Source organism: Argiope bruennichi, chromosome 2, assembly GCF_947563725.1.
Source record: "Argiope bruennichi chromosome 2, qqArgBrue1.1, whole genome shotgun sequence".
Lineage (NCBI taxonomy): Eukaryota > Metazoa > Arthropoda > Arachnida > Araneae > Araneidae > Argiope > Argiope bruennichi.
The window spans coordinates 19,757,859-19,829,129 of record NC_079152.1 but is presented as its reverse complement, the minus strand read 5'-3'; the positions used below and the strand labels follow the sequence as shown (position 1 = coordinate 19,829,129).

At 30.6% G+C, this 71,271-nt stretch overlaps 1 protein-coding gene across 1 annotated transcript; it reads right to left on the bottom strand.

Moving 5' to 3' along the window:
- Positions 1–35,318: 35,318 nt before the first annotated feature.
- On the bottom strand, positions 35,319–35,843 carry LOC129959102 (alpha-crystallin A chain-like). Its single transcript, XM_056071919.1, has one exon. It carries the CDS (start codon positions 35,841–35,843, stop codon positions 35,319–35,321), a length of 525 nt encoding a protein of 174 aa, XP_055927894.1.
- Between the last annotated feature and the right edge of the window lie 35,428 nt (positions 35,844–71,271).

Genomic DNA, 71,271 nt, shown 5'->3' with positions numbered 1-71,271 from the left:
CTAAGCATTTGAATGACTCAGAAATTCTGCCCCTAGGGAAATAATAGAATTTCCTCTAAATATTTCCCGATTCTAACATAAATTATTTTTGTTTCTAACATTCGTTCCAGTTACCAGAGATTCACTTATATTATTTTAAACTGATTTTTTTTTCATTCCTCTACTCTAAATTGAAATTCAAAGTTCTGTCCGATAACATTCTTTCAGGTTTCTGTTGAAAATATTTTTCATAAGATTTTTTTCTATTTAATCTGTTAATTAAACTTTTTTGTGAATGTTTTAGCAATTAAAAGTAATTTGAAAAATCATTAAATATCTTTGATCGTCAGATTCCATTTTCATCTAAATATTTTTATATGCAAAATAATTCAATAAACTGCAAAAACAAGTGAATGAAATTAAGTTTATATGTTTCATAATTTAATATTTGCCTCTAAATTTAAGCATTTTCTTTATTTATTTTGAGAAAATACATCACAACAGAAAAAAAATCTGCTATTTGATGCACAGATATGACCATTGGTCAGTTAAATGCACGATAAAGCATTTAAAGTGGTGAGGTAATACTTTTCTAAAAACAGTTAGCTCAGCAATAAATTAATTTATTAGTCTCTATAGAAATGTTTATTATTTGCGAAGTGTCATGTTAAGCAACGTAGATCATATTGAGATTGTGGTATTCGATTTGTATTCTTCTTATAATTATGATGTTTACTGATAGTTATAACTTTAATGCTAACTATAAGGAATATTTTTGAAGGAAATATGCAATGATTAACGTATAAGAAATTTTTCGCTTTTTAAAGAGATATTTTTTTAGTGACTAGGTTTTAACAAACTTTTATAGTATACACATGTACTTTTTCAAATTGTATAAATGCTATGTTTCATTTTCTGTTCTATTGTTCATTTTCTGATACTATTGGAGTTAGTTATTTTTTGAAAAGAAAGCTGTGCGCAGGAAAGTTCTAGTAATATTTGATTATGCTGCTTCCGCATTGACGATTTGATATTAATCAAAATCTCTTTAGAAAGAAGGAATATTTTAAAAATATACATTAAAGAAATCTGAATAGTTTAGTTAAATTTTACAAGGTTTGGAAAATTCAATATTTTCAATCTTACTTGTATGCACGATGAACAATGGAAACGGCTTCTAATAAAAGCTACTTCACCAAAATCTGACCCAAAGCTGTGCTTGTATGTATAAATATATGCGAAAATACTGTCAGGAGTTGTCAAACTGCCTGTGTTCGGACGCGATCCAAATCTGTGCAACGTACTGTATATTTTTGAAAAAATGCCTGGACATGAGAAAAATGGGGTAATGAGGGATGCAGCACCTCTCGAAAGAAGTATTAAAATTGTTTTCCGAAAGCTGAAATGGCCCATCGTCGCATTCCCTGACAAATCATTGCGTTGATCCTTCAAGCATAAGCCACTTCCTCTATATCAAGAAGGTCTCGAAAAGTGGCACGGATTTTATCAAACAGCCAGCAATAAGCGTTTCAATTGAGAATTGGTATTTTTTTGAATGTAAATATATATCTATCCTCCCTCCAATTAAACTTCCAATCCTCGTATACTTGCAATCATAAGTAAAGTTTTGGCATCAATTATATCTCAATATATTTAATAAATCTCGTCAAATAATTAACGTTTTATAAAACAAAAATTTGAAAAATTGAAAGATCCATGCATTGGGTTTCACAGTAAAAACTAAATAGTGTAGCAACCACAAAAATAATTAGTAATACTGCTGCCTCTTATCTTTAAACGTTATTTCAAGGAATAGCTTTTCTAATGCAAATATTTTGGAATTCTCATGAAATTGTTAGAGCAGGCATCACTGAAAAGCAGGGAAAAGGCCTGATGGAATTTATCTCTTTCCATTTATGAGAGTTAGTTTCTGGACCAAATGGTTTGAGACAAAGTGAAAGAATATATTTTTATAAAGACTGCGATATGTTTATCACTTTTCAGCTTAAATGCTAATAAGGTATTCAATCTTTTTCTGAAATTTCCAATATTCCGAGACACACAGCAAAAGATATATATAAGATTTCACATAAATTGTTGAACCAATTGAAAAGCAGAAGAGACAAAATTTAAATTTCCGTCAAAGATATAAAATATTCGCTCATCATCTCTACTACTAGAACTGAAAATGAGAGGAGACAATTTTCACTCAAAACTGCACCTAAATTTGTGGGAGAAATTTTCAAAAGTGCTGAGAAGCACTCGAATTCTTTATTGGATTTTCTTGTCTAAAGTTTTATGTCTCAGAATGGTAAAAACCAGTTCAACATAGGTGTTTTAAATAGTTTCATTCGAACAGAGAAATAAAAGGAATGCTATATTTTCAAGCGTCAACTGGACATCTTGGCATGATTTGGCGGCGAAATTCAAAGAAATTTCAGGATTCAAAACATTATTTTTAATCACGATTTCAGATTCATCAGAAATAAAACTACAACTCTTGGAAACAAGCTTTAATATTTTCTTTCACTCTGGATGACAAACAAATTTATTGCAAAAAGTTCATGGAAATAAAATATTTATTCATCATAAATCAAAAATTCATCCAAATAAAGCATCAGCATTTTTAAAGAGAATGAATTATCTGCAATTTTAACAATCAAAAAGATACTAAATCTGCTTGAAAAAGAAATTAAAGTTTTAATTTAAAGAACGGTTCGATGTAAAAACAGAAAAAGAATTCAAGCTATTAAGTATTTGGTCCTTTCTCTGCATATCAGTAATCGCCAAATTATTTGCAAATGTGCCAAATAGATTATTAATAATCCAAGATGCTGGCATAATCGCAATTTTATAATTTGTCATTTACTTTACAATTACACTTTTTTCAATTTAATCTATATCTTGTGCAAGCATTTATGTTTATCCACGATAGCTACTTGATAGGTTTAAAAGGATTTGATAAAATTGCTTCCAAAAATTATTTTTTCTCGCGAAAGAAAAAAAAAATATGCGTCGGAGACCAAATTGATTATATGAGAATGCAGCTCTCTTTTCACAATGGACTGACGAAAGAGGCCTTTGCTTAGCAATAAGAGAAAAATTATCATATCGCATGCGCGTTTAATAAGCGTAAAGAAAAACAATTGTAAGCTGGGAAAATTGACAATTACTCGCGCAGAAAACGATATTTCAGTATTTTTCTCAACGAGAAATTCAGTACGCTTTCCTTGTTTCAACTCTATTACAAAGCTTGCCAATAAGTCAGCCAGAGCCGAAAATCAAGCAGCTTGTAAATGCGTTTAAAGCCTCATTTTCCTGAGTTTTATAAAAGAGATTTCATTTTCGCGACTCTCTAACTGGAAACAAAAATCTGTCATTAGAAACTAACCTTTTTGCTTGGCGATAATAGCTGATTAGCTAAATGAGAATGACTGAAAATATGGAATTTCACATCATTTGACTCATAATTTCTTTCCATTTTTATTTAATTATTAAATTTTATGCTTTCTTTATATGTAATATTTCAGAATATTCTGCGATAATAGAGATGACAAACAAGAAAATAATGTAAAGAAATGAAGCTATTTAAAATTCTTGATCTTTTGAAATTCAAGTGTATCCTCAAAAATGTCTCATTCAAAACTATGTTTAATATAATTCTGACAAATTACAGAATAAAAACTTCAAAAATAATATAAATACTTTAATTTATATTCCCTTAATATCCAAAATTCCGATCATTTAAAGTACTAAAATATTTCAAGCTACCTTTTCGCCAAAACAAAACAGATGCTATTGTAATGGACGCCGTTGAGTGATATGGCACAACTTTCACTAACTTTTAAAATATACACTTTATTTTCACATACATTGTTCCCATGTCATACCCACATATGAAATAATTGCAGATATAAATAAATTATATTTTTAACGTTTCGGATGAAAAATACAATATCTAAGCATTTTTAAATATATCGTTTTAGCAATACAAAACTGCTTTTATTTTGAAGCTCTGAAAATATACTTCTAAAGTTAAAATAGCATAAGATTGTAGATCCAGGTATATTTCGGTTCCAATGTACTGTATTGTAATTCAATTTCAACCTGTTTTGAGATGAAACACAATTGATTTCATACTCTCAAATAATCAGTATTATTCCTTTAATTATTCAATGCAATCTACCATCTGCAAATTTGCTAAATAATGAAAACGGTTTTATTTATAGTTTCAATATTCATTTATGAATCATTGGCCATTATTATTTAAACTACGTTTCGCACTAACATCAGTGTTTGGTGAGTATCGTTATTCCGGGCAATTTATCAAGAAACATGAACGTATCCAGCGAAACGAATGTTTTTCGCTAAATCCATGCAATAAGATTACAGTGCTTGGAACATTTCAATGGAACATTCAAGTTATTTCTCGCCAATTTTTAAACTTGAGACATTCTGTTGGCGATCTAACGGAAATGTAAGAAAAACATTTTTAGAAGTTAATGAGTATCCAGACGTATGAAAATATCAACAAAAACTTTTAACTCTGAATATTAGCAAGAATTGATAATATTAGTAGAAATATTTATTGTTTTTTATAAACAATTTTAAAATGCATTGAACGTTAAGAGTAAGCAGAAATGATTTCGATAAATAGTGATAATAAATTTGAGTAAAGCACGGCATAGCTTAACCATATTGTTAAAAAGCATGCAAAGCAGGTTTGTTTTTACATTTTGTAATCGCCAAATGTTATACAAAGTTTCTAGATTCAAATAATATAAAATATTGAAAACATTAGATGTATTAAAACTTTTTGCAAATAGTTAAATTTGATGTTTTTCGAAACGGTTGTCTATTCGAGCGACAATTAATACACATAATTCTGTCATACATGGATCTTTTGGTCTTACGCTCTGCGCTTAGGTCTCCTAGCAAAAGTTGGTCTAGGAGATGCCTCAGGGTTAGCTACTAGAGGTGTAGAAAAGGACGTACCTGGAAAACTTACCTGAGGAGGAAGAGGAACTTCCTCCCATTCCATAGGCTCCTGGCAATCCACGGACTCCCAGTCCATCGGCTCCTCCGTGCAGGCAGCCTCCCAGTCCATCGGCTCGAAACCTGCAACGAAATCTGAAGAAGACACACAAAAATCCATAGTTTATTTGTATATGAGTAAATAAGTAAAGAAATAAAATGAAATATTTTTATTCAAAAAAAAGTAATGTCACTCGAAAATAATATCCGCTGCTTTTTCGCAACTCGAACTTTCAGAAACTTGACTCAAAATGGCGTCTCTAATTGTAAAATCTGCTGTTCCATGAATTTCAACCAATCAGATTGAGAGTTTGGAAAGTTGAAGTTAAAGTTAATGAAACTAGAGGTATTATCAATGCCAAAAAAATATTATTTATATTTTTAATTTTCTTTATGGATTTATAGGACGAAATATATTTAATTATTTCTTGCCTGCATTTGTACCGATCAGGGAATTTTCTTTACTGTCTTTATCTTCATCTAAGACAATCTATATTTCAAGTATTTTTTTTCTGTAATATGCCCAAATTTTCAACTCTGAATGATTCATTATCTTTTCTTACGCCCTTCGATTTAATTAATGATTCGATTAATTATTATATTTTGATTTAATTATTCGATTTAATTATTATATTTTGAAAATTTAAAATTTTCAAGTTTTTTATGAAAGGACAATAAATTGGGGCTGCATACAATTCGATAAAGGAAAACTCTGTGTAATTGCATACAGTATATATCTATGCAATAAAAAACATAACTTGTAAAAAAACCAAATCTCGCAACTCAGTTCTTCTATCATAAAAAGTTGTGAGATCCATGTAACACCAAGTCGGTCAATTTATTCAGTCCCTACTTAAGGGTCCTTCTGTCTTAAGGTATTACGTAATTAGCTAACCTAACAACATCTTATAGTGACCATATTAGCAATATTAAAAATCTTCTATGGTTTAAATAAATAGATTGACTTGGCCATCGCATGAAAACACGATGTATCTTTACATTAAATTAGATTACATTAACATATTATATTAAATTAGATTGTTTAGTGTGATTGCCAAGTCAGTCTAATTAAACCATAGAAGATTTTTAATATTGATATGGTCACTAAAGGAATTGTTAGGTTAGTTAATTACGTAATAACTTAAGACAGAAGGACCCTTAAGTAGGGACTGAATAAATTGACTGACTTGGTATTACATGGATCTCACAACTTTTTATGATAGAACTGAGTTGCGAGACTTGGTTTTTTTTTTACAAGTTATGTTTTTGATGGCATCTCCTTTCTTTTTGTAGGTAATCCTTTTCTTATTTTTGTATGTAATCTTCCTCTTTTTCTTTTCCGGTACTATTTCTTGAGCTTGAGCTACAGTTTTTCTCAAAGCCCACTCCCTCCTTTATATGTCCGAATATAGTCAATAGCATAACTCGGTTCCGAATTTATATGGTATTTATAAATTTTTTATGGTATTATTAAATTTATTTGGAATGGTATTGCAAGTGCAATTATATGTCAAAGTTTTGTTTTAATCGATTGAGAAGAAACGCGTCGAAAGCAGAAATTCGATTTTTGGATACCTACTGTTAATGCGTGTCTGAGACTAATCGCCAAATAACTCGCCAAGGATGACACGATAGATTCAGTATAGAAGTTATTTATGCAGTTGGTGCATCTAGAAAACTAGATCGAAATTGCAAAATATTTTAGTTTTTCCTTGATTTATACACTAAACACTAATTGTATTCTAAATTTGAAGCTTCTAAGTCTGCTAGAAGTGCCTAAGAGTTTTGATGATCGGTCAGACAGCCAGTCAATCAGTCAGTGACAAAATTCACAAACTTTGGCTAATTATAATTCTTAAACTACTGGTTCAAATTTAAAGAAATTTGGAATATACTGTGTTTATATAATTCCTGCTTGGTTACTGAAAATTCAGGCTTCTAGTTTTATTCACAACGAAGTTATAGGAGGTCGAAAATGGCCTGAACTGCTTCGAGAAAAGGATGGTACGGTCGTGCCGCTTGTTTTTGCTCGATTTGGCGGGGACACTGCCGTGCCCCCGGATACAAATTTCAGGTTTCTAGTGCATCAAGTTTTGCGTGAAAACAGACCAATTCTCTCTTTACAAAATTGAAACAATTTGACTTAATCAAACGCATGTAAAACAACACATGTTCCGAAAATCGGTACAATACATAACCGTATCTAATGAACTCGAATTTGTATAAAAACTTCGGAACTCACTGTTATTTTCGCGAAATTTCTTTTTGTAAAACATGAGCAAACATGAATATACTTTGATCAGTAGATGAATAAAAACAAAGTGTTTTGTAGGGCATCATGATCCTGCTGTTCATTATTTATTTTGTCATTAATTTTTAAAAATCAAATGCAAATAATCAATAATATTTTAAATCAAAAATGAGTATTTCGTTTTTAAAGATATGTTAATAGGGAAGTATGCACTTTCTGACGTCAGACAACTTCCGAGATATATGTGAAAGAGAATCATCGGGCATTGTGTCGAAACTGTAACTTTTGGTAGATTTCCTTATTCTGTTTGTAAGCATAAAAGTATCATTTGAAACTTGAAATGTCTACTTATGATTGTTGGAGATGACATATAAAAGATATTGTCTAGAGAAAATACCATTGATCAATGTGGTGTATTGTGAAGAATATAAAATGATTGTCCTACAGACGATGTATTTTGTAGCAAGAATTAAAACTGGAGAATTATTTGTCTGAAAAATGGATGCCCTTGAAGCGAATTGATATTTTTGAAGAGAAAATTTATCTTTTTTTTATTATTATTGATGGAAATTCGGTTTATCCACCAAAATGACCAAATCACTTGCACGTATAAAAATTATTACAAATGTCCTTAAAGAATAAACCTACCGACTACTTTATTCATGATATATCTGCTGACTGATATTGAAAATACCGATTTGATATTTAATTAATTTTTATTATTATTGATGATGCAAATAAATGAGTGGCTGATTTTCTGTTAAACTTTCTTTTCTTATTACATTATGCGTATTATATTGATCATTTTTCTTAATGTATATTCTTCTTTTTGTATAGTTATTTGAGATACAATTCGGTTTTAACGGCTACCAAAAAGCGCGAAGGAAAAATTTCGCCTAATTATAAAAATATATTCAAGTGCATTATTATTTATTATGAAAAATTTTGAGCGTGGGAATCATATGTTATATATTCTAACAATAGCAATGGCAAAATTGGCGAAATTTTTTCTTGGCGTTTTTTCGTTCCGTTACAACCAACAAATACCTTATTTCGCTATGAAGACAATTTTAGCGAAATTTTGAGAAAAATAGTTTCACTTCAATATTTCATCTTTTGGAGATTTGTTGTTAGATCAAAAGTTTTGCTGCTTTAGGCAAACTTATTTTCTTTCCTTCTTTATCCACCATTTCTTCAATAAGAATGTACTTTAACATTCTTAGAGTAGGAACAGCTTTGATATACAGTCATTTTCGCCAAAAAAATTATTTATCGCCAAATTTTAGAGAAATGGCAGAATGTGGCAGGAACAGCAGCAATAGCGTAACGGTAGCAACAGCGCCACTGAAAAGTTCCCAACGTCGCAAGGCGTCAAATGAATGTATATAAAGCTTAGCTGGAGTGTTTATTTAATTTTTTATATTTATAGAGATTTGATGTCAGATCAAAATGTTTGCATAGTTAGTCAAACTATTTTTATTTCCTTCTTTCGTCCCATTTCTTCAATAGAAATTATACTTTAATATTCGGAGCGTTTACATGATATTTTAATAAAAATGAAATAAACCTTTGATGAATGACATTTCTGCATGACTTTTCCTTTTGCAAAAAATGTTACGTACAGAAAGATAAATATATATAAAATCCGCACGAGAAAATGTTTTCTAAATTAAATATAAATCAAATCAAAGTACGTAAAGTTCTTTTATTAATCAATTATTAACTATCATTTTAATGCAATGAAGATTTGAAATAAAACTATGGTATTGTTATTATCTCCAAGATCACGAAAGTTTCGTCAACAGTGAAAATTCTAAATAAAATATCGCCAATCTGAATAGCAACAGAAAACATAGTTATCAAAAATTCCAGTTTTCGTTTTGTAAGTCTGTAAATGAAATTTTATGCGTTGACATAATTTGAGTACTATCCTTTGCAAAAAGTCCTACTGTCATAAATCGTGTGTCTATTACATATCTTTACAAATGAAAGTTTAAATTAATGAAGATTTGTTTAAAAAGACATATATGACATCAAAGAGAAATCTGAATGATTGATTACTGCTCTTCGTAGACTAAAAGAGATTTTGCTGTTTCTACTGGTCATTCTTAGAATTTGAGAGTAGTTCTGGAGGATCTATTTTTGTAAAGGTACGAAATAGATATTTTTATTAATTGCAATTTCTTGCATTTCATGGGGTCAATTTGGATGCAAGAATTTCTCACCTTCTGACCAGTTCAAACTTGAACTGACATTCCACTTCAACTTTTTCAAACTCTTCAACTCTTCAAAATGTGACAAGCATTCAAGCATTGGTCTAAATTTAAGAGATAAGTTCTGAATACCGTTACGTAGTCTCTAAACAAAGTAAATAATTTAAATAATTATCAGTGTTTTGAGGAACGATGATAATGATGAAACAAATGAAGTAAATGATCTAATAATGGTAAATAATATTTGAACGCATGGAAAGCAACCGTAAAAGCTTCTCACGAAAGAATAAAAGGAAGTCTTAGAATTCTGTTCTAAACCGATATCATAGAACTCCCCCTACCTCTATACCCCAGTATTGCTTTTTAAATGTTCAATAAGGGCATGAAAATAATGGAATACCAAAAAATACTTTCCAGCAATATTTATCGCATTCCAGGAACATGTCAAATTTTTAGTTACCTATATTTACCGAAGAGACCCTACTATCATCTCTTTCCTTAACTTCCAAAATCAAACTAATTTTATCGATTTTAATTTCATTTGTATATTTAAAGTTCTGAAGCAAAAAATATTATGAAAAACGGAGGAGACAAAATAGTTAATACCGTGTTTTCTTCTCTGGAAATTTGTATTAGTATTTGGCTATTGAAACCTGCGGAAGCGTATTCTCGAAACTTCCTGACATACTTTGCAGTCAAGTGCAGCCCTTCCCTTCCTTTACTTCATAAAACTTTGGATTCTCTATAAAATTTTGTATGCTACGCGTGCTAAGATTTTAAGTTTTATAGTGCCGTACATATGCATTCTTTGATTCGAAATATAATGAAAACGAGAATATCATACTAATCTACTCATGGGACACGAATTTGGATACACCCATACCAAAATACTACACGGGACTGCAATTTCATTAGCAAGAATATGTAACACGTTTCGTATATCTAACTCACTGCAGTCTTGAGTTATAGCATTTACATGCATGAGACTGTACACGCCGCCATTTCTCAGATTGCATTTAAAATTTTAAAAGAATCCACACATTAGCTTCAGTGACTGTATACCAAATTGTAGCAATCATAAAAGCTGCATTTTTCAGTTATAGTGCTCTCATGTATGCGGAAATACAGAGCGGCGGACAGCAGTTGCAATATTAAACTCATCATTTAGTATGAGTGTACGATTTCTATGGTAACATTCTAAACCTTGTTTCACTCATTTGAGTCCAAGTGTGTTTGAGTTACTGAGTTTACATGCATACCGACAGACAGAAGATAATTTCTTTGTCGGATTCCGTTCAAAATTGATACTATTTGGGAATTTAGATTCTAAATCTGTGAACACAATTTTATAAATCCATTTCTTTATGTTACTGTATTTATCTTGTTCAGCTGTTCTCAATCAGCCAGACATAGATTTCTCGTAAAAGGATTTCGTAAAATGTTTGATAGAAATCTATAAATTTGTTATAAAATCTATAAAGCAAATTTCATTCTTCTTTAATGAGCATTTTTAAATTATCACGTTTGCATAAAAACTAAAAAATGCCTTTTTTCGGATTCAGAGACATTTGAAATATAGAAATTCGGCAATTTTCGAATTTGGATATTTTAAGAATTACTATACTTTATATTTTCATATTTCGTGTACGACGTAATAAGCATTATATAAAGGTAATTATGAGCAGTTATAATCAGAATGTTGTATATAAAACAAGACATTTTACGACGATTTAAATATTCTAATTCAAAACTTCCAAGAAATTGACTACGCTGGGGAGCATATTTTTTACGTGTGACGGCCTTCATGACCTCCAGGTACCTTATTGATTAGGTCTACGCTCCAGATTCTCCTCCTCTCAGTCTGCTAATTCATGCTGTCGTTCTTTCTTCCCTCGATGGCGCTTGGGAGCTCTCCATGAGAAGTTGTCGCCGCTCTATTTGCTTCCTGCTTCTCATAGACAGCCAGAATCCCCACGTTTTGGCCGTGCGTTGCGACCCATTAGACGGGCGGCGCACTGTAATCCCCGGTGTATTAGTCTGCCGGTACCTAACCACCTGCGTAGTTTGTCTGCTAGGGATCAACCGAAGAAGTTTCTCCTTGGGCTTGGCGTTAAGGATGGTCACTGTCCCCGGGAGTAACTTCCAACTTATAGGTACCGATTATCACTAATGTAAGCGCCAAGGTTGGAAATGTCCAGAGCCGGTGACTGCCTTCCCCTGTTGAGCTCCGTGGTATGCGGTGGCTTCGGGCCCGAAGGGTCCCTTCAGTGGGCAACATATTCCTCAAACTTTCAATATTGATAATCATTTTGATCGGTTTTATATTACGAAACGCATTTCTGATAAAGACGAGACATTTCAAATAGTATCTTCAAATTCTATTTGCAAGATGTGTTGTGGCGACTTGCTGATAGAGATCGACTGCCGTAAGCAAGCACACAAAATAAAAGTTCTGACAACTATATTGGTTCGTGTTACACCTCACCTGTCATTAAACACTTCAAAAGATGTCATAACTTATGGTGAGATATTAAATCATACAATAGATTTAATTACTAAGGAGTTAAAATCCAAAGGTGTTACGAATTACTATTGGGCGAGACAGGCAAACAATCGAATCTAAGCTTCACATTCTCACGTTTATGTCACCTGAATTATCCGACCACATATATTCAGGGTACATTAAGCTCCCAGTCAAAATTTATATACTAAACCCCTTGAGATGCTTTAAGTGTCAACGCGTTGGTCACTCGAAAGCAAGTTGCCATCGCGTAGAACAAAAGAATTTGCATTTTCCACCCGAAGATCCTTTCCCTACAATTCCGAGTTCAGCATGCATGAACTGCTATCGGCCTTTTCTAAACTGCATGATACCAGTCCCGGACCAGATGAAATCATGTATAATAGGCTTCGCCATTTATCTACACCCTCTCTCTCTAATCTGTTGCATTTATTCAACAGTATATGGATTGAACAGATGTTCACTTCACAATGGCAAGAAGTGATTGAGATTCCAATCCTCAAACAAGGGATTCCCCTTATCCTCTGCATTATAGACCTATTGCGCTCACAAGTTGTCTATGCAAGACGCTTGTGCGCATGGTTAATGCCCATCTTGTTTTTGAACTAGAGAGGAAAGAATGCATTCCACAGTTGCAGAGTGTTTTCTAAAAGGACGTTCAACATATGATAATATCGTCCTATTTGAAACCCAAATACGCAATGCATTTGTTCTCCGAAATCATTTTGTCTCCATTTTCTTTGATGTTGATAAGGCCTACGACCTCACATATTGCTTTGATATACTTAAAACCCTTTCAAATTATGGTTTTCAAGGAAATTTACCTATTTTCTTAAAACATATTTATCTTAAGAACATTCGAATTGGCAATTCTTATTCAGATCCTTTTATTCAAGCTGAGGAGATTCCATAAGGAAGCGTTCTTAATGTAACTCTTTTTATTATTCATTTTAGTCGAATTCTTAATATTTTTCCACCTCTGTCGAGGGCACCCTGTATTCGGATGATCTTCAGATCTCCTGTCAAGGATGCAATATGCATCTAATCGAACGCCAGCTGCAAGTTGCAGTTAATAATATAGTAGATTAGCGTGAGAAAAAAGGCCTACGATTAACCCCGAAAAAATGTCGATGCGTTCACTTTGGCCGGAAGCGAAGAATTTATTAGGAATAATTTATATTAGGAATACCTCAATTCCTGTAGATGAAGAAATAATGTTATAGGGAGTAGCGTTTGATAGTAAGCTCACTTTGTTTCCTCATATTTTATATCTGTGGAAGAAGTGTAACAAGTCAATGAACATTCTAAATGTACTTTCTTCTTTCTGGGAGTAACTCCCAGCATATAGGTACCGATTAGCACTGAGGTAAGCGCAGAGGTTGGAAATGTCCTGAGCCTAATGTTGGAGTATCTAAGTGCCTTCCCCTGTTGAGCTCCGTGTTTTGCGGTTGCTTCGGGTCCGAATCTACTTTTATGTCGTATTGCTCGTCGCAGCAAGCGTCCCTTCAGTGGGCAACATATTCCTCAAACTTTCAATATTGATTATCTGAAAAAGATGAGACATTTCAAATAGTATCTTCAGATTCTATTAGCAAGATGTGTTCTGGCTGATAGAGATCAACTCCCGGAAGCAAGCACACAAAATAAAAGTTCTGACAACTATACTGGTTCGTGTTACACCTCACCTGTCATTAAACACTTCAAAAGATGTTATAACTTATGGTGAGATATTAAATCATACAATAGATTTAATTACTAAGGAGTTAAAATCCAAAGGTGTTACGAATTACTATTGGGCGAGACAGGCAAACAATCGAATCTAAGCATCACATTCTCACGTTTATGTCACCTGAATTACCGCACCACATATATGCAGGGTACATTACGCTTCCAGTCAGAACTTATATACCAAACCCTTTGAGATGCTTTAAGTGTCAACGCTTTGAACACTCGAAAGCAAGTTGCCATGTCATTGTGACTTGTGCCCGATGTGCTGCGAGAGGACAGAAGAACCAAGAGTGTTCCGTACAAGAAAAGTGCTTGAACTGCAAAGGTGATCATACGTTCTTTTTCCGCTCGTGCCTTCATCGATGTCAATTTAAAAAAGAAATAACAACAGTTAAAATTAAGGAGGAAATATCATACCCAGAAGCCATAAAGAAAGTTCTTTCTTAAACCCCTTCATCCGTTTCTGAAAGAATTTTTGTGAAAACTGTACATGTCAAAATTGTAATAAAAATATGAATCCTTTATCATCTTCTAAACCTTCATCTGATTCCGATACTGATAAATCTATTTGTTAATGATCACGACACTGAGAAGTCAGAAACAACTAAGCGAGAATCATCAAAAACAGACAAATCATTAAAACTTAAATTTACAAAACGGGAGACTCGAAGACAAATCTTTCTGCAAAATTCAAGAAACCAGCTTCTAAAAATTCAGACGCTTTCGGACTTACATGTCAAGGTATAGCCCATAAAGACTTAACATCTATTTTTGGTCTCATACCAAATAGTCCCGATTTCAAACATTATCCTTCGGGAGATGAATCTGAATTTGAAATGAGTTGCGATGTTTCTGCAATTCCTGTCGTTGCAACTAATAATCCATCAGCGACGCACATGTCTTAATAGGCATCTTCCTTTCTGGGGATTGTCGCTGCATACGGTCCAAACTTCATGACATCATCAAGGCCATTATTAACACCTTTCACCTACAAATTCTCGTGGGAATTGTACTAATAGTTATAAACAGATTGAAGACTTTATAACTTATAATTGTCTATGTCTGCTCAATGATGAAGAAAAAACATACTTCCACGAACCCACACGTACCTTCCACAGTATTGACTTGGCCATATGCTCTCCTGACCTACTCCCGTTGTTGAACTTTGCTGTCAGTGATGATCTCTACAAAAGTGATCGCTATCCCATAATAGTCTCCCAAGCTGATAGAAGTGGTGTGACTCTCGTCCTATTCCACTGGATAGATTGGGCTACTTTGACCAGTTGTCAGAAATTACCGAGACTTTGATTAATACTTACGATATTACGGAGGCAGTGCAACACATTATTGATTGCATTATATACGCTGCTAATAACACCGACCCAAAATGTTTCCCACGTTTACACGAAAATTTCGTCGACCGTGGTGGAATGAAACTTGCCGTGAGAGTCACAAAGAACAACAAAAAAAGAAGTCGGAACCTTTTTCGTAGGTATTTTTCAGCAGAGAATATTATTGCTTTTACATTTTCCCGAGCCAATGCATGGCAGTGCCAGAGGAAATCAGGGGTTCACTTCATCTCATCTATTAAATCCTCTCTTTCTAACAAATTGGTTTAGAAGAAGATGAAGGCTACAAATGAATTTATAAAGACTTCCTTTCACTGTATTGAAGATAGGAAATGAAATGGTTTTATCTCATTTGTTGCCAATACTCTCGGGGAAGCATTCGCAAAAGTTTCTGCTGCTGATTCGTACCAGCCTGCATTCGTGGTAACTAAGAATCGCGCATAACGAAAGAATTTGCATTTTTCCACCCGAAGATCCCTTCCCTACAATTCCAAGTTCAGTAGGCATGAACTGCTATCGGCCTTTTCTAAAGTGCATGATACCAGTCCCGGACCAGATGGAATCACGTATAATATGCTTCGCCATTTATCTACACCCTCTCTCTCTAATCTGTTGCATTTATTTAACAGTATATGGATTGAACAGATGTTCACTTCACAATGGCAAGAAGCGATTGAGATTCCAATCCTCAAACAAGGGATTCCCCTTATCCTCTGCATTATAGACCTATTGCGCTCACAAGTTGTCTATGCAAGACGCTTGAGGGCATGGGTAATGCCCATCTTGTTTTTGAACTTGAGAGGAAAGAATGCATTCCACAGCTGCAGAGTGTTTTCCAAGAGGACATTCAACATAGGATAATATCATCGTATTCTAAACCGAAATACGCAATGCATTTGTTCTCAGAAACCATCTTGTCTCCATTTTCTTTGATGTTGAAAAGGCCTACGACCGCACATATCGTTTGTTTTTCTTAAAACCCTTTCAAATTTTGGTTTTAAAGGAAAATTACCTATTTCCTTAAAAATTTCTTATCTTAAGAACATTTCGTGTTCGAATTGGCAATTCTTATTCAGATCCTTTTAATCAAGCTGAGGGGATTCCACAAGGAATTGTTCTAACTCTTTTTATTATTCATTTTTGTCAAATTTTTAATATTTTCCCACCCCTGTCTAGGGCACCCTGTATTCGGATGATCTTCAGATCTCCTGTGAAGGATGCTATATGCATCTAATCGAGCACCAGTTGCAAGTTGCAGTTAATAAAATATTAGATTAGTGTGAGAAAAACGGGCTACGATTTACCCCGAAAAAAATCGATGTGTTCACTTTGGCCAGAAACGAGGAATTCATTTGGAATAATTCATGTTAGGAATACCTCAATTCCTGTAGATGATGAAATAATGTTTTTCGGAATAATGTTTGATAGTAAGCTCACTTTCTTTCCGCATATTTTATATCTGTGGAAGAAGTGTGACAAGTCAATGAACATTCTAAAAGTACTATCTTAAACCTCTTGGGGAAAAAACCACACATCTTTGCTACGAATTTATGAAGCAACTATTTTATCCCGTATGGGTATTGGTGTATGGTTCTGCATGGTCCTCCGTTTTGCGTAGACTAGATAATATATACCACATCGCCCTGAAAATTTGCTCAGCAGCGTTCCTATCCTCACCAGTCGAGAGTCTTTGGAATGTATGTCACTAACTGCCACTAAATTTAAGGTGCCAAAAATTATATGTCCTGTATTACCTCCGATCATTGTCCGTACCGAAACATTACATGGTTTATATGATGCTTCCCACTCGTCTTCGGAGATTTTAAGCAGCCCGAGTATCCAACATTCTTCCTTTTTGTGAAAGAGTAAATTCGCTCCTCCCTGATTCTGAACTCCATGATGTGGGTATTCAGTTATTTGATTGATTTGCGTTTCCAGCTGGGGATATTCCGCATATTCCCTTTTTATGGATTGCCTTCCTGTGGATTCCAAAAGTCTAGAACGGTCCCTGTGGTTTTTAAAAAACTTTTCCTTTCTCATCACTGTCAGTTTTCATGGTACATGCCTGTTTTTACAGATGGTTCTAGGTCAGATGATCATGTTGGGTGTGGTGTTGTTTTTGGAACGCAAATATTTGGCTACAATATACATATGAACCTGACTGTTTTGCCTACAGAATTACTGGCAATTCTCTCTGTCCTACAGAAAATTTATCAAAGCTCTGAATGCAACTTTGTGTTTATACTAATAGCATGAGTTCCTTAGAAACTCTTTCCCATTTTCATAATCAGTTTCATCCCATTGCCTTGGAAATCTTGTATCTTTTGAGGACTCTAAAGAATAGATATAATGAAATATTATTCTATTGGGTCCAAAGTCATGTGGGAATAATTGGAAATGACCTGACGGATAACTCTGCTGAAACCGCACCTTTGTTAATGCAGCATGAAATACCTTTATCCAACGCGAAGAACTTTTACTCAAGAAAATTCCATTCGTTACGGCAACAATCATGGAATCCACAGAAAAATAATAACTTTCGTAGTATAAAACCACCAATTACATCTTGGTCTTGTCATCCAAGGCGTGAGCTCGATGTCAAATTGACTAGACTCCGCATTGGTCATACTCGTATAATGCACAAATATCTTCTATTTGGTGATCGAGCTTCAATATGTTCGAAATACCAAGTGATTTTAACGTATCGTCATAATTTTATTGAATGTCTTGATTTGAATTTTCATTGTTTTCGTTTTTTTAACTCATCATCCCTGGGCACGTCAAAGCTGGTGGGGAGAAATCCTCACAAAAATCTTTTTAAGCTTATAAAGAAATTGGTTTTTATCATTCCATATAAACTTGTTTAATATTCCACCGTTTCCTTTTACAGTTTTAACGCAGACATTCAATGCATCTTTTTTTCTTATTAAAGATTTTTAAATTATATTAGAAAAACCTTTTATTAACCATACGTCTGCCGCAGTATAGCCTATTCTGACTCTTATGCCATTAAAACAGACAACCAAGCAAACAAGAAATTGACTTGGTAATCAGTCATTTAACAGCTAAGAGAATTTGTGTTACATTGACCTCTCAATAGATTTGAAAATGAAAAATGCCTTAATAACTATATTCTGAAATTTAGATACGAAGATGTCATGGCCTGGAGGTAATATAACAATTTTGGCTTCGAAGGGTTCAAATTCAGAATCAGATTCCTTCGAAGTTCTAATGTTAAGCGAGTTTTGTGTACGCAAACTAGAAATGCCACGGGTAAAAAAATAAAGAAATTACAAAAACAACGACGGATTTTCGTGCCACATTACTAAAATTTTGAAGTTTCTTTTTCGCATCTGGAATTTATTATTCAGAAAATACAATCCACGAAAATCTAAATTATAGAAATTAAATGCTGTTTTTTCTCTTTTTAAGAAGACAAGAAAAGGTGACCTCTTACTACATGATGTTAAGTTCGATTGAAATGGAAGACAACAATTTGCAGTTTCTTCGGACAGAAGTATTTGGACACCTCTCTGCCTCCCCACCTATCTGGGCACTGCCTTATAAATATAACGTTAATAATCTTTTGATCTTTGACCCCCGCCCCCCCCCTTCTCTCCTCCCTGCAATGGAGGTGAAATTACCAGACGACAAGCTAAGCATTATAAGCCGATAATTTCTTACAAGTATTGATTGAACTGTTACCGAATAGTAAAACGGTTGAATTACCAAAAAACGTGATGGCTTAACATTTCATTTGGATCTCAATCTACCACGCCAGGATATCTTTCATTTTTTTACATTCTTTGGATTAACAAAATAGTTTTGATTTACTTCATCTAATAGCACATTTCTACTTCAATATAGGAAATTCGTTTACTTTTCGTAAGAATTAAACGGTTTTGCGTATTATTCTAGACATTACTCTTTGCGAAAAAGTCAATATTTACATTCCTTAAGAGGGGAAAAATGCGCTCATATTAGCCATCTCTTCTAAAAGAAAGAATGAAACATTTAATAAATTTGTTACTTTTTGTATACAACATTTTTAATTTTCAATTCCAGTATGTAGCATTATAAATCAAAATGCACTATTAACATAATCTTCTTTTTTTGCCTTTCGTATGATAAGCTGCTTACATTCCCGATTCAATTGTTTCTAATCAGTATATTTTGGTCAAGCAATCTTTATACCTTAGGTGTTTTGTTTAGAGACAGTCTTGTTGTTAAAGAATATCAATAAATGTTATCCTGTTTTCTGCCATATCTTATAATTATACATTCGTTGCAAAATCAATTCTTTTTATTTTTTTCGATTAATTATTTTAATCAGCATTTCTCCAGTTTCTTATAAAATGAACTGCTTAGAAGATTTCATTTATTTTATCCCGACAAACAGAATTCCATTTCCTTGCTCGATTGTTGATTGCTTTGCTATTTTATCTGGATTTTTAAATTACTTATTATTTCCTGGAGATTTTCTCACACCTAGAATGTTTTAATCAATTAGTAAGACAGGAGGATTTTCCAGACACAAATGTCAGAGAGCTTTCAAGTGAAGAAATTTATTTAAATTGTACAGAATTTGAAGGTTTTATCTATCAACTTTAAAGATGTGAAGAACAATCAAAATCCAACCTTCATTATTCAAAACGAATCGCATTTGCCGGCCAGCTATTTCCCCACGGATATTATTTAAGCTTATTTTTATTTAAATTGTTTGGATATGCTTTCATATCTATAATTTCGTCACATTATCATGCTCAGAACATAAGTAAAAACACACGCTTTGATTTGCATATTTCTACTCTCCAAAGTCCGTATGTGCCGAATTCGGTAGATGTAAATTAAACGACCTGATCAACAAACACACATTCATCTTTATTAGAAGCAGGAAAACATAACACAAGAGCCCTTCGAGAAAGATAAATCTGTGACATTGTATACATGCATTTTTAAAACAAAACTGGGAATAGGAGGCTACTGTTTTGCATTTAAAGATGGCATAAAAATGCTAAAATAGAAAGAAATAGAAAGAGAGAATGGAAAAATTCCAGAGACAACTTCAGACTGAATCATAAGGATTTCAAGAAGGAAATATTCGAGCAAGTAAGAGAAATGAATGTTGAAAATTTGGACAGTCTCTTTAGTATATTGTCCAAAACAAATTCCCTTATCTCTATTCCTCTCTATAAAACAGATTCCCTAACTCTTTATTTACCTTTTTAACCAAACTTTAATCAGTCTCTTAAATTGAATCAAACCACGTATTGGTTCTCGGGGTAAAGAAGAAGTCGGCAGTCTCACCGAAGAAGCACTTTCAGAAGAAGCTCTAAAACCTCCACACAGACTTACAATTAGCACCTACAATTAATATTTTTACGGAAATTAACAAAACATTAGAGGTAGATCAAACATTGATCGATCTGTAAATAAAGTCCTCAAAACTGTCAAATTAAGCCATTCTCTTCGGGCTGTTAAGAAATCGCGAATGCCACAGGATGCGGTTTTTCTTTTCTTCATCAATTTTCTTTATCAGATGGTCAATTTTATTTCTGTGGTGCAATGGACAACCCTATCCACTATGCAATATCTCGCCCTTTCACTCTTTCGTGGAACTCTAAAAGGTTCTTACTTTCACTGGTAAATCTTTCATATAAAAGTGTCTTTAAAATCAAGAAAAAGATTCAAAGAAAAGAAACATGATTAAATTAGTAATTGATAATGTTCAATTATTCCGATTATCATATAAAATTTTCCCGTTCGATATTTCAATATCTCCTCATATTATTCATAATTCAGTCTCGATCCTTCTCTGATATTTCATTCTTATAATACTTTCTTCCTTATCTTAGTATTCGATGCATTATGCAGCCTTTCGTGTTTTTCCTTATAAATAGATAATACAATTCTTCACTTTATCGCTCATATTGTACACTAGCTGCCTTTGGTGACCGCCTGAAGTTACAATTTTGTGAAATTAAGAAAAATGATAATGCAGATATTTAGGTTTTTGTAGCGATATGATATAACTTCATTTGAGCGATATGAAGTTTTCCCCCATTATAAAAATACTTCTACTTAATAAACAGAAATGAAGTAAATCAATTAAAAAACAAGGATTTAATATCAGAAAATTTGGAAATTAAATCTAAACGATTTATCTAATATCGATTGTAGTTATTATTTCTAGAAAATCAAGTGGTAGCCTGAGACGACTAGTAAATAAACATAAAAATTACAGTGTTCATTCATTCAGTTTTCTTGTACTATAAACATCGAGAATTTTCGTTTTTATTCCTTAGTGTCAGTTTTATATATAGTCATGTTTACACTTTTTTTTTGCACAAATTATTGCAATGTGTTTTTTTGTTTTGATTACTATCTTTATTTTTTTTTTTTTTTTTTAATAAATTCCACCTTTTCTATGCAAAATTGGAAAGAGGCACATGAAATCTAGACACAGATTAGTGGTATATTGTTTAATCACGAATTTTGGATCACGAGTTTTAATCATTTTATTTTAAATAATAAAAGTAGAAATAGAGAGAACAACTTAAGTTTTACATTTATAAACGTATGCAAATGATAGATATATTTGATTATCTCATAAGATTTAGTATTGCATAACAAAAAAAAAAGAATTTTAAAAATGATGTTTAGATTAAATTTACGCATTTTTTTAAAAATTATGGAAAAATGCTACTTTAGTGAAATTGATGTTACAATATGAATAATTTTTACAATGTTAGAATGGTATAAAATGAAAAGAAAATAGCAAATCTGAAATATATTAACTCTCATCTCATCTGTTTAAATGTGTTCATGGAAACTTTGTATTGTGCATGTAATCGTTACAAAACATTCGTAAGAAATTTCTTTTGAATTTGCAAAGGGGTGTCAAGTTATATCGAACACATCTAAGCAAATAATTGTTTCATTTGATATACAGGATATTTTTAAAAGGACCGACAAAACTCAGAGTGTTCTTAATAGACCTCAAGAAGATTATTAAATCTTGATTCTTAATGACTGAGGGGAATTTTTTTTTCAATTTTAAATTATAAAAATCAAGACGATCTTTAAAGGGACGTTTATATTGTCTTAGTGTTTATTAATTTTTAGAATATCAGTAGCCCGTCAGCCGCTGCTCAGTTTCGTAGCAGCGTTGCCCGAGGAACACCACTTGGAGGTCGGCTACCAGAGTCCCTCGAGGGCTGTCCTCCTGCACTCCGATAACTACATTCCGGGACAGCCCCGGGAGGTCGAAAGAACCTCGACCTCCCTCGCACACGCCTAAGAAATGGGTTCCATCTGCTGGTCACAGATTCGGGGTATGAGTAAATTAAAGTGTCGTGCGTTGACGGTAGAGGGGGTGGATCAACGCGTCCACAACAACTTAGCGCACTCCTGCAGACTTAAATATGTAATTATATCTCTAAATCTTTTAATTAGCCGAAACGTAGGAATTGTTGTTGTGTGAATGATACTTAACTAACTGGTATCTTCAACAATCAATTTGGAATGAAGTGATGCCGAATACAGGGTATTGGAGTGCGCTAAGTGCCTCCCTGGAAGGGCTTTGAAAGGAAACTGGCCCACATTCGTGCAAAGCATGGGGAAACCAGGCAAACCCCACGCAGCCAGTCCGGCAGAGAGTCGCTTTTTACAGCGGCGGATTCTGCCTCCCAGTTCAAAGAGCTTCGGCGCTCGGCCACTGGTGGGGCGCTAAAGGTGGCTGGTGAATGGGAGTGGACCAGCGCGGCCACTTTTATTTGAAGACTCATAATCGGGAAATTCAGATATTACTATCGCTCTTAATAGCAAAAAAGCTTTGAAACGTGCCTTTGGGAGATGCTGCTAAATTGCGCTGAGATTCTTCAAATAATATATGCCACCTTAATACGAAAACCTATCTAGCTAATTTTCTATATATTTCTGAAGTCATTATTGTTTCGCTCTCAATTGATTTATAATTGGTAGTAATTTATCAAATTATTTCTTGGGATGGAAATACGTTATAATGCTATGATATGATGAAAACATTTCATAATAATATTACATTTAATTTTTACAAATGCTGGATTAAAAAAATATATGCTTTTATTTTTACTGTTTATAATTCTCCTAGCAATGGCATTTTAAATGTGCAATGTCTTTAATAAACAGTCTAGTCTTTTGTAGTTACTTCGATAACGTTTCATTTACAGTAGTATAAATAGTTTTAATATTAAATTCTAAGATATATTCTACAAAATAATCAATGAATATGTCAAAAATAATTTGCAGTGCCGAAAAAATAGTATAATCTTTCCACAATTTCGCCATAATAGTTCTGATTTAATGTTGATGATCCTGCATTAAAGGCAATATACAGAACCGCAGAGTTTTTCTTTAAACACATGAATGTATTAATAAGACAGTAAGTACCTGATTTATGTCACGAACTAAACTTACTGATGATCTTTCATATGTATCTTTTAATTCAGAATTCACACTTACTTGCTCTTTCGATTTTAATAAATTCATGAACAACGCTTCTTATCTTTTCCATGCTTAATTAAAAAAAAACAGACACAAATATCATTGCAATTATGTGCGAATATTCTAATTTAATTAAACTCAAAAGTCAAGCTTCAGTCTTTAATATGCTTACTTTAAAGCACCAAAAATTATTTTTTTTCAAATGAAACAACAAAAGAAAATTATTTGAAATTTTTTTTATGTCAATAAGATTAAAAGTCTTGCTTTTTCAAAGATATGTAACAGAAAAGATGATATTTCCTGCTTCCATTTACTACATGCATTTGTCATAGAGATGGCTAATCTCTTGAATGCGACATTTGATATATCTAAATGAGGCTTGGCGATTCAGTAGGAACTAGATTTTCCTGAGAAAATTTTGTCACTGCGCTTTCCTTCAGTGTATTCTATGAACTAATACGCGTGTAACTCCTTAAATAAAATAAACTCTTAATTAAACTTTTAAAAAAACATTTTTGCATGCTGTATCAGTTCTGAACGAAATAGGATTTTCCCCCTACATTTCTGCGTATTGTTGATAAAACCTTCTTTCTATTAAAAAAAAAAATGGTTTTCCATCAATTGTATGTTTCATTTTTAAAATATTTAGTTTCAGATGCTGGTTAGAATAGTTGAAATAAGATAAGAATTTTTAGTTTTAGATTTAATTTCAATATTTACTTCCGTGTTGCAAAATAATGTGCGATTAATGAAATAATAAATGAACTAACTATTTTGAACTATCCATATTATTCTTCCCTTAAATGATCATAGATGTTAATTTATGCTATCAAAAGCTGAATTTAAAATTCATCAAACTAAAAATTTCCTAAATGGTGACATGGATGGCTGCGCTCTTCGTCATTGAAAATATAAATTCAACTATTGAAGGCTTTAAATAAATAGTTTTTGTAATGGTACCTTGACATTATATTTCAATGATTATCTATGTTCTGCTAAAGGGTTAAATATGAAGTAGTTAAGTATTTTACTCTTAAATTGAGATGATTATAACCATTTGTTTCTTTTATTGTACTATTTCCACGATTTCCTTCTGTTGTTTTCATTTCTTTGTCTTGTATTAGGTTAACACATCGTGTATTGTATCTTCAAATCCTTTGAATGAACCTATCATGATTTGAAATGAGTCCTTGTGCGCAAACATGGCTATTACTAGAAGCACTCCTTCATAATCAAGAAATCATATTCTCACATTTCATACAAATGCATAATGCTACAATAATAAGTATTTGCGCATAAGTGAAATGTCTTTTAAATATCTTGAATTTAAAGAAATATACATTTTCAATAATTACATACGTATGAACACATTTAAAACAGTTTCTCATGTTTCTTATCATTTTTCTTTCACACTGAGTAAGAATTTGATAATTTTTTTTTAATTTCACGTTATTTTAGAAGCTCATTTTATCTACTCCAATAATAAACTAATTAATAAAGAAGAAGGCATTCTTAAAATATTTTCTCCCTTTTTTTTCCTACCGTCCATAAAGAAAATGTATAACAGCAATGAATATCTGCTTCTTTTACTTGTTATTTTTTATATTATTTGGTTTGTAATTTGACAATTAATAAATAAATTTCAGTGTTTGAATGATTCAAAAATTCTGCCTTACTTTTATTTTCCATAAATATTTCCTTACTGAAGGATAAAATATTTTGGTTTTCTGTTATTTTCTACAGTTACTACAGTGTTTTTATTTGAAAATGACTTTTTTTTTATTACTCTATTCTAAATTGAAATTCAAAGCTACCTCCGATATTATTTTTTCAGGTGAGTATTTTAAATATTTTTTCTTGTGATTATTTTTATATTTACTTAAACTTCATTATAAATGTCTTAACAATTAAAAATAATTGAAAAAAATCTATAAAACTCTTTGGTCATCTGATTCCATTTTCTACTAAAAATTTTCACATGTTCATAATTTTCAAAAGTTTAAATTCGAGAAACTGCAATCATACAACTAAAGTTGTATGTTTCAAAACAGAATATCTGCTTCTAAATTTAAATATTTTATTTCTTTATTTTGAGAAAAAAACATTATAACAGTAAAAATACCTGTTGCTGAATGCACAGACATGACCGATTACAAGGTTAATGACTTTGAAACAGATTTAAAAATTAATATGATAACATTTGGAGTTCATTATTGTAAATATTCATTATTTGTGAATTATACTAAACATATTCTTAAATTAGATCTGTATTCTTCTGATAATTAAGATGTTAATGATATTTATAACTTCAGAAATAACTGAAATAATGATTAGAAATAACTGAAGAAATACTGAATTTTTTAATTAAGGTAACATTTTTAGCACTTAAATCAGACTTTATTTCAATGACTCTACTTTTATAAATTATTATAGTATGCACATGTATTGTTTCAAATTATATAAATATGCTCTATTTCTGTGTTTTTCTCCGATTTTTCTGTTACTATTCGGGTTACTTATTTTTGAAAAGAAAGCTATGCGCAGTAAAGTTCTAGCAATATTTGATTATGCTGCTGCAGCATTGACGATTGATAAAAGATAGTCACAATCTTTTTAAAATGATGGAAAAATGTGAAAATTTATATTAAGAATTTTTTAATAGTTTAACTAAATTTTTCAAACGTTACAAATTTAATATTTTTACTTTAAATATACGTACGTTGTACAACACAATCAGTATACAAAATCAGCTTCTGAGAAAAGCTACTTCCAATCAAGTACTGTCCCCGAAAATATGTTCGTCTATCAAAATATATTCGAAAGTGTTGTAAGGAATATTCAAACTGTAAGATTTCTGAGGTGACCCAAATCTGTACAGAGGACTATGTATTTGTGAAAGAACGCATGGATATGAGAAAAATTGCTTAATAAAGGATGCAGCACTACTCTTAAGGAGTATTAAAATAGTTTTCTTGAAGTTTAAAGCCCCACTTCGTCCTATTCCCTAACGATTCATTGAATTGTTCCTTCGAGCGTAAACCGCTTCCTCTGTATCAAGAAAGTCAAAAAGAGTTAAGAACAATAAGTATCCCAATCAAGCGCTCGTATAATTTCGAATGTAAATATATTGTTACAATTCTATTAAAATTCCAACCCTCATATATTTCAATCATCTGCAATTCATAGCATCTGTTATATTTCAGAAAGTTTAATAAATCTGTTAAGTTCGTTAATTATATGCAAAAATGAATCTTTTGGAAAATTAAGAGATTGTTGCATTGGTTTTCACAATGAAAACTGAAAAGCACCTATTCACAGCAAAATATATTAGTAAAACTGCGGCCTCTTATCTTTAATCATTATATCAAGGAATAGCTATTTTGAACTCTCAACCAATTGTTAGAGCAGGCATTACTGAAATGCAATAAAAAGGCCTGATGGAATTTAGGTCTTTCCATTTATCAATTTAATTTCTGGACTAAATAGTTTGAAAGAAAGGGATGAATATATTTTTAAATAGACTTTCCATATGCTTTTCTCTATTTTCAGCTGAGTCGTTAACAATGTATTCAATCATTATGCGCAATTTCAAAGAAAGCGAGTCTCACAGGAAAAGATATATATATATATATATAAAGTTTTACATAAGTCGTTGAATCGTTAGAAAAGCAACAGAAAATAAATTTAAATTTGCGTCAACGATGTAAAATTTCTGCAATTCATTTATACTATTAGAACTCAAAAGATGGTGTGAAACAGAAAATGAGCTAAGATTAAATTTTTCAAGGAAAACGGTACCTAAATTTTACGAAGAAATTTTTTAAAGTCTAAGTAAGAATTCCAACTCCATCTTAGATTCTAATGTCTTAGTTTCATATCTAGGATAATACAAACCAGTTTATCGTTGGCGTATTATAAACCTCCACTCAAACAGGTGAAAAAAGAACGATATATATTCAAGAATCAATTGGATATCTTGGAATGTGATGGCAACAAAATTAAAAAAAATGCTAAATTGAAAATATTGGGGTTTTTTTTTCACTATTTCAGAAAATCGGAAATAAAATTGCTATTCATTAAAACAATAATTTCTCCGACGCAGGATAACAAAATATATATATATTCCAAAACATTATCAAAATAAAACATCAGGATTCTTAAAATTAATGAGTCACAAAAGTTTTAAATAAAATTTTAATAATCAAACAGAGAAAATTGTACTAAATCTATCTTTAAAAACAATTAATAATTTTAATTTAAACTGAGCTCAATTTAAAAACACACTCATAGAATTGAAGTTATTAAAATGTTTCACACTCTCTTTTCACAACAACAATAGCCAACTTATTTGTACATGCGCCAAATTAATTTCTAATAATGTATTGTTCTGCAAGATGTTGGCGTAACTCCTAATTTCGTAATTTGTCATTTTTGCAGTCATCCTATTTAATCCATTCCTCCTGAAGCACCTCTGTTTATTCACAATAGCGATTTCATCGGTTAAAAAAGATTTGAAAGGACTCCTTGTAAAAAATAATTTTTTCTCTCGAAAAAAAAAACAAAATGATGCTTTAGAGATCAAATTGATTTTATTAGATGATGAGCTTTCTTCACGATGAACCGACGAAATAGGCCATTGCTTATAAGTATGGGGAAAATAGTTATCGTATCTCATTTGCGATAAAAAGCGGAAAGAAAATGAAATGAAGGACTCAGAAAAGTATTGGCAATAACTCGTGCAGAAAGAAAAATTTCAGTATTTTCTCAACGAGAAATTCAGTACGCACTTCTTACTTCGACTGTATTACAAATCGAGCCAAATACAGTCAGCCAGTACCGGAAATCAAGCAGCTTTTGAATACATTTAAAGTATCAGTTTGATGCGTTTTATAAACGTGATTTCCATTTGGCGACCCTCTAACTGACAACAAATACCTGTTATTTGAAACTAAAATTTTTACTTGGCGATAAGAACTATCCTGCTAAATGAGAAGTAATGAAAATATAGAATTATATATCTATTGATTCATAAATTATTTTCATTTTATTTAAATGCCCTAATATAAAGCTCTCTTTATGTGTGATATTTCAGAATATTCAGTAGAAATAAGAAAATTATGTAAACGAATGAAACAATTCATAAGTTTTCGCCTTCTTAAATTCAAGCGTATGCTCAAAGATTTCCTATTCAAAATTATTTTTAATATAATATAATGCTGGAATGCAGAATTAAAGTGTCAGAAATCATATAAATTTCTTAATTTTTATTTCCTTAATATCCAAAATTTTGGAAATCAGAAATGCTAAATTTTTGTAAGATGAGTTTTTGCCTAAACTAAATAGATGTTATAATAATGGAGGCCATTGAATGATGTGGCACAGCTTTTATTGACTTTTTAAATACTTACATCTTTTATTTTCACATACAACTGATAACGACATATAAAATAATTGCTGATGGAATCAATGAATTATCTTTTTCACGCTTAGGTTGAAAGAAAGAAGCCTCAATCACTTTTTAAGACATATTTTAAGCAATGTGTACCAATTTCCATTTGGAGCTTTCAAAATGTATTTCAAATTTAAAAGAACGTGAAATATTTCCGATTCAGCTATATCCCCGATGCAATGCACTGTCTTGTAATAGAATATGAATTTGGCTTGAATAAAAAGCTATTTCTTTGTCGCAACTCTCAAATTAGCATACTTTTTCTATTATTGATGTAATGTGATTTGTATGCAATCTACCAACTGTAATCTTGCTAAATTTTAAAAATGATTTTATTTATAATTTCAAAATTTTTTTATTAATCATTAATATTTTCTATTTGAACTACGTTTTGCAACAACATTAATGCTTGGCGAAAGCCGTTATCCAATCAATATATCATATTGATTGGATAACGGATTTTATTTATAATTTCAAAATTTTTTTATTAATCATTAATATTTTCTATTTGAACTACGTTTTGCAACAACATTAATGCTTGGCGAAAGCCGTTATCCAATCAATATATCAAAAAACATAAACATATGCAGCGAAACTTCGCCAAATCCATGTCATAAAATTACACTACTTGGCACATTTCAATGCGTAAAAACTAACAGTCATTTCACGCCAGCATTTGAACTTGAGACATTCTGTTGGCGATCTAACGGAAATGTAAGAAAACATTTTAAAAAGTTTATGTGTATCCAAACTTATGAAAATAACAACAAAAACTTTTAACTCTGAATATTAGCAAGAATTGATAATATTAGTAGAAATATTTATTGTTTTTTATAAACAATTTTAAAATGCATTGAACGTTAAGAGTAAGCAGAAATGATTTCGATAAATAGTGATAATAAATTTGAGTAAAGCACGGCATAGCTTAACCATATTGTTAAAAAGCATGCAAAGCAGGTTTGTTTTTACATTTTGTAATCGCCAAATGTTATACAAAGTTTCTAGATTCAAATAATATAAAATATTGAAAACATTAGATGTATTAAAACTTTTTGCAAATAGTTAAATTTGATGTTTTTCGAAACGGTTGTCTATTCGAGCGACAATTAATACACATAATTCTGTCATACATGGATCTTTTGGTCTTACGCTCTGCGCTTAGGTCTCCTAGCAAAAGTTGGTCTAGGAGATGCCTCAGGGTTAGCTACTAGAGGTGTAGAAAAGGACGTACCTGGAAAACTTACCTGAGGAGGAAGAGGAACTTCCTCCCATTCCATAGGCTCCTGGCAATCCACGGACTCCCAGTCCATCGGCTCCTCCGTGCAGGCAGCCTCCCAGTCCATCGGCTCGAAACCTGCAACGAAATCTGAAGAAGACACACAAAAATCCATAGTTTATTTGTATATGAGTAAATAAGTAAAGAAATAAAATGAAATATTTTTATTCAAAAAAAGTAATGTCACTCGAAAATAATATCCGCTGCTTTTTCGCAACTCGAACTTTCAGAAACTTGACTCAAAATGGCGTCTCTAATTGTAAAATCTGCTGTTCCATGAATTTCAACCAATCAGATTGAGAGTTTGGAAAGTTGAAGTTAAAGTTAATGAAACTAGAGGTATTATCAATGCCAAAAAAATATTATTTATATTTTTAATTTTCTTTATGGATTTATAGGACGAAATATATTTAATTATTTCTTGCCTGCATTTGTACCGATCAGGGAATTTTCTTTACTGTCTTTATCTTCATCTAAGACAATCTATATTTCAAGTATTTTTTTTCTGTAATATGCCCAAATTTTCAACTCTGAATGATTCATTATCTTTTCTTACGCCCTTCGATTTAATTAATGATTCGATTAATTATTATATTTTGATTTAATTATTCGAAACGATTCGATTTAATTATTATATTTTGAAAATTTAAAATTTTCAAGTTTTTTATGAAAGGACAATAAATTGGGGCTGCATACAATTCGATAAAGGAAAACTCTGTGTAATTGCATACAGTATATATCTATGCAATAAAAAACATAACTTGTAAAAAAACCAAATCTCGCAACTCAGTTCTTCTATCATAAAAAGTTGTGAGATCCATGTAACACCAAGTCGGTCAATTTATTCAGTCCCTACTTAAGGGTCCTTCTGTCTTAAGGTATTACGTAATTAGCTAACCTAACAACATCTTATAGTGACCATATTAGCAATATTAAAAATCTTCTATGGTTTAAATAAATAGATTGACTTGGCCATCGCATGAAAACACGATGTATCTTTACATTAAATTAGATTACATTAACATATTATAATATTAATAATATTATTATAATATTATTAACATATTATAAGAAATAAAATGAAATATTTTTATTCAAAAAAAGTAATGTCACTCGAAAATAATATCCGCTGCTTTTTCGCAACTCGAACTTTCAGAAACTTGACTCAAAATGACGTCTCTTATTGAAAAATCTGCTGTTCCATGAATTTCAACCAATCAGATTGTGAGTTTGGAAAGTTGAAGTTAAAGTTAAGGAAATTAGTGGTGTTGAGAATGCCAAAAAATATTATCTAAATTTCATTTTCCTTACGGAATTATAACGCGAAATTTATTTGGTTATTTCTTGCCTGCATCTTGCGCTCAATCAGGGAATTTTCTTTACCGTATTAGCATCTAAGACAATCCTTAAGACATGCATATTTTCTGTAATATTCACGAAATTTCAATTCTGAATAATTCGCTATATTTTCTTGTGCTCTTCAATTTAGCAAATATTATTTGAAATTTCATTATTCCATTTTAGAAACTGAAAATTTCAAGTTTTAGGTGAAATGTCAGTGAATTGGTTCTAGATACAGTGCGACAAAACGAAGCTGTGTGCGGTTGCGTACATAAATCTATACAAAATGGGGTTTCTAGAGCATCAAGTTGTGCATGGAAACTGATAAATTCTGCCTTTATAAAACTGAAACAGTTTCGATTTAATCAAACGCATGTAAAACAGCCCTTCTCCGGAAATCGGTACAATACATAACCATATCTAATGAACTCAAATTTGCATAAAAACATCGAATTTACTGTTATTTTCGTGAAATTTCCGTTTGTAAAACAGCAACAAACATGAATATACTTTGATCAGTAGATGAATAAAAATAAAATTGTTTTTTTATAAGACATCATGATCCTCTTCTTCATTAATAATTTTTAAGAATCAAATTATCAATAATAATTTTAAATTAGAAGTAAGTATTTCTATTTAAAAGATATGCTAACAAGGAAGTATCAATTTTTTGATATCAAATAACTTCTGTGTTAAATGTGAACACGAATAATCAATTATTTTATCAAAACTTTAATATTTAGTAGATTTTCTTATCCTGTTTGCAAACATAAAAAACAAATGAAATCATGAATTTGAAATTTGAAATATTTACGAATGTTTGTGGCCGATGATAAAGGGAAGATATTGTCTAGAAAAAAATATCATTGATCAATCAAGCGTATTATCAAGAATATGAAACGGTTGTCCTATCGAAGATGCATTTTGTTGCAAAAGTTAAAATTGAGGAATCAACAAAACCATAAGGAGGGGGACAGTAGCAGCTTACTACAACATATTAATGGCTGGCAATTTGCAAAAGGTGAAACCAGCTTATCTATTTTTCTGAAACTGGAGAAGATCTCTCAAAACCAGGGCTTATACCTCCAATGGATGTCGTCACACGTATACATTAGTGGTAATGAGGTCTTTGATAGATTGGCCAAAAAGGGTTGTGAGAATGAAACGGCCACTGGCTCATCGCGTACTTATCTAGAACTATATTCAAATCAAAGATCTAACCTCAATTTAATATTGCGTATTCCACCTGCGCACCAATGGTACACGGTAAAATCACTTGGCACTCTACTGGAAACCAAATGTGACCGTGGTTCCCGGTATTCTCTGGCTAGACTAAAAAGTGTCCACCTTAAGTGTCTTTCTTTTGAAAGTGGTAAAAAACTCCATCCCACTTGTAATAAATGCTGTTACCATCCAGCTTCACTGAATCACATTCTGGGTTGCATCGGACTTTCTAAGGAGGCTTAACATCTCATCCCTTTATTATTATAGATTTATTGGCGGTCAAAAACCTGCTGGAGCTGATCTGACATATGTCAGATCTTTTGAGGATAAGCAACAACAATAACAAGTTGAGAAATTATTTGCTCCAAAAATTAACATCCTTGAAACGAAAATAATATTTTTGAAGAGAACAATTATATCTTCGTTTATGGATGGAAATTCGGTATATCCAACAAATGACAATATTAATTGTGTAGTAAAAATTGATACGTATTTCCTTAAAGAATAAAGCGGCCGATTTCTTTATTCGTTTTATATCTGTTTTCTGATGCTGAAAACACCTATTTAATATTTGATCTTTTTTTATTATTATTGATGATACAAATAAATGAATGACTGATTTCTTGGTAAACTTACTTTTCTTATTACATCATTTGTGTTATATTGATCATTTTTCGTAATATATAATATTTTTTCCTTTCTTATAATATTATTTGATGTACATTTTGGTTTTAACTGCGGCCAAAAAGGGCCAAGAAAAAATGTCACCAAATTATAAAAATTTTAATTATTAATTTTATTTTAATTATTAATAAACTTAAATGCATTATTATTTATTATGAAACATTTTGAAAGCGCGAATTTTATATAGTTTGATGATTAAAATCGCCAAACTGGCGAAATTTTTTCTTTGCGGTTTTTGGTCTATATTAAAACCGACAAAAACTTTTCTAAACTTTTATTTGCAAATATTTTTTGCGAGATCTGCAAACATCTCTAAAATTTCACCAATGCAGATGTTTTTTGCAAACATCTGTAAAATGTACTTTACAGATGCTTAATTATTTTTAGCATTTTTTTACAAAAATTGGCTCAGTTATTCATGATTGATAGCTTTCGCCATCATTCTTTCGTTTGTATAAAAAATTACTTTTCTAGTTTAAATTAATCTCAATGTATGTTTATGCTTTATTCATGTTTTCCAAAAAGTATTAATTCGGTTTTTTTTTACAAAATTAATAATGTTGCTCAATTTTTACTAAAATCTGGGCTTTCATTTGTTTACTCTTGTGATTCGATTTAATAGAATTTAAAATAAAGAAAAATAGTCATTTCCAAAATTTTTTGTAAATGTCATCCATATGAGTATTAAATATTATAGTGGGAATTTTAATTATTTCGTTCATATTTAGTTTCAAATTATGCCATTAATATGCTTTTCTTTTCTATACCAGTATTTAAAAAAAAATACTTGTCGGTTGTAACGGCGACCAAAAAGCACCAAGAAAAAATTTCGCCAAATTAGCGATTTCAATCTTCAAACAATATAGCATAAGATTCGTACGTTCAAAAGTTTTCATAATAAATCATAATGGACTTAAATATATTTTTATAATTTGGCGAAATTTTCTCTTGGCTCTTTTTGGCCACAGTCAAAACTGAATCGCACCCTTTAAATCTTAAATTAAATTTCTGAAAATCCTAATTAATTTATAATGTTTCTGGTTCAGATGAAATATATTTCCTCCATCTCCTTGCCATCTTTATAAATATATTTTGGACTGAAATTTACTTTAATGCGTCTCGTGAGTTTGCCGCCAATATGGAACGGTTGTAGTGTAGATTTGTGTGCCCCTTCGATTGGCGACAAATTTCATCGATGAAGCACTACTTCTGGTTTCCATAATGTTTTGTTTTCATTGTTATTACTGTAGGGTTTCTGACCCAAAATCCCCTTGACGCTGATCTTGGCGTCAAAAAAAATCACCAAAAAAATCAAGGTGCACGCAACTGTAAATATTTACCAAGGAAGCAAGCAAAATTGTCAGCCTTTTAGCGATTCTGCAGCTGATTTGTTAACTACTGTGTTTCGCCTTGCATACCAACTACTTCGACGATTTTGCAATACCGGCATTTCGGTGAAGTGGCATATAAAAATTGATTTCAACCCTAGTCTGTATGTTTTTATTTCGCCATTCTTTTGGCATTTTTTCGATATGATTTTTCAATTATTTTCTTTTATCGTCAAACAAGAAAAAAAAATGTCCAACAGTGTTGTACTGAATCTGATTCCAATTACTCAATGAAATATATGCAACAAAACTAATATTTCTATAATATTTCAAATAATTAATTTAATTAATTTATTTCAATACATGACATAGTTTTAAAGCTTTATAAAATGCACAAAAACTTCATATATCATTTTTAGTATCCCAAACATTCAATTTTACTTTCAAAATTTAAAGATTACTTCGCATCTCCCATCGCTTTCTTTTCTTTAATACTGAGAGGAATCTTGCGTTCCCTTAATGGCGGTTTGTTCGCTTTCTTTGGTGCTAATATTGTGAGCATTCCATTTGGACTGAGCGAACAATTGACAGTCTCAGCATCGCAAGTGTCTGGCAACATATACCGACGGGTGAACTCTCTGGCCACAAATCCATGTTCATCGCTTTTTTCTTCTTGCTTGCCGTGGATCACAACATATTTATCAGCAATCTTCACCTCTAACTCTTCTGGTTTGAACTGGCTGACATTCAAATCTATTTGAAACTTGTCTTTATCGTTTTTAACTTCAGATTTTCCTGAATCAGCAATATTGATTTGCCTTCGGCATCTTCCGTTTTGACCCCCTACTGGGAGCAGGTCATCTTCGAATAAGTTAACGCCGAATAATTGGTCCATGATACGTTCAGGATAGTCAAATATATCCCACCAGTTGCCTTCCAAAATTCGTGGCACAATTTCCCGAGCAAGATCTTTTCTCGACATCTTTGATTTTCCGCCAAAAGACTTCTTATAAAAACGTGGCAATATAATGAACGGTTTTAAAATCTTTAGTCGATATTTGTTAGCAGTATTTCAAATAAAACTAGCCAAAGCTTCTTGAAATATTTGTTTTTGAATTAGTCTACTTTTTTCCACTACAAATTTTTTAAATTTTATTCTCAATTCAATTTTTTTTCAAAATACTGAAATCGCACAAAATTTTGTTGTGATTTCTGCTGCCAGATTACTCAATTCTGCTATCATCACTTGCAGCTGATTTCATCTGCTTATAAAAGTCTGATTTTTTAAAAAATTGTCTGATTTTTTCTATCTATTATCAATGATCAAGCAATAGATGACAAAAATTTTGAAACACCAACGTTTACTTATTTCAACAGCATACTACAGGCGATATAAGCTGTTAAAGTTATTCCTTTTTAAGATGAGAAGGTTTGCAAAAAGAATATTGATATTCAAAACAATTATTAAAATAAAAAATGATATCTGCTATTGCAAATTTCAAGTTATGTGAAAACACAGCATGAGAGAGAATTTTCGTAGCTTCATTCTACGGTCTCTCCAAATGGCTGTAATTCTCCGCTGTCTCCTCGCTTTAGCTGTATCCAGCTGCCGATACGCTACTATACGAATGGTTACTCCTCACATGAATCGATACTGCTCTCACAATAAACACCTGGACTCGGCGCACAGCTCAGTTTATCAATAGTTTGGGCTTCACACAACGCTTGCACTTCGCTGGACTAATCCAACTTTTCTGCCGTTACTTCGCTATCCTCTCGATGACTCGATACAAGATCCCGCCTTCGTTGATCCCCGACTACGATTCACATCACGATTGATTACGGTCTGAGACTAAAGGCTTTTTATAGTTCGCGAAGGCGGGTCAGAAGGTCTTGAACCAATCAGGCTTATCTCGATTACCAATGGCTCAAATGCTAAAATTCTCAATGTTTCCAGAAATATCTATTTTGTCATCAAATCGCGAAATGGTTGCCAAGTTTGTAACAAAGCTTTAAGATCACTGACGCAGTCAGCACCCACAAGGCCGATCGTAAAACGGTCTTTCCAGTGATTCAACTAAATGTGCTGGGAAACAACTTTATATGTTTGTAACAATATGTATAATATCAGACGTGAACATCTTTTTATCAGGGTCTCTTTTATTTATTTTATAAGTTGTGTAAAAAAATAGCAATAATTGCGAAAATAAATTGTAATGTTAGTATATTTTTATTTCAGCATAAGAAGCATTTATAAGATCTGCAAACCAGAATTTGTAATGAAGAATAATATTCAAAAATAATATTTTTTTTAATATACTACATTTTAAGACTAGCTAAAAAGTATAAAATAATTTATCCTAACCCAATATATATATATACAAAATTTGTACCGAATAGATGTTTAATATCAGACGTGAACATCTTTTTATCAGGGTCTCTTTTTATTTATTTTATAAATTGTGTAAATTATTAGAAATTAGAAAGTTGATGAATATTTATAAAAAAAAAGTTCAGAATAAATACAAAATTTGTTCCGACTAGATGTATAATATCAGACGTGAACATCTTTTTATCAGGGTCTCTTTTTATTTATTTTATAAATTGTGTAAATTATTAGAAATTAGAAAGTTGATGAATATTTATAAAAAAAAAAGTTCAGAATAAATACAAAATTTGTACCGAATAGATGTATAATATCAGACGTGAACATCTTTTTATCAGGGTCTCTTTTTATTTATTTTATAAATTGTGTAAATTATTAGAAATTAGAAAGTTGATGAATATTTATAAAAAAAAAGTTCAGAATAAATACAAAATTTGTACCGAATAGATGTATAATATCAGACGTGAACATCTTTTTATCAGGGTCTCTTTTTATTTATTTTATAAATTGTGTAAATTATTAGAAATTAGAAAGTTGATGAATATTTATAAAAAAAAAGTTCAGAATAAATACATTTTTGACAATTAGATATCAATTAACATGTATTATATAGTTTGCAAATAATTCAATGGGAATAGACAAAAGCATAATTTCTTAAAATAAAAAAATGAATACTAAAATATTAATAATAATTATTTCTGTTCACATGACCTGTTTTTTTTTCTAATTATTAGATAACTAATTATATTTTACAATAAATTTTAAAACTTTAGTTCTCTCCTAATATTGCTCTCCTACCAGTAATTAAATATTGATACCAAATTATGAATACAGTTCACATTTGCAAATGCATTAAAAATTATGCATCGAAAGAAAAATACAAACAAAATGTTACTTGAAAATTAGTTTATAAACTCATTCTCTCATAAATGCTTTCAGAAAAGAAATCTAGTGTAAGGGTGCCAAAGATGCCAAGTAGCCAAAGTAAAAACTCAAAATGATTGACAATATAAGCAATACTGTAAATCAGTTGCAGTTGGCAATAACTGCTTTTTAAAATTAGAGTTATGAATTCATGGATCCGAATTGTTTAAGATTGTCTTTTGAGTATTTATTTTCCGCTATTGCTCGTTTCCTCTGAAATAAAGAATTTTTGCAAACCGTCTGCGTGATCTGCTCTTCGAAAAAATAAAATTGGTAATATTTCTAAAATTGATGATATTTCTGACAGTCCCATTCAACTATTGTTCCTTAAACAACGATAGACAATCGACAGTATCGAATTTCTGAAATATGGACTTCTTCAAAACTAACGATATTTTTCAATCGGAAAGTATTAGACGCATTTTCAACCGATAATTTTTAAATTTTCTATACAGCAATACTATGAACAGTTCGCAGCATTGTAGCTATCTAACAGAGATCATGTATTCTGATTATGGAATGCTGTAGCTTATTGATTATTGAAACAGTTTTCTATAATTTTATTTTTTTCTTAATTCCTGATGCAATTTTAGTCAATAATTTTCAAATTATCGACAGTAGGTCCAAAACAATGCAACATACAATAGGTCGTGCTATAGGTCAAAGCTGAATTCATTGAAATGATACTGTAGTAAATTTTTGTAAACTGTATGTATATTTGTGTTTATAAATAGCATATGCATAGATGGAATAAATTCAATGTACTAAATAGGTATTTGAGAACATATTCGTGTGTGTGTGTGTTCGTGCTTGTTCGTCCATTGATATATATGAAATATTCGTCCATATGTTTGAAACATACTTGTATTTATATGTTATATTTAGATAAAGTACTAAATACTTATACATATAAACTTACAATAGAATGAAGTGTATTCTCTCTTCGAACGAACGTCTGTAATATTCAATTCACGTGCGTGTAAAACAACGTAGTACTTATATACGCAACAAATATATATGTAAGAATGTGTATAACGTATTAAAGACTTTACACTTATTTACACCGAAATATGTAACTATTTGCAAATCGATGTTTGTACAACAGACGAATTCATAAATGTAAATTTCAATACTTATATGCATTAAATATTTCACGTAGAAAAGTATATACGTATATATGTATGTAGCTTACTGTATACGGGCATACGTTGTATAGGTATTCATAATATCACATTTTATGTATATTTTTTATTTAATTTTACTTTTGTTGTACATGCATTTGTACTTCTACATGCGTGTGAAACATACTAAATATATGTATATATGTGCATCAGTACATACATATTTATGCGTCTGCAGCACTAGTTAAGTGTGTTTGTAATTTAGTAGGTATAGCTCTGTGCACGTATGTTCAATCGCACGTACATATTTATGTAGCACATTGCTGACAAGCTTGTCGCCGCTAAAAAGCTGTTACCGCCATGTCAAAATTGTAAGTTAAACTGCAAGGAGAAAATTGACGAGAGCCAAAGACAAGAAATGTTTACAACCTTTTGGGCCCTTGGAGACTTGCAGCGTCAACGTCAATACGTCAAAGATTGTATGCAAATAGTAGCGCCAAAAGTAGAAAGGGTCACTTTGAATGCGACACGTATTAGAGGTAAAAACCAAGGATATTATGTGATCCATAAAGGTGAAAGATTCAGAGTATGTAAGTATTTCTTCAAAAACACATTCAACATAACAGAGAGGTTCATCAGAACAGTCACTGAAAAAATAGACAACGAAACAAATATTCTAAAAACAGATCAAAGGGGAAAACACCAGAAGCATAACAAAATAGAAGTTACTTTGGTGGAAAGTGTTCATAAACACATCAATTCCATCCCAAAAATCCCTAGCCACTACTGCCGACAAGACACTTCACGAGTTTACATCGAAGGGGGAAAGTCTATCGCAGATTTGCATAGAGACTACAAGAAGGAACGAGAAATAGAAGGAAAAAAATGTGCTACTTACGACCAATATTTCCAAATATTTAAGACGTATACTATTAGCTTTTTTCAACCAAAAAAAGACCAATGTTCACTTTGCCGACAATACGAAAACTCTCCAAAATCGGATGCATTAACTGAGAAGTATGAGCAGCATATCATAGAGAAAGATCTTTCTCGAATGGAGAAGCAGGCAGACAAAGAAAACTCGGACGTTGAAACTGCTGTTGCTGTGTATGATTTACAAGTGGTTCTTTCGGTTCCGAACTGTTTGGTGTCAGACTTTTATTACCTGTCTAAGGTGGCTTCATACACTTTTTGCGTGGACAACCCGGCATATTTTCACCAGTTCAATACTCAACAATAATCAGTATGACAAAAAAAAAAGGAAAGCCATACAAACTTGTTGAGATGATGTACTCCGATTTCCTAAATATTAGGGATACGGGCATCCCTATCCCAGCAATTTCAGAAATGAGCGTCATTATGTTTAAAAAGAGTGAGCCCTTGACGATTTATGGAAAAAGGTCTTACGGGGATGTGCAGTTCCAAATCGTAGTAGATTTAGAAATGAAGTAAACTCGAAAGTCTGGGAGTCCAACATTTCCTGATTATGAGCAGGCATACCCAACTCCATTCAAGGTGGCAAAAAAAAAACAAAGGGGAAGCTACTGGGTGTGTTAAAAAATGGCCTTATTTCTCGACAGTTTTCCGATTTTTATAACAGTTTGTAACTAGTTTGTACCTACTTTATTTCCATATTAAAACGTTTCAAATGAATTATTTTTATTTTATTTCCAATTAATTAAATAATAACTTACCTTATTGTTGCCTATAATTATCTTCAGTATTTAATAATAATACTTACGTAACAACGGCATATCTTCATTTCTTTCTTAAATAGTAATATTTTAGGCATTTTTTCTTTGCCTGTATAAGTAGTTCAGTAAAAAACAATTATTTTACCACCAAAATATTTCGCTGTGGCTAATAATATATTCGGGAATAATTTATTCGATTGTGCAAAAACTTTGAAACGCTCTCCTGAAAAGTAGTGTTTTGCAAATATGCCACTGTTCATTTCAAGCAGCGATATCTGAAATTTCATACGTTTAGCTCCAAGTTTTTTTGAATTATTGTATTTCCAAACCTACAGATTTAATGTCAAAAATGTGTACTTTTTTTTAACTCATAGAGGAATTTTTTTCACGATTACAATATTTTCACTGTACTTGATATATGAGAAGCAAAAACGGCACTTTTCATTCATTCGCCAAATAGATATTGAACTTATCTTATGCATTTAAGTTTCGTCTTATCTTATGTGTGTACGTTTTCGCCAGTGTTGTAGATTAAATCGCAGTTAAAAAACGCATTCTCATATTTGAACGTTTATCAGTAGAAAAATGCTCACTTACCGCTTAAATATATGCTTTTATTGAATTATTTTGGACCCTAACGCAGAAGAATAAAATTAAACATGAAATAATTAAGCTTTGAGATTTAATGAATGCACTAAAATTGCTGTAAGGTTAGCAAATTTGAATTTTTCAAACGATGACGCTTTTATTAAACAGCGAGCAGCTTGCTCACGAATCGTTACTGCTATGTTCAGTGATGGCGGGGTGGTTAGCTGTACGCAAGAAGAAGCTTGCTCACGAAAATATTAACTAATGACATCAAATAATTTAACTTATTGTGAATGGAAATTAATCAAAAATGGAATCATGAGAAAGAAATGCGATGATAATGAAATTTAGAAAATGACGTCGTGCCTGGATTTATTTCAAAATAGCTGGAGTCAAAAACTTTAATCCATTATTTAATTTCCAAACTAACTAAATTTTAAAATTAAAAAAAAATGTACCAAATTTCTTTAGTAAAGGGGAGATATTATCAGAAACCTAATCTATGGAGTTTACAGAAGTGTGTAAGTTCTAAAGAATATAAGACCTTTCAATAAATGAGTTCGGATTATTTCTTTTAACTTATATATACGATTGCTTGTAAAAGAAAAATCTTCTAATTTGTATTGAACCGAAGATTGAAACATTTATATATATTTTATTGCAATCCGAAGGAATTTCTTAAGAAGCGTACATAAAGTTTTTAATATAAATTTTCAAGATAGCTGTGACATATAAATAAAGTTTTTTTTTTCTAGAATACATCATCAAAATAATAATTTTCAACATTGATAAAGCAAATGGTGCTGCTTAAAATAGTATGTAAAACATTTAGAACTGTAGATACCAGATATGTTGTAGAAAGAGGACTAACCTGTATTGAAAAGCAGATTACAAACATTCTGGCTTGCTTCGCTAGAATTATCTGCCTAACTAGTAAGAGCTAAAAAACTGTTCAGCTCACTAGTCTTCAAAATGGTGAAAAAAGGCGCTTTTCGAAAATGAATATGGATAATAATGAAATTTGAGATTGTTCAAATAATGCAAAATGCATTGTTGAAGACTGGAATTAGGTATAATAAGGATCCTCGCGTAGCAATTCTTACATATTGTTACAGACAATCGGCATGTGTTTAAATGATGTTAAAGAAATTGTTAGGAAAGGAGATTGTGTTAGGTTTAAAACAATAATATTAGACAGTAAAAATGCTTTGTTTTTTCAAAGCGAATGTTTTACATTGTTTAAATTTAATTCTCGGTTATTTCTGAAATATCAATTGATTGCATGGCTTAACTTAATGGAATTGAAACAGTTTAATACATAATGTCATGTCATCTATCAATACTTATAAATAAAGCTCAATGTGTGTGTGTGTGTGTGTGTTGGCGCTCTACAGGCCAGGTCATTTGACCTACAGCTACCAAATTTGGTACACGTATACCTTAGAGGTCGGGAATGTGCACCTGGGGTCCCTTTTTTTGAATTTTTAATTAGAATTTTAATTATTAATCAAAAACTAACTTTCCCGCAAAAAAATCTTTCATTTTCCCCACCGCCAAATGAGTAAGGGTTCAGTTTTTTTTCCTAACAGTAATGAGGCTAGGGTTAACATTTTTCGGCCGATTATTTCAAACGATTCTGTTTATTTTCTTAATGTTTTATGCATTTAAAATTAAACATTGTTAATTAATCCATCTTTCAGATTCATTATGAAGTACTTTTGAATTAAAATAACACAGAATAAAGGAAATAAAAAATTTCTAATTTGCCTAGCGTTACCCCAACTGGCGTAGAAAAATTCACGCATTTGCGTTACCGTAACTGGCGTTGAAAAGTCACGCATGCGCATTGTGTTCTGATTGTTGATATGACAACCATTATGAACGGATGATTTAAATTATTTTTAGGTTTGTTGCATGCTTTTGTAATTAAATTGTATTTCTGTTAGTTATATATTTTTTTGTATATGCTTATAGTTTTAAGTACATCGTTTTTTTAGTAGTTTTTTTAACCTGTTTTCAATTATTTAAATTATTTTTATATTAGTTGCATGCTTTTGTAATTAAATTGTATTTATGTTAGCTATATATTTTTTTTGTATATGCTTATAGTTTTAAGTACATCGTTTTTTTAAGTAGATTTTTTAAACCTGTTTTCGAACGATTATTTTAAACGATTCATTTCATTTTCTTAGTGTTTGAAGCATTTAAAATTAAACATTGTTAATGAATCGATCTGTTCATGATGAATCTGAGAAAATTTTGTTGACAAATTCTTGAGATATTGCATAAATTAAAAAAAATATTCTTTAGTGCCCATAAAGTTTAAACGCTGAATGACTCTATTTTCAGTAATCAGATTATAAAAAAAAATGCTTTGTTTCAGTAAAAAATATTATTATACTAATTGAAGATTAATTCTTTCCACTTTAATTTAAAGCATAAATTCTACGAGAGGTAACAGAAAATGAAAGATATATATATTACGTTATGACTGAAGGCCTTTATAATATTATGAGTGAATTATATGAATATCAAAATTTGAAGTTTTAAAATATTTTGATGAAGAAGTTATTAAAGTAGGAATTGCATAAAATATTTAATTATTAAAATTTTAACGAACATTAAGATTGGCGAACCCTCTGGTCGCCAAAGGCGGCTAGTTAAAAATAAAATAAATTAAAAGATCGTATTATATGTATTATAAATCACTGAGAAGGGTTTCTGTGTTTATTAATATAACAAACAAACAACCAGTGAAAAATAGTGTTTTGCTAATAGGTTCTTAAGAATTCAATAGATTACCAGAAAAACAAAAATAACATAGCCGAAGTTAGCGTAAATTTTAATAACGGGCCTTTAAAAATAATTCTATATCTCGTCAAAAGTTAGCCTTATTTTTTTGAAATCTCAAAGAATTCAGTCAAATGCTCAGAAACTATTTTAAACTAAAAATGTAGATAACCGAACTTTTCATCTATTTTTAAGTCACAAATCCACTTGACTGCAGTTAAATGAAAATCTGAACACACACACACACACACACACACACACACACACACACACACACACACACACACACACACACACGCACACGCACACGCACACGCACACACACACGAGAAGTAAGTTTAAGTAGTTTGTAGTTTGCATTAAGCAATGTATCCATTTCAGTTTGACACGAGTTGGAAACAAAATATAAATTCAAACATTATTTCCTCTTGCAACAGAAATTCCATATAAGGAGATTTTGCAAATATTCTTCATAAGGTAATTAAAAGCATTGATAACCTAAAACTTGCAACTGATATAGCTTTCTGATTTCAAAAAATTATGATCTTTCAATAAATAATTTTGAATTCTTTTTTTTTTACTTAAACATAAGATTACATGTTGAGGACATTCTTTACTAACTGAATCGAACAGAAGATCGCAAATGTTAAAAAATATTCATTTATTTATTTCTTGAAAAATGCAAATCATTTTAATACAACTTTTAAGACAGCGATTGAAAGACTATTTTCTCGCATATATATCACCAAAATGAATTTTGTCACGACTTAGATTACATACAAAACATTGCTTAAAAAGATATATAAAAATATTTGTAACAGCAAACAGAAGAAGTATTGGAGAGAGAAAAATAACTTGCATTGAAAAGAAGGTAAGGTACAATTGGACTTGCTTTTACAGGATTTTTTATGAACTTATCAGAGTTAAGAAGAGGTTCCGCTCACAGTTCTTTAAGATGATGATTGCAACTAGACATAAAAGAATGAATAGGAAAGAATGATATTATAAGAATGAATAGGAGTAATAACGTAGAAATAAATTATTGTCCATTCCTCCTTATAATGAACAGAAGGCATTCATTGCGATCACTCTACGAATTTCAAGTTGAAGTAATGGCATAAAAATATTTAGATTCTTTTAATGACTTAATCGTAATTGTATGTCTCATAAGATCGTGATTATCTCTTTCCAACTCTTAGGCATGGAAGTGGGTCTCTCATGGAATAGGAACCTTGTCGTGGATTTCTGTTGGCGCAATCGTAACCTAGAAACAAAGAATCCCTCGGCAGAAATATAGAGATGTTTTACCGGACCAGGTCTATCCTATGATGCAACTTTTGTTTCTTGAAAGGCATGTAATTTTCCAGAATGATAATGGTCCTATTCATGCAGCTTATTTGTCTATTCATGGTTTGATCAACACGAGGATGAAGTGAAATACAGACAGCATTATCCCTCGATATTAATATAGTAAAAACATTTTCATAATCAAAGCGTTCAAACTTGAATCTCCATCTTCCGGAATCCATCCCGAAAATTTCACAATATCTTCATGAAGAATGGAACAATATTCCTTAAAACAATACTCAGCACTTGTATACAATTCGAATCCAAGCTGTATTACATGGCAAATGCCGTCCTACGCTTTATTATTAAAGATTCTTTTATTCGTTTGTCACATTTTCCATTATTTTTGTAACCACCTGAATATAAAAAATAGTTCTTGAGTCGAATTGTGAAAGAAATATCTTCTCTCTTGGTGGAATCTTCTATTATATTGTTGATTTCTGTAAACACATCAGAATCAAATAGAAAGGAGACTGTTTTTTCTAGATAATTCTAATTATTGTATAAATATATAGCAGTTTTATTTTAAAAAACACAGCTGCTTGATTCATTTTGCATGAATTATGAAATTCACAACAAAAAAGCAGATTGTTTTATTATTATTGAAGTCATCTTTTCTGTTATAATTCTCACTTTTCTTGAGGGAGAACACTAAATCACTTATTTTCCAACCTTTAATGGTATCTGTAAATGAGGTTATTTGTAAAATATAAAGACAAATAATCAAAGCAGTCTAAAATTCGTGAATACCTTCATCAAAGGAATCAACAGTGAAAGTATTTCTTAAAGATATTTATATTTCTTTATTTAATACCTCAAAATGCCTTTGTGAAAGTATTAGAAAGTTTAGATACCTGCTAAAAATAAAAAATAGCTATTTTGCTTACTATTACAATTTAGAAATCAAACAATGATATAGTCAGTCCCTTTCTGGACATACTGCAAAACATTTCGGTAAAATTATGAAAATGAAAATGATTAATATCACTTAAGTTGACATTGCTTCTTCCACATTTCAAACAGTCCACATTTCAAATGACTATCCTTTAATAGTTAAAGCAAGAAAATATAAAGAATAAAAGTTAACAACTTGAATTATCCAACTGGAAAATTTGAGTAGATAATTTTATGGGATAGGCTAATTACTTCCAAAGAAATGAAATAAATCACATAATAATTAATTAAGAATTTTATTGAATAATTGAAATATTAGAGGCATATAGATTCTTAAGTCATAAACCATATAATTATTCTCTTATTAAATGCATAGAATTTTTATTTATATTTTTATATTATTATATATTTATTATTTATATTATTATTATATATTTATCATTTATATGTTATTATTTATTATTATACATTTTATATATTTATAATTAGGATTCTTTTCTTGTCAGTATAACTGACTATTATACTGGCATGACTAAAATATATTTTATAGGGAAACATATTTTGAAAATACCTTAACTTGTCAGAAGCTTGAAAGGCAACGATTTTAAAATCTGTTTATTTTAAATTTTTGAAAAGATTTTTTATCATTAACTATAAGATTTTTTTCGTAGTCTTTATAAGTTTCAGTAAATTAAAAAAAAATGAATTTCTTCTTTTTTATTAGAAACAAAATTTTTTAAGCATGGAAATATATCAAAAATTAAAATTGTAAGCTTCAACTACTGAACGTCCCAAAAGACTGATGAATTTTGAAAATCGGTTTTTAAAAAAGATAGAATGCGATAGAAAGATACTGTTTGAACTTTGAAAATTTTATTTCAACAAGTTACTAATTTTATTAGTAGTGTGTTCTTCTGAAAGACTGAAATGAACTCTAGACTGTCTATAATGCTTATTTAATATTTTAAAGTTGGCAACAATAACATTATTATTGTAGAATTTTATCGAACAATCAAATACGACGATGTATATATGTAAATATATGCTAATAATAATATAAATATGCGCGATAAATATAAAAATAAATAAAAGTTTATAAATTGGTAGTCAATCATCCATCTAAAATAGGTAGGCTTCTATTTCAAATTCACAATTAAAAGACAGGTGACAATGTAAAAAAAAATTAAAAAGCATGAAAAAAAAAACTGTTGTAAAACATTAAATAAAGATGTTTCCGATGTAACTCCCATTCGCATCAACATCGTAGCATTATTGAGGTAAACATTTCCAGGTCTCAAGTCATCTTAACTACACTCACTGGATGTTACTTGCAGTGCCATCTGTCGTTGGTAATATTAACTGAATTCGCAATTTGATGGAATGGCATTCTCTGATTTCCTAAGTGTAAGGCGTCAAGCGATTCATTTTTATCACATGCCAACTTCTTTTTGATTGATTTTAAAAATTCATCAGCCATTTTGGGGGTGTCCGGTATTGTTATGTAAAGGAAACACGTAACAATGTTCAATTAAGACATCTTGTTCGAAAAAAAAATTGTTCAGGAACTCAAACTGGCTTTCTCAAAGAACATTCCCTTCGTTCAAGAATCGAGTTTTCATTAGGTTCATAAAATACGTATTAATTTATTATGATGAGAACCACCTGCAAAAGAAAAAAATTAAATTGAACGTCGGGCTATATTTACAATAAATAAAGTTCAGCGAATTTATCAAGCAATTTAATAATTAGAATCATTCGAATGTTTTTTTTTTTTTTATGTTTCGAATAAAACCTTTAAATGAAGCAGAATAAATTGAAAGCAATGTAAAAAAATATATATATGGCGTTTTATAATAGCTTGAAAAGACAGATAGTTTTCACGGGTCAATAATCCGGAGAAATCAAAATAATTTATAAAATAATTACTAGCTAAAGAGAAGGCTTTGTTTTCTGCTGTGAAGGAGACACTAGAGAATAGTTTTCAAATAACTATAAATCTCAAACAAGTTAAGAAAGAAAGAAAGAAAACTATTGAAATTTATCTTTTGTCACGGAGTATTTAAATGCTTGTGACTTCCGGCAGTTATATTTATGGGAAAAGAATAATAAAACAACTGAAAGGAAAAATACTGTATAGTCAAGATTTAGCACTTATCTATCTTGGGGAAGAGAAGGAAGATACACTTCGGGAAGAGGTTGATTCAGGTGAAGCTGAATTTTTGTGTTTATTAGCGATAATTTCTAAAAATATATAAATAAATTATATGTTACATCAAAACGGAAAAAAATGAAAGCAATTTAATAATCATGCAAATATTCCTCAATTTAGAGATTTTTTTAAAAAAAACTTTTTTCCAAGAATAGTTTACATTGTTGTCCTAAAATTAAAAAACCGTTTCAATCAAATATTGAATAATGTGATTTCTTTCCATTGTTGAAAAAAAAGAGTACTCTGTTTACTTAAACGTGCTTTTTATAAGGCAAATAAAGGAGTTTAGTACTGCGAAATTCAGAAGATAGATTAATCAAATATCTTCATTTTTAATAATACTATGATACCATCTGATATGATTCTATTAGAATACACAAAGAACAAAAATGATATCCGGCTATTGAAATTACACAGATTTGAAGTCTGTTTTGCTACTTAAAAATATTTTCTTTGATGAATATTATATATATATATATATATATATATATATATATATATATATATATATATATATATATATATATATAAGAGAAAGAGGGACATAAATGCATTTACTTATTGAAGATTGTTTTATTTCTCATTTCTAAAATTGTTCATAGAATATTTCTTTGAATTATCACTTTATTCTTATTTTAAATTATACAAAACTTACTAAATTATATAAATATCACTATATTTATCTGTTAAAATGAGCTTTCATTGAGAATCATATTTATTTCTTTAAATTATTCTTTCATCTTATTTAACCCTCTAAGGGTTCCACACGTATTTCGACGTAGCCCCATAGATGTCTTTAAAGTGGACTGCACGGATTTTAACGTAGGGTAACGAACGATGCAAATTCGTTTTGCACTGAAAATCACGTAGGGGTGTTACTGCACCGCAGATGGTGTCGACGTATTTTAACGTATTTCTTTCCCCCTACCAGTTTCGACATCTTGATGAATTGGAGGGGAGACAACACAATGAAGTTTTACGGCCATTTAAGGAAGTCACAGGATCTGAGAGCCCGAAGATTCCTTTAGGCATAGGGCATTGTGATGGTGCCGGCGTTATGGAGGAATGAGGGGTGAAAAAGGAAAGGGCTCGCCCAAGAAAAGAGGAACAGGAATTTTTCCCCAATTGTGTCTCCCATAATGGCTCTATGTGGACTTAAATTTAAATTGCATTTTGTCTCAAAAGTTTTTGTTTGATATCGATAGGGATAGGATTTCTTTGATCTAAGCGTTGCCTCAAAGTTCCATTGAGTTATTTTTTTCTTAATGCAGTTTTATGCTTACTTGTGATTAAACATCATATTGAAGTACTAGCAACTCGAAAGGGATATATTTGAAAAATTGCCATCAATATATAGTTAAAATATTAAATATATTTTTCATTCTTAGTTCAACTGTTATTATGATTCAAATTTATATTTTTATGCTAATCTATACCTCCAATTATTTTTCACGAAGTAAACAGATGCAAATGAATTTTGCGTTTTTAAGCAGTCTAAATTTCACAGAATATAATAAAATATATTATTATATTGTTTCTCTTATCTTGTAAAAATTTGGAATAATGTGTCATTTTTTATAATGCGACTCCTTTTCAAAGTTTTTTTTTATAGAACTGAATAGAATAATTTCATTCAAGTTCATAAAAGAAACAAAAACATTTTTTTAAGAATTATGTCTATTCAGAAAATTATTAATATTTAGTCTTAATATACCTTGATGTAGATGAAAGCAAATAGTAAAATAAATTTAATTCAGGGTTTGATTTATTTTGTTAGGAATATTAAGAAACGAATCGCATTGTAAAAGTCTTAACATTGTAAACTATCTGAAGATATTTTTTCAACAGTTTATCAAAGAAGATATATTTCTTAGATAAAATTATAGATCTCTAAAACACTTCTAAAAAAATAAGTAGGTAGTTCAAAAATTCTGTTCTTATTTTACAGGTCTTTGAAGCAGTTATTTTTTGTAGATAAGTTAATGAGCATTCTTCAATATGGAATAAAATCCGAGTGGATAAATGGATAAATTTGGTAAAGGATGTTCTAATACAAAATGGTGCAGATAAATTCCTGAATGGTGCATGGATAATAAATTATTTTTCAATATTCAAAAGCTTAGCATTCATAGTTATGCCTTGAAATCACAACCTGCTATTTTCTCCTATCAAATAAATGACTTTGCATTACTTTATTCAGATTTTGTTACTGATGCTGGTGTTACTTATGGAAGAAAACTTCATAAACTGCACACTAATGCAGGATCGACCTTAAAGGTTGTTGGGCCCAAGCAGGAAAACAATTATTATTATTAAAAGCAATCCAAGGTTTACAATCAAGGTAAAGATCAATGGTAGCATCAGCATTCTTACTTTTTCCTATTCATCTGCTTATGCAGTGTAGCGCTATCCATATTTCTTAGCACATTTTGAATAGAATCAAGTATGAATTTGGTGCGTCTTCCTATCCTTTCAGACTGGAGCAAAAATTCGACACATTCGCAATAACGATATCAAACCAACTCACCAAACTTCATTTATCTATTTTGTATGTGTGCGTGTGATTTCAAATAATTATTTAAACACTCATGTGTAATAAATCCTTTGTCAGAATACATTTAAAAAAATTAATACAAATCTACATTTTGATAAAATTGCATGATACATTTAATTTATCTCGATGCTTCCGTTTTGGGATATCATGTACATGCATACATGACTTTTACATACAGATTTCTCATCAGTCAGTTTATCTAATATTTGAAGATAAGATTACATATAAATTAATTACAATTAATTATAGAAAGGTTGCTATATGTTGATTTACGATAAAGAAAGAAATCGTTTCTCAAATTCTTTGACTGGAATGATTCCTAGTGAATGCTCAGCCTTTTTAACCCAAGCTATTGAATGGGGAGGTTAAAAAAAAGTTAATAAAGGTTTTTAAATAGTTGAGAAAAGGGATTAAGCCATATCCAGTATGCTATATTAAACTGAAATTTGAGAAACAATTGTTAATTTTTTAAACCAATTATATAAATAATATTGTCAATCATATATTAATTTTCCTTTTATATGAGGGCTAATGACTATTGATATATCATCAATGATCACCTATAATATATATATATATATATATATATATATATATATATAATATCTTCTCAGTATATTCAGTTGATACGTCTATGGCGGAATTACTTCCAAAACCTTTTGGTATTCTACTTGCCCCAGTCATTCGACCAAATCTGTCAATTTATATTTCATAATAAAGACATTGGCCATTAGATATATCATCAATGATCGTCTGCTCTATATAATTTTTCAATTTCGAAAGAAGAAAAAAACGCCTTTTTTTAATGTATTTTCATTTTGAAATAAATAAATTCTTTCTTTCCACTATTTGGCTGCATGATTCATCAACAATTCAATCAAGTTTATTAATTTTTTCTACCGCTTGGAGATATATTTGATAAATTATAAAAATAAAGTATCAAGCGTTGTGGATGGGTACAATTTGTTTCAAACATTTTTTTTTTTTTTTTTTTTTTGTAACCATGTTTCTCTGCGCGCTGGGGAACGTGAATACAGAATTTCTGCGAAACATGCGAATAACTTTGTATAATAAATTTTACAAAAATCAGCTCTGTGATACTTGAAGTTTATAAATATTTTACTGAAGCAGATATGTATTGTAATGCTTAAAACTAGTTAAATGAATATTATAATTCGGTATAACTATACTGCATAATATTTTAATTATTCTAATAATTTATATATTAAAAATTTTCTGTTCTTTATATAATATATATTATAAAGTGACAAAAGAAAGCGACAGGAATTTGAGGTTGAGTTTTGAGGTTGAAATGGATTTCTCTTCATGATTCCTCTATGAGCTTATACTGCGGCCATGAATTTATACTTTTGTTCCTTTTGCTTGGCTCCTTTTTAGTATTGGTTTCTATATATGTATTTCCTCTTTAAAAAATTAAAATTACTGAATTTGTGTATTTTAGTAATGCGTTTATTATTCTTGTTGTCACGTGAAGTATTTCCTTTTAAAATATTTTCATTCCATTACTTTTTTTAATGGATTTTGCTGTTGAATTCTGTTCATAATTGTCCTTATTGTGAGGATATAGAAACAACGCAAGAATAAGCAACACATTGAAAATATTTAAAAAGTATATCAACTTTTTTTTATTGAAATGGCTGTTATTTAATTATATAAAGTTTTTATAAAGTAAAATGCGTTTTCCTGTATTAAATCCAACATCCTACACAACTGTGAAAAAGATTTCAATTTTTGGTTAGTTCTTTTGGAAGTTATCAAGAAGTACAGTAAGTAAAATGTTCTGTTGAGTAAAATGTTGAGTTGAGTAAAATGTTCGGTCTGTAGAAAAACGGCGGCCCTAACTCATAGCGACACGGCTGGCATTTGAATCCGTATAGTGTGAGACGAGCCTTAGGGCCACACGGATGGTTAATCGCGAGATGGTCTTTCTGATTTAAAGGGGGGGGATCCATAAATCAATGGAATAGCTTACAAATTAGAAAGTAACTGCTTTATAAAGGATTTTTTTTTATCAAGATTTAATTTGATAAGTTTGTGAAATTAAGTCAGTAAATGTAGTCGTTTAAACACTATTATTAATTTTCGACAAAAAATATGATTAAAAACTAAAATCAACTTTTGATAATAATATGACGTGATGTTCTAAGACTGGGCATATTTTGTAAGTATCAAATTTCGAGAATCTGTGAATTATTCTTTTCAATAACGAAATACAAAGAGTGATTATTTAGTTATGGTAAAAGATAGCTTCATACTTAATGAACTAAGGTATGCGATTAATATATTCCTTCTAATAGTTTGATATTTTTACAATGTCTATGGAGGTAATCAACAAAAGTAAAAACTTTTCTAGTAAGCAATTAAAACTTCCAAACTTTGTTTCAAATACAGTTCTAAGACATAAAATTTCTTAATTCAATTGTGGAATTGTTGCGGTTCCTACCAAAGCAAGACGCTTATTCTTTTATTGAATCCATCGTCATGAATTATTGTTAAAAAAATGTTTTCGGTGATTGTTATCTTCACTCCTAGCGATCATTAGAAAGAGAAAGAAAATGGAATGTTGCAAAGATACGTTAATGCAACATATGCTTTACAAGTTTAATTTTACATATTTAAATCATCAATTACTTTTCCACAGTAAATTTTATAAAAATATGTAAGCACAATTGAAACTTTTGTCATTTAAATTTTTTTTTCATAAAACTAGCAGAAATAGCAATGAATAAATAGTGTTTTCTTTTTTAGAATGCACGAAAATTAGAAAATTATTACGTCCATTGTATTTTTTTAAAGAACATCATAAATGTATCGAAATTTACGAGGAATGAAATACTCCTGTATAATATTTTAAAAGAATAATTTGTTTGTTCCTTTGAATATTTTTGAAGATAGCAATTTCTTTGAATATGCACACAAAATAGTGAAAAAAGGTGGGAAAAAAATAGCAAAAAAAAGTCGATAATTTTAATAAATTTCTAAAACATTTTAAAATCAATAGAACAGTCTATAATTTCAAAAATAAATTTTAAATAAGGTCATTTAATCTGCATTTACCCTGATATAGTTGATGAGGTTTTAATTGAAATTTTCATTATTTTGAAGCATTTAAAAGTGAATATGCCATTATTTTTCAATAAAAAAATGATTAAAAAAAGTATTGAACTTTAAAAAAATTGATGTGATATATTTTAGAGCCTGGGTCATTAATACATAAATAGCAAATCATATGGCTCTAGATTTGTATATTTTTTAAGCTACTCAATCAATTTGCTGATTTGCATATTTTATTATAATAGAAGATAATGCTATTTTAATGATAAATCGGTTATATATTGTTTTTTATACACATCTGATTGACATAACTATTTGTGATTAGTCCTAATTTTAGACAAATGCTATTCAAATATTGATTACTCAGTAAAAAATATTACAATGATTTATTTGAAAGAATAATAAAGGAATATGAATGGAATTTGAATCCTCATTAATTACTTATTATATATATATATATATATATATGTGTGTATATATATATATATATATATATATATATGTGTGTATATATATATATATATATATATATATATATATATATATATATATATATATATATGTATATATATATATATATATATATATATATATATATTATATATATAGTGAGACCGATGAGAGTTTCTGTGCTTAAAATACCTAGCAAAAATTAAGAGAAAACCCTTCTGTTTACATTTGCTCTGTACAACTTTTCACAGGGCGATATTCTCTACTATCGGGGTTAAAAAGCAACAAAACTGGATCCCCATACACTATTCCTAGAAACCATCTGACTTTTCTAGCCATAAACGAAAGCTATAAGATCTGACATGAATGAGCGGTAATTTGCGCATACCCCAGGGTGTGTAGACCACCCGTGAAGAAGAAGAGGGGAAAGAAAAAAGTGCTCGCGCTTGCTGTACATTTCTTTAGGAAAACCGAAACGATTGTGAGAGAGAATACTAGTCAAGTTTAGTTCCCTTTTTAGAGGTTTCAGACGTAGAATGAAAACGCTCAGAGGGTTAAATAAATTACCTCATACGATATGTTATCGATTTAAATAAAATATTAACAGATTAAATTATTTTTTAAAAATAATATAAATTAATTACATTATAATTGCATTTACATGGTTATAAACAGCTTTTATAGGCGAAATTTTATATCCCGATTACCGACTTTAATGACTAATAATTTATTATTAAAACATGGATAACTGTCTTACATTTTTCTCTGTTTTAGTTAAAATTAAAAAATATGAATTTCAAAAAAATTGAAATATCGCTTGGAATCAATGTTTTAAAATGAATTTAGTTTATGAATAATGTTTCAATTTAATGATAAGTTTTTGAAAAAAAGCAATTTAATATCAAATGTTTTAATCTAAATATCTGGCTATTAGAAAATTGAGCAGCAAAAATGAATGGTGGTTGAGAAAAATTGCAAAAATATCTACATTTATATGTTTAGTGGATGAATTACATGCTTTGAAGGACAAAAATAAATATTTCTAGTGAAAGATACAATTTCCAAATACAATATCAAGAAAACTGTACAAAATATTATGTGGAAAGATTCTGTCGTCGGAATTTTTCAGATGATGAATTTTGTGAAGATTGAAATTTCTTTTTCTTTCTACCCTAATAAAAAAACGAATGAAAGGAAAGATAAGTCTTAAAAATATAAGAAAAAGTGTTTTATTTAGAAAAAAAAGGAAAAGGTGAGTGTTTATTATCACATTTTAAAGAATATCAATTCATCCTGACTTTAAAGAGTATTTAAGTATCAAAAACTTATTAGATTAAATATCACTTTATTCATCTGTTCCATTCAGCTTTCTTTGGGAATCATATTTTAAATTGTACATATGACTGATTTAAGATAAGTGGTAATTACTTTGGAGGTTAAGGTATCAAAGAAGGAAAATATAGTTAAAATATATTTAGGAAATTATATAAATAATATGAGTAAAATAACTGGGGAAATAGTGGAGACACCTGAAAGATAGCATACAAACGACAGACATTTTTAATGTTATTAATAAATATATTGAAAAAAGAATCAAAAGGTTTTTGCACACGAAATTATAAAAGGCAAAAAGAGAATGCAAAGACTATATATATTATATGTACATTTTTCATATTGTTACAAAAATTTTCTCTACAAATACTACTAATAAATCGTAATGACGCAGCACATTTAATTGCTAGTTCAGCAGCTTTCTTGCTGTCTAATCCTCCAGTTTCTCTACGTGTCGGCGATTCCGACTCCTCTCACACACCACTTCTGACGATACACACCCTTCTTCGCAGCTGCAGAGTGTCTGTCTTTTATAGTTCCGGGAGGCGGGGCTAGAATCTACAGACCAATCAGGACGTCTCTGGGTGGGTTCTCTGGGACGTGTCTGGGTTCCTACTGGATGGATTGAAACTTCTCGAACTTTCCAGTATGATCCTTTTTGTCGCCAAATTCATCGCCAAGCCGCCAAATGCTCGCCAGGTTTGTCACCAAGCTCTGAGGTCATTGACGCGGCAACCGCTCAGCATGCACAGGACAGATCGTACAACGGTCTTTCTTACGATGATAATATTCGTTCCGGGTAGCAAAATTACAGATTTGTAACAATATATTTCTTATTTTCAAAAAGTAAGTTATAATTATTCAAAATTTTCATCTTTTACATTTATAAGCAGCTACCTTCGATGTATAAAATTTAGCATTTTCTCATAAGATATATTGTCTGTAAAATTATTGGTAGTAATATTTATATTTTATTATGATAATAGAAATTTAAAAAAATTATGGGAGTGCTCAGATGAACAATATATACAAAGTACAGAATAAAATGACCATAGAATGGAAGTTATTTCAAGTATAAATTACCTGCAATCAACTAACACTTTCATTGCTGAGTAAAACTTAAATCACCCAATCAATTAAACCAACGATAAAGACAAATAGATGCTGAATGCAATAGAATATTTTGCAGCTTCCAATCCAACTCTTAAAGATAGTTTAAGATGTAGTCTATAATTTAAAAATATTTATTAATAGTATATTTTGGAAATATAATTTAGAAATAAGAAAATAAACTGCGATGATAAAAAAAAATAATTATTTAATTAATGATACGTTGCTGAGAAATCAGAAGTCATAAAATTAATAATGTTGAAATTAATTTATTAAAAGAAAAATAAATTCGCATTAAAGTTCATTTGATAAACTAACAGTTTAAGTTTGGCATGAAATTTTAAATTCATAATTTGATTCTTTTAATGGAAATAAATGCATAAAGGTCAAGTCTTGGAAATTAAGCGTAATTTTATATTACAATTGTTAAGATTTTTGCTGTTTTCAATTTAAATAAAAAATCTGTGAACCCTATTTTGCTTAACAAAAGAGTTTGTTTTCTTTTAATAATTGGATTATCATTACGCTCCAAAAAGTTAACTATTCATTAAAATCTAATTTTCACCGGATGATTGCTTACTAAATTATTTTAATTCATAATTCGTTTAGAAATTAAAAAAAAAATATATCATTAAATTGAAAATCCTTTTATGTTAATGAGATCTCGAGATAATTGAAAAGACTTACAAATATTGATAATTCATTTTTCTATTCAAAATTAATCAATCAACTTTATTCTGCATATTTATTGTTGGCAGTATCTCAGCAATTCTTAAAATACCATAATTTCATGAAACAAACATATGTTAAATATCAAAGTTCATTGGTGTTTGTGCAGATTATAAGAAATTATTTATATATCTTGGCTTCGTTGAATGGAAATAAAGTTTCAATATTATATTCATTATCCTTATTCTTGTAGATATTTATCATTATCTTTATTCCTGTAGATATTTATCATTATCATTATTCTTATAGATATTTCCAAGAATATTATTATTTTTAAATGTTTTTATACATGACGTTCTTTTATTAAAAATAGTAGATATAGCAAATTGCAAAGAAGTATAATCAAAATTTTGATACCTGAGACTTCGACCGATATACTAATCTTAGAACTAAAGCATTTTGGCATACGAGATATGAAACAAACAGAAAAATCATGCGATTTTATAACAAATACACAAGAATTTGAAAAAAAAAAAGATCAAATTATAGATTAGGGAAATTTCTCCGTTTTAGTTGGATTTCTGGCGCTATTTTGCTAAGTTATATTATCAAACAAAAATTCAATTTTAAATTTGAATCTAAAGGGGATTCTTTAACAGAAATATATGGGGGTTTAAAGAAAACAAATAATTTTTACTGATATTTAAGTGAATGGGATTTTCGAATTACTTAAGTTGACTACCAAAAACCTTTGTTCAACAAGTTGAAAATAAAATGACTCATTAAAAGTTGTAAGCAAATTATTAGAGTTAAAAATGTCAAAAAATCCCCATGAAAAGCCTTCAGTAAAGAACAATATATATATATATATATATATATATATATTCAAAAAAGGGCAACATTTCTCTAGTTTACAGTATTTGATAGAGACTTAAACTTTTTATTCCAATCGAAACTGAAATATCAATCGAAAATAAAATGAGGTATTGAATATTTTCTTACTTACATACTTAATTGAATAGTTAAAAATATTCACTAATTAAGTACATATAATATCCTATCAAGGAATTAAATCTGTATTCCAGCATGAAGAATTTTTCATAATTCCCAGAAAGGGAAATATAGATTCAAACATTAAATCCGTATTCCCCCTTCTAACACACATTGGAATAATTATTAGGGAAAATATACAAAAAAATTTCATGATTAGCTTAATTGAAAAGGATATCATTGGAAAAATGTTCGCTTTATATCGCAAATTGACTGATAAAATCATTACATACTTTGTTAATATCCAGGATTATCTTTCGCTCCAACAACACCTATTACGATTTAACATTGAAGTCATATATTAAAAGTAAACACCGTTGTAATGAAGGACGTATTCATTGAAAAAAATATTAATTAGGGTATAACGATGATCTATTTGTTTAACAATATTTGATCAGAACCTGCGACATAATAGCAATCATATGAGGAGATCTCCAGAGACATTGTGATAAAATATTTCCAAACTCTTATTAATCGTATCAGTTTACTAAGTATCACGCTAGAACAAAGTTTTTTCGTTTCTCTTTTATTGTTGTCTCCCCTTGATTACTTAGCGAATTTTCCATCATGCGTTGTTTAATGGCTGTTACATTTTACGGGTTGTTGCTCTGTCTAAACTTATTATCTTGAAGTTACTCGAAAATTCTATTAACTTTACAATTCGTTTTAACACCAAAAATCTTCATATTAATCAATTAGCATAATTCTGTTGATACTTGAGGTTATTATTTTGATTCATAAACAAATTTCGCGCAAAATTATATTATAATACATGTGACCAGAATTTAGTTTTGTTGTATTAACGTCCCGATTTAAGCTAACATTACGGATATTTTATGAGGGACCTCGTAACTTTGAAACGCAGTCAGATGTCCAGGACGGTACCTGATCTGACACCTACCACTCCGAACTTCCACAACACACCAGTGGAAGGATATATGGCCCCAACGGGTATATCGTATACCATACCAACTAACAGAACGATTCTTCGGAGGAAGAGGGTCCCGAACCTGAAACTCTCATCTCCGAAAGTTGAGAACTTCGCACCAGGCTGCGGAAACTCATGCATTCTGAATTTAAAGGGATTCTTATCTTATTCCTGCTTTAAATGGGAAGGGGAATATTATAGGGTCTGGATTTGGATTTCTGGTGTAAAATTTTGATATATAATAAGATGCACTGAAACAAGTTAAAATTTGTTCAGTAAAATATTAAGCAATATACATTGGGGGAAATCGGAACTGATATGTCAAATAAATCTCTAAGGTGCAAAGGAGAAAAAAGAAGGGGATAAAATGTATTGACTATAATAGGAAACAATACATAGTGGAGAAAATCGGAAATGGCAGATTTCAAATTAAGCTTTAAGGAGAAAAGGAGAAGGAATAAAAGGGAAGGGAAACAAAACAACAACAACAACTAAAAGTTAAATTTGCTAAACAATGTCAACTTATTTAAAGTACAAAAAAAAATGTTTAAAAGATACACTTCATCTAATAGAAAGTGTAAATTAAACTCATTGGAATTAAAATATTTACAACAGCAACTAGTAAAACCTACGCACTCTAGTAAAATGTGACCAGCCACCAAAAGTCTCCACAGTTACTACTCGGCCGAAGACTCGTCGTGTGTGTGGTGGCTGGCGCACGTATAAATCTGTCGTGGTCACAAAGTCCTCCATGTCGAGAGTAATACCACTGGGAGTACTGGATCAGGGGTGATCATTCTCTGATTCAGGTCTAAATTACGATCTGTGTATGAGTGAATGAAATGCATGAATGAAGTCCATCCCGTAAAAAGGATTGTGACGTGTGTGTAGCTAAATCATACTCTTGGTCCTAGATGGCGCTATTTAAAAACAAGAGACGTACCCTTGGCTTGAAATCACTGACTTCTAAAGTCAGTGGGCTTGTCTACGAGAAGTGCCATTAGAAACAACAACTACAGTTACTACAATTCGAAAGAGGTTGGGCAAAGAATAAATATCGCTGTGTGAGTCGTGTTGACCATTAGGCAATTGGGCTGAAATTACATCATGGGAATTGCTTAGTTTAGTCAACAGTGGTTTAATAAAAAGCAGATTGTTGCTTGTTTCCCAAGTCCCATTTATTTTGGCATTGGTGAAACACCAATGGCTAATGGCTGTTTCGCAAGTCTGAGTAAGAAAATCGTCGAAGCACAATTTTGCCGGTGGACTTAGTCAATCATATTAAGGAAGTTTACTTTTCATTCAAAATGAAATTTAGAGCTTCACCGTAGATATATAAACAGTTTGCTGATCTCTAAGGAAAATAATCTCTGTCTTTTTCTAGGATCAAAGGTGGGTAGAGGCAATATTTTATTTCGAAACAGATAGATCTGAATTCGAGACTTCATTTTAGTAATGATTTGCCATGGACAGGGATTCGGCACAAATCATAGCCAAACCTTCTTTTTGTCTGGTGAAGTAGTTTTAGAGATATTTCAGGCTATGGAATCTTCTTCATCATCTAGTATCTGATTAAAATCACGAGTCTACTTCAGATTAGCTAAAAAAATATGATAATAGTTTCTGTCGCAAAAGTAGTACAACTTCATCCGATTTCTTAATGCATTAGTAGTATCTTAAGATCTATTAACTTTCGAAATTAGTTAATTATGTTAACGTCCATCTTCGAAGTTAAACTAGGGTTATTTTAGGATGGACCTCTTAATTTTGAGCCGCCGTCAGATAACGAGGGCACCTCACCAGATCGAAACGTTATCCCCAAGCTTCTGCATCGCACCAGGGGGAGGAAATTTGATCTCGACGGGGAAAATGTGTAATAGAGCCGCTTACTCGGTGGCTGTGCTATGGAATCAGGTTTCGAACCTAGAATTGTCCTATCCTAAAATCGACACCTTCTCAAAATGCTACCGCCCGGTAAGGAATAAGGTTTCTGTAAATATGGAAGATCGCTACAAGGAAATATATATGTTAAGTGCCAGTTATCTGCTAATCGAATCTCGAATTGGAACTGATGCCCATGAAATCTGCCGGACATATGCATCCTTATTCTGATGTTGAATTTTGGAGAGGGGTTGGCAACTCATACCTTGTCCTTTCATTCTAATTATAAATCAAAATTCTGAAATTTCTTACATGATATCTAACTTTTTGCTTCAAAATGAGACAATAACATAACTTAACACCTGGCTGATGTGTTTCAAAAAGCACTGAGAGGAGTTGTAATGGATTTCTCTATCTGTTTATTCAAGTGGAATGCCAGGAAAATATGCAAAAACCTTTCGGTGATATCATCTTTTTGATTTAATATATATCTTAAACATGCTTAGAAGATATATTGCATCGTAAAGCGTTAGCCAGTTTTGGATTTTAAGATGGTATTATGCCACATGCAGTACTTTTTAACAAAGATGCGGGAGGTATGTATACCCTTGATAATTCCGTGTGCCTTAGGGCGTGTCGGAGAGTTAGATGGTTGACTTGACTTACCCTTGATAATACTTCTACCTGAGGACACTTCAGAAATTAGGTTGGGAAGACTTCCAGTATGGTGGTTTATCCATCAAATCATTTCGAAAGTGTCCTTTAACCCATCATCTTGGAACAGGCTTGACATTATCTTTGCAACTGGCCATGGCCCTTTCCCTTCATATTTCAAGAGATTCCATATTAAAGGATCTGATCAATGTGGCTGCGGCGAAGTAGGCGATCCCCTTCATTATGCCTCTAGTTGCCCTCTCACCACATCTTTTCATCTCAAAAAACCCATCCACGACCTAGAAAATATCTAGTGGACCAACGTTATGAGAAACAAGATATCCAAGGTTAAAATTAGAAATCTTGTGTGGTTCCTGCAAGAGAACGAGGAATTGATTTCTCCAGACCCAAGCCCAGTATAAATTTTCGGCTCGTATCTCAACCAAGCTCTTCTCCAGAATATATTACCTTCAATAGATTTCATCTACTCATACTCCCCACCGAACACCTCCCTCATCATTATAATATTGTATATAGTTACTTTTTATGTGTATTGATGATATTTTATGTCTTTTTATGTGTATATTGATATTTTATGTCTTTTTTTGTGTATATTGATTTTTTTGTCTTTTTATGTGTATTTCTTTTATCTTAATAAATACTCCCACGTATATCCTTTCAACCGACAGGGAATCCTAGAGATTCCAAGTTCGGGGATATTCTGTGGCGAAAGAAAGAAAGAAGTATGGTGGTTTGTCCTCGCTACCCTAGTGGGTACCAAAACGACAGGGTTCAGCTACCTCATATCGATGACAAAACGTACTCCCCCCTGGAAAGGTGGTACCTTGCCTTGTGAAGGCCCTTACACCTCAACCATAAATGCCGCTATTGTGACGATCCGATCATTCAAATTTTTCCGCGCGCATTTGTGCGTATCGGAACGGCCAATTATAAGTATGGCCCCCTTGATAACGTAGTTGAATGCTTAAATATGCAGTAAATATAAAATAGTTTATTAAATTTGAAGGGTGTTTGATAAATAGCTTAACATTTCACATTTAACAACCTACCAATTTCGAAGAAAATTCGAGTTGAAGAAAAACATTTTTTTTTGTAATAATAATAATGTGAAAGAAAAAAAAATCCTAAAAAATCACAAAACTAATGAAAAACTCCTATCATTATCAGAAGAACATTTTAAGATATATTATTGTCTAATAATGCTGATTATCTTCTGAAATCAGAAAAAAAGTTATTTTTATTTATTCACAATTCCGTATTCGTCTCACAAACTGCCGAATCCTGCAATATTAATTATAATAGCTTCAAAGGCGACATGAATATAAAGAAAATTATTTCCATTTTTAGATCCATATCTAAGTTGTTTGTCTGTATCAAAATGCTGAGACAAAGGAAAATTCAGATTATTTGAATCAAAAGCAGATGAAGCTTTGTCGATGAATTTCGTAGAGTAATTGAAAATAAGACGGAATGCAGAATCTATAATTAACAATAGGAAAGAACTTTTGTATAGAAAAATTCAGTATGTAATGAAAATCTAGGATTAATTTTGAATATTTGTTAAATGTTTAAAAAATATAATATATGAAAAATAAAAACCAGAAGAATGATCTCTCAGAAACTTGTTCGCCATATTCCTTAAAAATTGTATTATCCCTCTCCAATATATTGTATTATATAAATAACTGTTTTTTGTAGCTTTTTTTGGAGGGGGGGGGTTCTTTAGAAAAAATATTCAAATAGAGTCTTCGAATAAATATAAAAGAAGCCAATCATCGCGAGTCAAGAACAGTGTAAACTTTATCATAAGCGACACCACCTGTGAAATTGGAAGTGACAAAACATGTTTTTAAAAATAATTCTGTGTGCATATTCCTGAACATTTAGTAACGCATAAGAGAAAAACGAATCGCATTAAATTAAAAAATCCAGAAGAATGGTCTCTCAGAAACTTGTTCGCCATATTCCTTAAAAATTGTATTATCCCTCTCCAATATATTGTATTATATAAATAACTGTTTTTTGTAGCTTTTTTTTGAAGGGGGGGGGGTTCTTTAGAAAAAATATTCAAATAGCGTCTTCGAATAAATATAAATGAAGCCAATCATCGCAAGTCAAGAACAGTGTAAACTTTATCATAAGCGACACCACCTGACCAAGTGACCACCACCAAGTGACAAAACATGTTTTTAAAAATAATTCTGTGTGCATATTCCTGAACATTTAGTAACGCATAAGAGAAAAACGAATCGCATTAAATTAAAAAAAAATAATAGAATTTGTTCTGACTACTTAACACTACTAAGAGACACTACTTATTAAACTAGGAACAGAGAAAAATCTTGTTAAAACAACTATAACTTTGGGAGAGCATTTGTTTGTCAGAAAATAAATTTTACAGACTTTTTTACCTATTCTTTTTAATCAATTTATTCTTTTGGCGAATAATATTTCACTCTAAAATATCTGTTGTGATTCGGTAAATAATATACTGCCTTAAAATTGCGATCAGATGACTTGCTATCACTATCTTATCACGGTGGTAACGACAATTTCAAGGATACGTAAAAAATTTTCATAAAATTGTTTCTGGGTGTAAAAATGTTTATCATAATGGTAACATTCAAGATATTAATTATAAAATTTGACAGGCAAATTTTTAAGTTTACTCAATTTAGATAATAAACTTAATATCATAAAAACTTTTATCTTCGGAATTTTATATTAAAAGCTGAATACAATATGATATATATTTCATTTTTGACAAAGAATCTGAATGTTACTTCAAAAAAATTAAAACTTCTTATCTAATCTACCTAATGGAGAATGATATGAAGAAAGAGAAATTTTGTGGACTACAATTAAGCAAAACCTTGTTATACCACAGTTTTGTAATTTATTTTTTATGTTTTACATAATCTGCGGTAAGAATTTAGATTTTCTTTTTAATTCCTTATTAGGATTTTAAATTCATTATTAAGATTTTAAAATCTATCACAATTAAGATCTTAAATTCATTCATTCATTACTAGGAATTTAAATTCATTATTAAGATTTTAAAATCTATCACAATTAAGATTTTAAATTCATTCATTCATTATTAGGATTTTAAAATCATTCACTAAGATCTTAATTTCATTCATTCATAATCAGGATTTTAAATTCTGGTTACTCGAATTAAACATATGATTTCAACATGGGCCTTTTTCCATTTATTATATTTCTAAAAAATTATTCAAATTTTTTATCAATAATTAAAAATAAATAAATAATATCATATTTTAATAAATTCAGGCTTTTTCAAAAAGTAAAATAAATTCTAAAATATTTTTCCTACTGGTATTAAGAAGGTACAGTAAATTATAAAAGTACACAAAATAAGACAAGAAATAAGTTCATGTTAAAGTAAACGGCATACTATCGATTTTTATAAAGATATACGTTTTGAATTATTATACAATCCCCCTAAAAAATAAAATTAAAGAGAAAAATCTTTTTTTCACTGCAACCACTTCATTAAAAATATATATATATTGACATCTTTAATATTGAGTGAATTATGTTTAATTAAAAGTGCTGAAATTATATATTAAATTACAAACGGAGGCATTTTAAGAATTGAAAATAAAGGCGATCAGTCAAGAGGACTTAAAAATAGAATCGTTCAGTTAATTTTATATTTAGACTAGAATATTTTTTTTACATCATGTCCTCTTGGATTGTTTACTTTTATTGTCAAATAAAAATGTTCACTTGGTTTTATATTTATTCTAGAATATTTCGTTTTCTTCAGATTATTCGAATAATTCTTATTGTATTGATATTGTCTTAACTAATGACAAATAATAGTTAAGTAATAGTAATTGACTACGTAGGAAAGACGTTTTTCTGAGAAATATAAATAATCTTTTATTCGATATTCTTAATTTATTAATAGTCTTCATCATAATTTTTTTAGAATTTTCCTTCATTGCTTATTTTTTGTTAAGATTTAATGATTATGTTTTATATTTACATAATATATATTTTAATGCCAGATTCTCAAATTTAATTTTGACATAATTTTCTTACGGACAACATAACAAATTAAACTCTTATTTTGAAACTTGGTATAATAATTTCTAAATATATTCTACGTTTTTGAACTACAGAATAAGCAATCTGTTCAATTAGAAATGTTTTGTATTTGTTTTATTATTTCACAATGCGAAAAAAATCCCAACATTTAAGTATTGATTCGTAGGAAAGCTTCTTTTTTGGTTCAGTAGGAGTTCTACATTTTTTAAGAAATATATTTATTAAGGTCCCAATTTATTTATTCAGTTTGAGCAAATTATTTGATGCAATTTAAGCTAGAATGTTTTTGTGTTATATCCATTCCTTAGCCAAAGAAATTCACATTTTTAACAATTTTTTAAATCAGTTTTTGCTTTGAAACGATATATTTCAGTATCCTGAATATTTTTTAAATAGTTATGAAAAAAAAATACATAAAAAATTACACTTTTGCTGCGTTAAAAAAAATGAACATATTCTGATACCTTACATTTTTAGTAGATAATTATTTATTTTTTAAGATAAGTTCTAAATATGAGTGCCGATGTTCTAGACAACAATATTACAATTAGTTTCCGAAAGTCGAAGTTGATAATTTGATGTAAGTTTAAAAATTCTCTTTAAATTTTCATTGGTCATATTATAGGAATTTTAAGTAGAGCACATAAATGTTTCCGTAAGACAATTGTTTTTCTTTTTGAGATTATGACAATTTAAGTCAGAGAAGCTATTACAATTTTTTCTCTCAAAAATAATTCAAAATATAGACAAAAAATTATAGATATGTTTCCACTATAATGTGGTTGCATTTCTTAATCCTGCTGTTCCTTTGCATTTAATATATGGATATAACGTTCAGGTCCATATGGCCTAAAATTGAATATTATCTTCAGGAAGCTAACGTTCCGAATATCTTCAGAAAGTAATTATCATTGGAGATAAAAAGATTTTATTTAATATAACATACGTGACATAACTAAAAAAATATACAATAGGTATCTAAATGTAATACTTAGATATGTAAAATGTAAAAAGTATAGAGCATTTTTTTTTAATATTACATCCTTGATATTTTCTATTTGGGCAAAACCATGCACGATAGATGGGGCGAATTGGATAGAACCTGGGACCTTGTGGTTCGCAGTCCAGTAACATGACCATGATGCAAAAGCAATTGCTCGTGCAGCGTAGTTGTTAACTGGATTATAAGCTTTCACCACAGACTCTCCCTCCAGTGAGTCGGAGGTGAGACGAACGATATGGCTTTTGGGTGGTGATGCTGTTGATTCCAATGCGCTTGCACCCACTTGAGAAGCACCAAGCGTTATGGCGAGCGTGTGTGGGTGAGTGGTTGCTGATACTGTTTCTGAGTCAAGTGAGTCTGACGACTTTGGTTGAGGGTAGATGGAGCCGCATAGAGATTACTAATATACTTCTTTTTAATTCTTGCACACTTTTATTTATTTATTATAATTGTTTGCTTGATACAATCATGCTTATGTTTATTAGTCAATTATAAATAATTATCAACGGAAGATGCTGATAAATCATTTTATCTTTTACCAAGTAATTGTTCGAATATAATACACAGTTCTCCATTTCTGGGAAAATATTGACTAGACAGCATTTTTTTTTATTTTTTTTTTATAATTCTTCTGAAACAGCATTTTTTTTGTCAAACTTATAAAAACGCTTTAAAAAAACATAATTTTAGATTAGCGATTTATTTTCAAGTGTGTATTGATCAAGCGTATTCGTGACTCTTTTACTGGTGCTGTAATTTAACATTATATCTCTATTTTTTGTTTTGTCTGTTACTAATTGATCTATAAAGGTACATTCATAGGAGAGACAATCTTAGATTTTTTCAAAAACAATTCACAGCAGTTGCATCATTTGTAGGGTTAAGACGTTGGGGTAAGCATATCCATGCATTTAATTTGATGAGCAAATTCCAATACCAGCCTCATGGCCTAGGGGTAGCACGTCTTCCCCGTGTTTTGGGCTTCCCGGGTTCGAGTTCTGGTTAGACCATGGCTGCTAATCACCCTGTGTTTTATCTGTGAGGAGTATGAAAGAGCCCCCCCCCGTAAAACGGGTTGTGCAAGTAAGTGTTTGAGTGTCATCTTCACATGAGCTAGAAGTCAAACTTCCGCCCTCGGGTGCTCAGGGGTCTTTGTCTTCAGAAGATATCTGCACCCCTCCTCCTTTTCGTGGTAACGCGGACACGGCATCATCATCAGAAGGTTCTGATTTATTCTTCTAATAGTATCAAACTTAGCAATATTTCCTTTTAATATCTTCACAAAAAAGTAAAAAATATCTATAAAAGAACTTCCAATTGTCGTTTTTTATAAGTAAGTCAAAAACAATATAAGTCACCATACCTGTGCAGAATAGCAATGTTAAGGGCATTCGCAGTTAGGTAATATATTTTAAATCCCTTTCATTCATTCTCCTCCCAAAACAATTTTCGTTTTCTGAGTTCCGTGTAAACATTTTTTTAAAATTTCTTTCAACTATTTTTAATTCATTAAATTCTAAAAACCTCCTACAGAATAAAAGTAAAAGTGATTTTTCAATATTTTTATCTCATTGAAATAGACTCATTACAAATGAAATTAATTACATTACTTCCGATATGTTTACATTCAAATTTAAAATGCAGAATACAATTAGAATTAAAATATGTTTAGAAATTTTATTTATTATCTTAAGAAGCAATTGCATTAACGTATTTGAAAATAAAACTTGAAATTACTATCACCATTTTAATGAACTCAAAATTCAATTACTCTTCATTTTACCGCTCTTATGATAACATACACACATCACAAAAAAACAAACAAACAGGGAAAGTATACACATATGCAGAATTAAAGAAAAAAATGAATTAAAGAAAAAAAATTGTTTGTATATTTTTCATCCAATATCGAATTTTTTCTCAAATATTCATTTGGAAGAATAAATCTATAACCATATTGAAAATGAGGATGATTCTGCGAGATCCAGCTATTATAGATATACCTATTATGCATTCCTCTCTAGAGCTATCAGATAGCTTTGATTCCGTTTCGATGCATATAAAAAATATGCAAAGAAATAAATAAGGATTGATGTTTTCTTTAAATTTTATTGAATAAACGAATAACGTATTATTCCGGTTTCTAATCTCATGATTTTCCAATTTGCATAGTTATTTTGCTACACTGAGTGGAGGGTATTTTTTTGGAAGTACAGACAAAAATGAAATAAAAGTAATTTTTTAGAGAAAAGCAATTATCGTTCTTTAGACTCACATTTTAATTTTCACTTTCAATCATTGTTCTTCCCTTTGTTGTGCTATTGGGAATGCTTTCTGTAAATTGTTTTTCCCACTAACATTTTCAAATTTATTTTGTTTCTGACTTTTTCCTATATGGATTTGGCAGATATTTTCATTTGTTGAATTTAGAAATAAATGCAATTATTATGAAAATTGCAAACAATACCAATTTCGTCATAATACAACTCATTATATTTCATTTAAAAATAAGAATCAATCTCATTTTGCAAAGAAAAACTAATACTATTCCACTCATTATAATATAAATTTCATTGCCTGTAGATAAGAGAGATCAAACTTTCCAGAGTGGAGAAATAATCGATAACATTAATGCATAGCAATCATGTTCGAATGACTCTAGGGCTCTTTTTGCATTAAGAAGTGTGACTTTATTACAAAAAGAAGATTTTAGTACCATTACATAAACGAAAGTACAGCTTCAAGAAGATTAACTTTCAACTGTGGTTATCAAAAGCGGTTATTCTAATCTATAAACTGCATAAATATAATTTCAGTTATACAATATCTTCTCAAGAATTATTCTCACATAACTAGATGGCTTTGTGTTTTTGTTGCATGCTTAAAAGTGCTTATATATTGATTTTATTATTAAAATGTTATTATTAATGTCATACTATTCATACAATAAAAAAACCATTTATATATTGTTACGAATCTGTAATGCTGCTTTCTAGCATACTTAGTTCCACCATCGGAAAGAATGTTTTACAATCATCGGTATTGGACGGAGTCCGGTGTCGCGTCGGAGGGTACCGGAGCTTAACGACAAACTTGGCGACCATTTGGCGACGAATTTGGCAACTTTGGTGCCAAAATAGATTATACCCGAAACATCGAGAATTTCCCGATCCGTTCAGTAGGAACGGAGATACGCCTCGAACGTTCCTGATTGGTTGAGAGGCGTCTAGCCCTGCCTCCTGGGACCTATAAAAGGAAGCGGCCGCAGCTGCTAGGGCAGAGTAGTCGGAAACGACAGTAAAGAATTGGCCTTCCAGAGATAAGCGGAGCAGCGACGGAGTGAAGCTAGTGCTGAACTAAGCTGTGTTCTACTGTCTGCAGTAGAGTCTGTTGTATGCTGCTGTTTATGCTATTTTGTATGCTGCTGTGTATGCTGTTGTATGCTGCACGTCTCGGCTGAAGATAATCGTCTTCTGTGCTGTATATAGTTGTCGTCTTTGTGTAAATAAATGTCGTTGTTTTATTTTCTACTGCCGCCTGGTGATTGAGCGTTCTTCACACCATATAACTTCCACTATCCAAACGAACCCCGGAAATTTCGTAACAATATATATATATATATATATATAATATATATTAAAATGTTATTATTA

Excerpts from the sequence above, each read along its gene's own strand:
- LOC129959102 (XM_056071919.1), bottom strand. The coding sequence starts at position 35,843 with ATGTCGAGAAAAGATCTTGCTCGGGAAATTGTGCCACGAATTTTGGAA.